At 34.4% G+C, this 72,089-nt stretch overlaps 2 protein-coding genes across 2 annotated transcripts; one reads left to right on the forward strand and one right to left on the reverse strand.

The window, feature by feature from the left end:
* Positions 1-24,306: 24,306 nt before the first annotated feature.
* On the forward strand, positions 24,307-28,734 carry LOC107615302 (WAT1-related protein At1g09380-like). The gene is made up of 7 exons (XM_016317386.3): positions 24,307-24,488; positions 25,924-25,986; positions 26,386-26,502; positions 26,580-26,832; positions 27,069-27,227; positions 27,350-27,501; positions 28,527-28,734. Exons 1-7 carry the CDS (start codon positions 24,307-24,309, stop codon positions 28,732-28,734), a joined length of 1,134 nt encoding a protein of 377 aa, XP_016172872.1.
* A 33,145-nt stretch (positions 28,735-61,879) lies between these two features.
* Positions 61,880-65,983, reverse strand: ABCI20 (non-intrinsic ABC protein 9). Its single transcript, XM_016320906.3, has 7 exons — positions 65,163-65,983; positions 64,937-65,070; positions 64,218-64,337; positions 62,949-63,044; positions 62,696-62,848; positions 62,537-62,614; positions 61,880-62,341 (listed from the first exon to the last, which is right to left on the reverse strand). The coding sequence occupies exons 1-7, from the start codon at positions 65,332-65,334 to the stop codon at positions 62,102-62,104; spliced, it is 993 nt and encodes a 330-aa protein (XP_016176392.1). The 5' UTR covers positions 65,335-65,983; the 3' UTR covers positions 61,880-62,101.
* Between the last annotated feature and the right edge of the window lie 6,106 nt (positions 65,984-72,089).

Below are 72,089 nucleotides of genomic sequence, written 5' to 3' on the forward strand. Positions count from 1 at the left end.
TCACCCGAAACACCCGCGGTTAACAACAGGATACCCTGACATTCGATTCCAGAACAGTTCACCATCATCGAATTCAAGTAATAATTATTCACCACAACCGGCCCTTCTGTATCCTCTGGCATAAAGTACACCGACTTGTTAGAACAATCAAGCAGGACATGGTTTTCGGATAACCAGTCCAATCCCAAGATAAGATCAAGACGATCATCGGTAAGCAGATTAAATTATGGACAAAATCACGCTGCTTGAACCTAAACGAAACTTTCGGGCATCCTAGCCTAGTTACCATGGCTTCATGGGTAGCATTATACACTTTTAAGTCATAACCTAAGGTTAAGATCTTCAATCCTAATTCATGGGCTTTCTCAAATGCAATAAATGAATGCGATGCTCCTGAATCAAATAAAGCATTTAAAGTTTGACCAGCCATTTCACAGTTACCTCGAATGAGTGTCTCAGATCCTTCTGCACCCACAGCTGAGGTGGTGAACACCCGACCAGTCTGTTGTGCTTTTCCAGCACCTTGCTTTTGCTTCTCTGGACAACTTGCGGCTTTATGCCCCGCCTTTCCACAATTGTAGCACAAACCCCATCCGGCCTTGCATGGTACTCCCGGATGGTGACTTCCACACCTAGTACAAGCTTTATCATTCTGAGGATGCTTCCCAAACCTTTTCCCTTGGGAGTTGTTGTTGTTGGGCCTCCTAAAAGAACCTCCCCTCTTGAAGGGCGGACCTCTAGGTGCAAAGCTCTTCCCTCAGTTTTGTGGAAATGATCCCTTGTGATTTCCTTTCTCAACGGCTGCCCTCTTCATGCACTCTTCAGCAACCCTACACTTGTTTACCAATTCAGAGAAAGTCCTAATCTCCATTGGCCCCACCGAACCAAAAATATCGCTCCGGAGTCCTCCTTCGTACTTAACACACTTCCATTCCTCATATTCCACCGGAGTCCCTTGACACATACGAGAGAATCTGAACAGCTCCTCAAACTTGTCAGTATACTCAGATACGGACATAGCACCCTGCTTCAGCTGCAACAATTCAAGCTCCTTCGCTGTCCTGGCAGAAGTCGGAAAGTACTTCTTATAGAACTCCTCTTGGAAGACATCCCAGGTGATATAGTCATCACCCTACTGCAGGAGGCGTCGGATACCCTGCCACCAATGCGACGCTTCACCAGTGAGCAAATAGGTAGCAAACTCAACACGCTGTCCTTCAGGCACCACCTGCGCTTGCAGTGCTCGTTCCATAGCCTGAAACCATGTATCGGCCTCAGTCGGGCTAGTAGTTCCCTTGAACTTTGGGGGATTAACCTTCAAAAAGTTTGCCAGTGTCATCGGACCCTGAACTCCACCTCCGTCATTACCATGGTTGTTCATCTGTTGACCAAGAGCCTCAGCAGTGGCTTGCATACCAGTAGCCATGTTCTCCAACGCAGTCATAAAGTTCACCGGGTCATTAGGGTTATTCTCCGGCGCACGAGCATTAGTATGTCCTCTCCCACGGCCTCTACCGCGTCCACGAGGCGCCATCTGGTTCCCATACACACCAAACAATCGATATTAAGTTGATCAGTCTCAATATCGGAAGTTTAGTGCTTCAAAGTCCCAAATGCATGCTCATGAACGTTTATGCTAACTATATCAAGTAGATATACTAACAGCACATAACACACATACAGAGAATGCACAGAAGCATAGTCAGTCCATTCCTCAGGCTCTACAGGAACGAACTGCTCTGATACCATAATGTAACACCCTACCATACAGAGTCTTATGCTTAAGTCATAATTCAGAGATGGCAAGGTATTACGACCTCTAAAACAAAAATTTAGTATGTATAGTAGTATGAATAATTGATTATAACTAGGAGCCTTTGTAGAAAAGGGGCAAACAAAAACCGTAACTCGAAAGCGCAACACTCCGATCGATAACGTAACGAGTAAAGGATAAGCGAACGCGAGATCATATATATAAAGGAGTGTCAAAAACAGGAATATCAAGACTCAAAATTCGGCTGCGAAGATAACCGGTCCGAGCATAGCAATATATACATATAATAGAATAAGGAAAACCCCAAAGGAAACCCAAAGGGACACAAATACAGAAATCTAATCTCCAAAAATCCCCTCTAGAAGGAGTCATCACAGTTTGTATTATTTAATGGAGATAAAAGTATCTAAACAAGATATATAAACCAAAACAGAGTCCCGAGAACAAAAGATCTTCGCTAATCCAGAAGTCTCCAGCATGCCTCAACGAGAAGCCTCGCGTCCTGCATCTGAAAACCACAAAATCTGCATGGGTGAGAACCAGAGGTCCCCAGCACGGTAACAACTTCCACATATAATACATAATAATAGAGGAAAGCCGAAGGCAATCCTAGAACTTCCTCCAGATAATATCAAAGCTTATAAACAAGCTAAACCGTAAGTGGCAACTGACTAAAGATTCTTCAGTCTAACTAATACTTCCCTTTCCAATTCCTTCAGACCTCCCAACCACCAGCAGGAGTATAATATAGCAAACACAGTTATATCAGACAGGAGATATACAAATAAGAACAATTAAGGCATTTAGACAAATAGCAAGTAATATGCAGTCAAATAGGCAATCTCAAACAATTCATGTAGTATGCTTATGATGCATGTCTGTCCCTAGTGGCTGATGATATCATCTGTCGGTTATAGAGCCAACCCGACAAGTCCTGGTAGCTAACCATTGGACTGTCCCTCTGTCGTGCATCCCCAACTCGAGTTATACTCATCATAAACTTGATCATAATCATAATCCATATCCATCACCCTCACTGGTGAATATTTATCCATCACCATCACTGGTGAATATTTATGGGGGCGAGCTCATCCGGGACTTTCACAGTGCCCGGCCACACTTACGACATAGGGTCAAAAGAGCTTCGAGTCTCAACCTGGAGCACGTGGTGGCTAGCCACTGCTTCCTCCCAAGGAAACCCTCATCTCCGATGGTGGAAGTGCAAACATTCACAATTCATTCAACAGCATATATGCATTTATACTTAGCCATAAACATGGCTCCGCCGTCACACGGCATAATCCAGCCATCCGGCTCACGGTTAAATCCATAACCAGCCAATTCATTAACAATTATGGCCCTTCGGCCCATGGCATAACAAGCACTTCCACCGCCATTCTCCGCATCTCACATAATCATCTTTGATCATCAATGATCATTCATTTTTCCCCTTGCTTCACTCGTAAGTTACCACATTCACTAGCCCTTTTTCTCATGATAGGCATATCATAATGATTTAAGACATAAGTGGTGAGATCGGAGGCTTAGAAGTATGAAATTTGGCTTTTAAAACTCAAAAATCAACTTTGGGATGAAAACAGGGCCACGCGTACGCGCACTCCACACGCATGCGTGGATGGCCTTAAAACTCATCGACGCGCAAGCGTCATACGCGCGAACGCGTGGGTTGAAAATTAGCTAAACGACGCGCACGCGTCAGCCACGCATACGCGCGAATACATTGTGCCCCAGGCACAAAACTGGCACAACTCTGGCACAACTCTCTGGAAAATGGCTGGGCATTCGATGCAGCGCATCGACGCGCCCGCGCACACCACGCGCACGCGTGGATGATGCTTTCTCGAAGAACGGCGCGTACGCGCCAAGTGCGCCTACGCGCGAGGGGTCATTCTGCTAAAAATTTTCTAAGTTAAAAGCTGCAGAATTCACAGATTCAACCCCCAATCTTCCGACGGACATAAAATCCTCATTTTAAATCATTTTTCACCCGTTCTTCGAACGGCATGGACATCCCGGATCCAATTTCATTTCTAAATAGATTTGGCACAAATCAGAGATCCGTAGTCCAAGTTATGTCCCGTCAAAGTATGCCCAAAAAAAACCATATTTTCATACAAAACCACAAAGTGCCATTTTCAAAACAAGCCACTTTCAACTCTTTTCAAAATCAATCAAAACATGCCAATTTCATCCCTTTTCTTTGAAATCAATCAAAATGTACCAAAATCAACAACAAGCCATCCTCAACTCACACATTGACCCTTTACCAAAATTTCCAAAATCACATCCAACCATTCTAACACTTCTCAATCAAATGGCTAAAGGACAAACACAATATCATGTCATACATCCTTCTCATCCCAATTTCCAATAATACCATTCCCAATCAACCATCATTATACATAATCATCATCATACTCACCATCAACATGGTACCAACCATCAATTCAACCTCAATCATCCATCAAGCATATATCACAACATGCATTTCTCATATATCACACAATCAAGGCATCAATATTCATAATCACATATATGAACACATCATATATCTCAACCATTCAACAACACCAACAATTCAATGCCTATCTTAGGGCCTCTAGCCTAAGTATTTCCTACCACATTACATATTAGATACGGGAAACTGAAACCATACCTTAGCCGATTTCCCAAGCTCAACTGGAGCACTTCCAAACCACTTGTCCACAAGCTCTCAAGGTAACAACACCTTCAAGAACAGATTTTATCACACAAAACCCTCTTCCAAGCTTTCCAAAATCACAAATCAAGCTCCAATATTCACATATACACAACCTAAGGCACAATCATCATATCCATACACAACATCTCAATACTCAAACATCATAGAACAACAATTTACACTAGGGTTGAGAATCTTACCACACCCAAGGTCCAAGGAGATAAGATTAACCTTCTCCTTCAAGAGAGTTGGGTCCTATAACATCAAAGAACCCAAAATCTCAACATTTTTGCTCATGAAACTCGAAATCAAGGGCTGGAATTTCGAACAGTAAAACGTAGCTTACCTCAAGATTGATTGTATGGGTTTGTAGAGCTCTCCGCGGTGAACGCGTGGCCACAAACGGAGCGGCAATCGGAGCTCTAGATCAAAAGTTATGGTGGTTTGAAGATCAAGTGAGAGATAGAACTTGAGAGAGTGTTCTTCTCCTCCCTCACTCCATTTCAGCGTGTGTGTGTGTTTAATGAGGAGAGAGAATGCTGAAAACTAGGGTTTTGGTTTAGTTATGTTGGGCCAAGGGCCCACTTTGGGTCCAGTTGGTCCGGTTTGGCCCGTTCGGTCCAATCTTGGTCCGATTTCTATAAAATTGGTACCGAAATTCTCGTCTCAATCTCCTCTATCACATTTAGCCATAAAAATAACATTTTTGGCTTTCTAGAATAAATTATCATTTATGGGTTAATTAGCCGTTAATTGATCGGGTCTTACAGTGGGCGCTGGACGCCAGGAATGGGGCTGGTGGCTGGTGTTGAACGCCAGTTTTGGACCTTCAATTATGAAGCAAAGTATGGGCTATTATATATTCTGGAAAGCCCTAGATGTTAGCTTTCCATAGTCATTAAGAGCGCGCCATTTGGACTTCTATAACTCCAGAAAAGCTCTTTTGAGTGTACCGAGGTCAGATCCTGACAGCATCTACAGTGCTTTCTCTGTCTCTGAATCAGACTTTTGCTCCAGCTCCTCAATTTTAGCCAAAAAATACCTGAAATTGCATGAAAACACAAAAACTCAAAGTAGAATCCAAAAATGTGAATTTTGCACTAAAACCTATAAAAACTTAATAAAACTTAAACAAAACATAATAAAAACTATATGAAAACAATGCCAAAAGGCGTATAAAATATCCGCTCATCAACATCCAATAATCATAGCATTAGGAGAAGCAGAAACTAAGTGCCAAGTATGGTTTTTAATTAAGGTAAAATACTCCTCCTGCATAGCTCTAAACCAGTGATCACTGTGCAAGTTTTGAGGGACATTCTTAGGATCATTATTAATTAGGGTAAAGTACTAAATTGCTCCCCTACGTTTGGGCGTAATTCTGTTTTGGTCCTTAAGGTTTAAAGTGTCCTATTTGAATCCAAAAAAGTTTTATTTAGCTTCAATTTAGTCCCACCGTGAGATCAAAGTTAAATAATTAACGGAATGTCCTACATTACAGCAGTATAAGAACAAGGTCGATAATCTGGAGAACAAGTACAAGCTCCAGAGGCACAAAATCAACCGTAGATGCATCAATACATTTTTTATCATTCTTTTTATAATTTAAATAAAATATTTTCTATAAAACTAAGGAGAATGATAAATAAATGTATTGATGCATCTACGGTTGATTTTGTGCCTTACTTGTTCTCTAAATTATCGACATTGTTTTTATACTGCCGTAATGTAGGACATTCCATTAATTATTTAACTTTGACCTCACGGTGGGACTAAATTGAACCTAAATGAAACTTTTTTGGATTCAAATAGGACACTTTAAACCTTAAGGACCAAAACAAGATTACGTCCAAACGTAGAGGACCAATTTAGTACTTTACCCTTATTAATTAAGTCCATTTTAGAAATAGAAGTAGAAAAAGTTCTTGACTTATCAATACCAGATTTAGACATGATTTGCATAGAGTGAGTATTAGATGATGTAGTATTAGCTGATAATTCAAGTTGATTTCCTGAAATAGGAATGGTGCTAGAGACAGTAGGTGCATCAGTATTTGAAGAAGATAAATCAGAAATAGTAGAGCTAGAATTAATAAGTGAAAGTGAAGAAGGATTAGAAATATCAGTAGAGCTAGAATTAATAGTAGAACTAGGATTAATAGAAGTAGACAAATTACCAGGTTGACCATTAACAGTGTCAAGAGTAGAAATATAAGTGGAAGTAGAAGTATGAGAAATAGGCATAAGAGGTGACAATTCAACATCAGATCATGCATGAGAGAGGTATAAATCAATGGTGAAGTTAGTATTAAACATAGATGCATAAGGAAAAACACTTTCATCAAAGATCACATTTCTAACAATGAAAACTTTTCCATCTTTATTCATACATTTAAAACCTTTAGACTGTGGAGCATAACCAAGGAAAAGATACTGATCATACCTGAAATCCAACTTATGTTTGTTAAAGGGTCTTAAATGAGGAATGCAAGCATAACCAAAAGTTTTTAAAATGGAGAAATAAGTTTAGAATGATGTAACATTTCAAAAGGGGTTTTAAAATCAAGAATTTCGGAAGGAAGGCTATTAATTAATAATATTGAAGTTAAGAAGGCATCTTTCCAAAATATATTTGGAAGATTAGCAGTGGCAAGGAGTGTAAGGCCCATCTCAGTAATGTGCCTATAAGACTATCAAAGGCATAAAGTCCACGTTTAACTAGTTCCCGAAGGAGCACTTTCTTGGATACTTGAGATTTAACCAATCAGTGATAAGGATGAAATTCAAAGAAAACTCCATTTTCTAAACAAAGTTTTGAGATACTGATTAAATTTTTTGCTAAAGTAGGAATGTGTTAAAGATTTTTTTAAACAAAAACATGATTAGAGTTAGGGTTAGTAAGGAATTAATGTCCAATCTTATTGATTGGAATACCTATACCATTAGCAAGATAGAGTTGGTTTGGTCCAGTGTCATCAGCAACTGAGATGAGACTTGAGAAATCGTGAGTTAGGTAATTAGTTGCACTAGTCTCAAGATACCATGTAGAATCACTAGAAGCAGAAGAATTTGCCAAGAAAGATTGTTGTTGGTGAAAAGAGACTGGGGGTGGAGGTGGTTGATTATTCAACAATGGTGCTTGTGAAGAGGAACCAGAATTGGAATTGCCATGATAACTATAATCAAATCAAAAATAGTATTGTAAAGTAGTATGACTTGGATGACTGCAAACCTGACAGCATTGGTGATTTCCTAACTGCCAAGAGCTTTTACTTCCCCTAAAGAAACGTCCTCCTTTAGATCCTCTTCTTCCTCAAAAACCTTGATCAAAGCCTCTTGAATTAGATGATGCAAATTGTTCCAACACCACTTAAGCCAGTGAGAAGGATGTTTGTTTGAATTTATCAAGAGTATCTTCATGTGAAAGAAGAAGATTCTCAATTTCACCTATGCTAAACAACTCTGGTTTAGCTTGAACAAGTGTAATGCAACTTGAGAAATCTTTTGGCAATCCATTGCATATAGCTTCAATGTAATCTTCATTGTTGAGCTGATATCCAATAGCAATGAGAGAGTCAACTAGTGTTTTGATTTGTGAAAGATACTCTGAGATAGAAAGATTCTTTTTCTTTATGGATTTGAACTGATTTCTGAGTTGTTTCAATTTTGATTTTGTATTTTCAGCAAAGTATACATGCAGTTTTTGCCAGATTTCTAAAGCACTGGTGTAATGTGCAATTCAGGTCTTCAATGATGGTTCTACAGATGCAAGAATCCAGGAACATATGTTGTAATCTTGTTGAATCTATTCTATGTATTTGGTAGAAACATTTCCACCAGTTTGAGCAACTTCAAAATCAAATTGAGGTAGAGCCTTGCCATCTTGAATATTATCTTCTAGGTCCTGACCTCCAATAGCAAAAAGTGTATGTTGTTGCCAAGTTACATAATTGGATTCATTGAGTTTACTCGTGATAGGGGGAAGAAATTTTATGGAATTGACAGAAGAAATTGTTAAAGCCATGGATTTACAATAATCTGTGCTCTTGATACTATAAAAGATTGATTCAAGAATATGATTTGTGGTGAAGGAATTGCTCTAAGATGATGAATCTGCACAGTGAAATTATACAACAACAGTTTCTTGTTGTGCAAGAAATGATAGAGAGTGAAAGAGAATTTGAGAATGAGAAAGTAAATTGATTCAATTATGATATGTGTATATGTTTTGCACTGAGATGTATATATATTTATACTAAGTCACCTTAGCTCCTATAATCTCTACAAGAGGTTAGGATTGGAATTGTGGCAATGATGAAAGTGAGAATAAGGGTAAGGGTTGAGGCAATGGAAGTTGGAGTTTGTGATGGTGAAGTGACAATGAGATGAATGTGGAGTTAGGATTGAGAGGTTTAGCTGCAAATAAAAGGTGATGGTAGTGGGATTATGAGAGGTAAATTTATCCGTAACCAATCTAAACATTCTTGGAGAATAAATTATTTTCTGTTGACTAATCCTATTCCCCTTCCAAACGTGGCACTTGATAGTCATGTCATTAAAATAATATACTAGTTGAATAAGTTTTATTAACAATTTACGCAAGAATCACATTGTCTCTTGGCCAAGGACGAATATCCCCTTTATGACAGGAGTTACGTCCTTTAAACATGAAAAATCATAAATACTTTTTGGGATAAATAATTTTGTGACTTGATACCAAAATACTTTCATCTACTTTTAAAAGTAAATGCATATTTTAGTGATTAAAATTTGTTGTTCGTATTAAATTTTTAATCTGTTTTTAATTATCTTTTATAGAGAGAGAGCGGATATTAAGTGGTCTTAGAAACAAAAAAATGTTGCCGTCCAAAGTAATTTTTAAGTACTAAACTAAAAGTGGATAATAGTTTAAGAGGTGAAACATGCTTTTATATTAACATGAAAAAGTTACTAAAGCAAATGTACCAATTAAAAACTTTTAGTTCAAGGATCATAAATTATTATAAATAATATTGTACCTCGTATTGGTCCTTAAAAATTTTTGTATCAAACAAATTAATTTTTGGCAAAAATTCATTCATATTTTGAATGTTTACTAATTAATTAGTCTCTAATAAAATAAAAGAAAAATTAGTCTTTTTTATTTTATACAGTTTCAAATAATTAAAGGATAGTTTAATTTGTCACTTTTTAAAAAAATTTGAAGACTAATTTGTTCTTTTACTTTATTAATTAGAGACAATATTTTATTTTTTATTAAAAACTAATTTATCTAAACTTTGAAGCAAAATTTATTATGAACCACTTTGGATATTACCGAGTTATTGTTGAGTTAACTGCTGCGACATGAACAGAGTTTTTTATTTTTAATATTGGGTCTAAATTGGTGTAATCCACCAAAATGTCCAAAAAATTGTGTTTGACGTCGTTGTGGAAATTTCTGATGGCTATAGAAAAACGTTACTGCCATTTTTCCATCCACATCACTATCTTTTTCAATAAAACGTCAGCCACGTTTTGCACAAAACGTCAATGACGTTTTCTATATGCATGGTTAACACGTGGCTGACGGGCTCTCTCTTTCTAATATGAAATTTTTTCACTTTAGTAATCATCTTCTCTTGTCCATTTTTTTTCTTCTCTTTCCAGTTTCACAAAACGGCTCTCTTCCATTATTGTCATTCTTATCCCACCAAAAACAAGTAAACCCACAAAAAATAAGTAAAACCACAACACCCATATTTATCCATCACCACAACTAAACCAAAGCCATTCAGGTAAATACTTGTATGCCTTAGTTATTGCTTTTTTTTTTTTTTTAATTGAGAGTATGAACAAGAATTTTTAAAAAATAGGATAAGATTTGGTATTTTTTTTTTTTTTTAGGTTAGGTTAGTGTTATTTAAAATAACTGTTTTCAAAAATAAGATTATTTATGCATTAATAATTGATTATTATTAATGTTTGGTCTTTTTTTTTTAAGAATTTTTTACTTTATAATTCATTTATAATTTTATTAATTAAAAAATAAAATTAAAAAAAATTAGTTAATAATTTTCAGAATTTTTTTAATTTACGTAAAATATTAATTTCAATAATTATTAATTTATATTTTAGTTTTGCTTAAAATATATTTAATTAAATCTGATTTATTATAAAAAAGTATTAAAAATAGAATTATTTAATAATTATTTTAATTTTTTATTTTACATAAAATATTAGTTTCAATCATTATTATTTACGTTACTTTTATTATTATTAATTTTTAGGATATATTATTTTTGGTTTTATTTTGGAATGTTTTTTCAATGAAAAAAACAGAATTATTAACGTTAACAATTAGGATGGATATATTTATAATAAATTTTCATTCATTTCAAATATTTTTTAGAAAAATATTTTAATTATTCATATGATCTTTTTAATGTAGAGTTTAAAAAAGAAGAAGATGGAAAAATATGACATTCTACGTGAGAACCATATTGTAAAATATCTTCGACATCTCGTATATGTAAGTGATTTTTGTGTTTAAATTAGTAGTTTATTTAGTAATTATCAATTATTAGAATACGGAGTGATTTAGTAAGTGTTGAATATAATAGTAGTCATGAACTGGTTATAGTGATTTACTGTTATTTATTATTTTTTGTTTTCAAAGTTTCAAGAAATTTGCACATGAAACACTTACACCAAATAGATTCATATGATAATAGAGTGGAAGAACAACTGAGAACGAGTGGATTCTATTATGTTTCTCAAATTGGGAGGATTGTGTGTTATAGACCGACTGTAGACGCACTGGTTGAAAGGTGGCGCCTAAAAACGCACATGTTTAATCTTTACATGATACTCCTCATATTCAATCTTTCTTAGCCACTTGTAAACATAATTTGGAACTTTGGCATACAAGATTAAGCCATCCCTCCAATGTGATAGTTCGAACTATATTAAAAAAATTTAACATTTTTTACACTGACAATAATACTACCAATGCAAAATCTATTTCTTTTGTTTGTAAAGCTTACTGTATGGGTAAATTGTACAAACCTCCCTTTTATCCTTCTCAAACTATCTATACTCATCCTCTACAATTAGGTTTTATTGATGTTTGAGCCTTGCCTCAACCATATCTAGATCAGGATACACATTTTATATTAGTTTAGTTGATGCTTTTACTCGATACACAGGCTTATATAAAAACTGATGGAGAAGCAAACTGATTTCTCGCTAAAATCTGTTCAAACATCAAACTGATAATGCCAAAGAATGTTTGTCCAATAATTTCAAAATATATTTACACTAACATGGTATTCTTCATCGTTTGGCATGTCCCTACACACATCAGTAGCAAGGAGTAGTTGAAAGGAAGCATAGCTATAGGTGCCAGTGGCTGACGTTATTTCCGGACGATTGTCTTTGGATGCGAGGCATCCACCGCGAGCCTATTCTGAGCATTCTAAGGCAAGAACTTCTATTGATTCAGTTGGGAAGCATCCACCGCGAGTCTCAACTGCCTTTTATTTGGCCATCCATGCTTTGCAATAATTTATCGTATAGTTGAACTTCGATTGCACTTTAATAATGACAGATTTCACCTTTATGGATGGGTCAGCTTCAACTAATAGCTTTATCACTTCTGCAATTGTATCAAAGTCTAATTTAGCATGATCTTAAGATATGGTACTTCTGGTGTACGTGTGACTACCATTTACCTCCTTATCACCCAACAATACTATCTTTTCATAAGACTAACTCTGATAAGCCAATCACAGCTTGTTCCGTAATGTACGCATTTAGCATAGAATGTTGTTGGTTCTAATTCATATATCCTGTAATCAACTTCTCTTCGAATGGTATACTCTTTAGCTGATGTAATAACAACCTCTCTAAAGTTAAACTCCATTCCAATGACGAATTCACCGTCAGCTACAACAGCTGAGGCTACACCAATAATAAAACAAAAATAAATCTAAGTAATATTCTATTATTAATAATAATAATGACAACAATAAATAGTAATAACAATATAAAAATAAAAAAAAATACTAATATAAAAACAAAACAAACAATAATATTACTAATATTAAACAAGTGAACAACAACAACAACAACAAAATTACCTGTATTGACGTATTCAGAAAATTCCAGTGCATGCATGGCATCAAGATTCAAAGCATGCATAAAAGATGGCTCTCCAGATGGATGTTGTCAGGTTAGTGCATTTGCAACATCAGCCACATCTCCTTCAAGGATTATCTCATCTTCCTCTACATATTTAGTTGGATCAACAATTTCATAATTACCTTCAAACTCTTCATCGCTTTCAGTATTATAACCCACCCAGTCTATGTTGGGTTCTGAAAAAACAACATCATCAATTTCTTCGAACTCAACATACAACTCGATAAGTGAGGCATGTGCTCTGGTTTGATGATAGGTAAAAAATATTCTTTGCATACTAGCTTCATCAATCACATGCTTATTTGAAATTGGCTGAAACCACCAAATACTAGCACAGGCAACCTGTACAGAATATTTATGATTCTCTTTTGTACTTGATGATCTATAGTTTGAGAAAGTATACTCTTAAGTCCTTCGTATGTTATTGAAAGAGGAACAATAATAACACATGAATTCTCACATAAAAAGCTCACGTCTTCATGTGTATGAGATAAAATCTGACCATTGTATTATATTTTTAAACTAATATAACCCTCCATTTTATACACTCATCACACTCACTCACGAACTTTTTTCACTCTCTCAAATTGAGAACATTTTGTAGAACAAAGCTCTCATTACTCCATTTCTATGTTGAACTTTACTCTCATACTCTATTTTTGCGTTTTAGTACAATCTAGAACTTCTTTTATAGTTAATTTTATATTTTTTTATTCCTCCTAGCACAAAACGTCGCTGACGTTTTTACAAAACGTCATTCACGTTTTTATTTTTTCTGCAATATGTCAATGACGTTTTGACCGAAAAATCATTTAAAAATATGTCTTCAAACAAAACGTCATTGACGCTTATCTTTGCGTCAATTAAAAAAAATAAATATACAATACATCGCTAATTTTTTTCTCATAATAAAATTAAAAAAATATTTTTTATACAATACGTCGTTGACGTTTTATCCATACTAAATTTAAAAAAAAAAAGATTTATACAATCCATCGACGCTGTTTTGCTTTTTTTATTTAAAAAAAAACTCACCCACCCACAAAACGTTGATGACATGAACAAGTTTCTTGAATTCAATTATGTAAATCAGCGACAAAATTTGTGCTTAATATAAATAATGTTACGTACACATAAAAAGTAATTATCATATATATAATTTAATTTATTTTTAATATATTTTTTATATTTAATATATTTTATATCAATAATTGATTTAATTGTTGATTTTTTGTGTACATGCAATATGATTGAATATAACTAGATTGCAATTTTTTTCTCTACTCTCTTCTATAGTATTCTAACTTTATTATAAGGTTCCAATTAATTTAGCTCGGTGAAGAGTGATTAGTGACTGCCTATCTTAGAATGGAACCTTTTCTTTTGTAAAAAACAAGAAAAGAAAAGAAATCCAGAAAACCTTTATTGAAGTGATGAATTTCCGTGTGCACTTACTCACCATGAGAATTCAGGTAGGTCCGGTTTTTGCTGGTGACATCGGCAATGAGTATAATAATTTGGCTTCACTGGATTCTGAAAGCTAATATTTCCAGACTAAGACAAAAATCTGAAACTGAAATCATATATTCGCGCAGTTTTTAGTATCCTTTATACTATTTTATACTTATTCTTCCTAGTAAAGTCTAATTCTGTACAAAAAAGAAATCGTCATGTTTGTTGTATTATGGCATAAAAGACATAAGACGTTAATTTTATAAAGGAATATACATCATCATGTTTGTTATGCCTATATTATTGCAGGAAGAGGAGGAAGTGTATCTAACAATTTAGAAAATACATATCACATGATCATCATGAGACTTTCCGGCCAAATGCTCCTATTCATACTATGATTTTTTTTTTTTTTAAATAATATAAGTAAATTATGTGAAGAGAAAGTTTAGGGAGTCATCACTTTTATTAAAATTTGTCTAATACTTAACCAACAAAAAAAATGAGTAATCTCACATCATTAAATGTAATCTCACATCATTAAAAATATTAATGATAATTAATTGATGATTACAAATCACAAAACCTAAGGACCCTAGTACTCCTCTAAAAGATATCCTAATTAACAAAATAAAGATACGTTCTGATTCTAATGATTTAATTCAAACATATTCAACAAGTTAAACTGATTGAAAGTATTATTTAATTTTTGGGAGTCACTCCAATAAAGATGTTTTTTAATAATTAAAATTTAATACATAGAATCGATTAAATCGTGTTATTTTTGTCAAAATTAGGCCAGACAAATTAATTTGACCGAAAAATGGAAAATCAAATTTTGAATCGGTCTAAATTAATATTATTTTTTATAAAAAATTATTACAATACCCTTATTATAGAAAATGACTAAAATACTCTTATTATATTGTAGAGGTATTTTATATATATATATATATATATATATATATATATATATATATATATATATATATATAATAGAGGTATTTTAGTTATTTTTTATAATAAAGATATTGTAGTCATTTTTTATTAAAAAAAATATTAATTTATATCGGTTCAAAATTTAATTTATTAATTTTTTGACTAACTGATTTGTCCAATCTAATTTTAATAAAAATAACACAGTTTAATTGATTATATATGTTAAATTTTAATTTTTAAAAACATTTTAAAAAAAAAAAGACGTTTTTGATATCTTTATTTAAGTGGCTTTCTTAATTTTTTACTACAAAAGCGTGTGGTATCTTGGAGTGCAACAAAGCTAAACTTCCGATCCGGTATTTGGGGATTCCCTAGGAGCAAATCCAAAACGTGTGAAGACATGGGATCCTATTATAAAGAAGGTAGAGGAAAGACTTAAGGGTTGGGAAGGAAAGTTTTTAACAAAGGCAGGTAAACTAGTCCTTATAAAGGCTGTCCTAAATAGCCTTCCTATGTATTACCTTAGCATGTTCAAAATTCCTAAGGCTGTTGCTGCGAAGATTATTTCTCTACAGTCGAGATTTTTTTGGGGTAAGGTAGATGGTGGAAAGGGTATGCCAACGGTAAAGTGGAGTGTTGTACAAAAACCAAAAAATCAAGGAGGTTTGGGGATTGGAGACATATCTTTGAAGAATACTGCTCTATTGTTTAAGTGGTGGTGGAGGTTCAATAAGGAGGAATGTCCGCTTTGGAAGAAAGTAGTTTGCTCTTGCAATAACCTTGATGGTGGTGTCTTTTCAAAATCAAAATTTGAAGAGAACTGGGGGTGTATGGGCTGACATTGGCAACATACGTATGAGTGAGAGTAGTCTTGTGGGTATATATCAAGAGGGACTTCAATTGCAAGTGGGTAACGGAACTAAAACCAAATTCTGGCACGACCTTTGGGTACAGGAAGGTAGATTGAAAGAGGTATTCCCGAGTCTTTACAGAGTGACGCTGAACACGGAGTGCTCAATCAGTGAGTGTGGCATTTGGGATGGTTATATTTGGAGATGGAGCCTACAATGGAGAAGAGATTTATGGGAATGGGAGGAACAAGACCTTGTAAAGTTTCTTGTAATTTTGTCAAAAATCGGAATTAGACAAGAAAAGGTTGACACTTTGAAATGGAAGCATGACAAGCAAGGTAATTTTTCTGTTAAATCTTTTTTAGATGTGGTTTATAAGAATAAGGAGATAGGAGTGGAACCCAATATGTATAATTTCACGAAACAATTGTGGAAAAGTATTGTGCCTCCACGGGTTGAGTTGCTGATGTGGTTTGTAATTTTGGAAAGATTGAATACTAGAGATAGATTATGTAAGTTTAAGATTGTTCCAGAAGCGGAATCCTGTTGTGTCTTATGTAAGGATAGGTTGGAGACGGTACATCATTTGTTTTTTTCATGTGATCACATATGGAAGTTGTGGGGATCAATCTTGGAGGATTGGAGTGTGATTTGGGTTTGGCCAGGAACCACCAAAGAATGCTTTGAGGTGTGGATGGATAGAAAAATAAGGAAAGATATGAAGGAAGTATGGATGGTGTTATTTTTCTCTGTAATATGGTGCACATGGAAATGTAGAAATAACATTGTATTTAATAATGGAGTGTTGGTATTAGAGAAGTTAAAGGAGGAAGTTGTCGAATGCACAAATCGATGGTGTCAAGATCGACAATTTAGGAGTATTTGATGTACTTATGAGCGCAAATATCAAGTTTAAGGGGAATTAGAAGACATATGAAGTTGATTTTTGATGCATGATTTTCTGATCTATGGAAAAGGCAAATAAGTTTGCAGAGTAAAAGTTGGAAGGAGTATGATCATGATTTGATGTTGTATATTTAAGCAGGTTCATTTTGAAGGTCTTGAGAGGAGCTAAAATCATCATATTCTTTTGCTTTCTGTTTGCTGTTTAATGCTAGTTTTTATGTTTTCTTTGTAATTGTTGCCCTGTTTTTGTTATTATTTTTTGGAACTACGCCAACTTTATTTAGAATTGGGTGAAGATGTAATTATCTAAAAAAAAGTGTAATACGAAATTATTAAAATAAGAAAAGAACACTAACAAAGGAAAAGGCACTTTTCTTTATACTTTTTAGTGATAAACGCTGACAATAATGTATAAAAAAAAAAAATGTTCAACGAATCTTAAATGTTTCAAGACTACATATACAAGATCTTGAAACCTTGATAAAGTGACGAAGAGTATAAGAAAACACAAGAAGAAGATATGTATCTATTTAAATATTTTTCACCCGATAAATCAATACTTATGACAGAAAGAAGAAATAGTTGTAATCTAGAACTTTCCAATACATCCATGGTTTAGATTACATTTTTGTAATTTTGATAATAGTTTGTGTGAACTTATAGCATCTTTGAACTGTTTTAGAAATAGGACAAAGTTTTGAACTTTTCAATTGCTCCTATGTAAACATAGTGATTTGTATATTTCACAGATCTTTTTATAATTTAATCCAATAGTAATTTCTAATATTAAGAAGATTTAAGAAAAAATATGTAAAGTTCTTATATTGATAAAACATCTAATTTGAGTGTTCTTTAAGAAAGTTAATAAAATATCTAAATTTCTTAGATTAGTAGGGTATTTAATTTGCGTTATTATTTAATTCTAAGAAAAATTGTAGAAAGAATGTCTAAGATTTTACAGTTGGTGAAAGGTCAATCTAAGTTACTTCTTATTAAGAAGATTCGAGAAAATAATATTTATTTTTAAGTTACTAGCATATCAAACTTAGATTTATTTAAAAATGTCATAAAATATCTAAAATTTTTATGTTAGGTTGTAATCTAATTAAATTGAGTAAAGACTTAGTTTGAGAAGGCTTAAAAAAATAATATCTAAAATCTTTAGATTAATTTGCGATTCATTCTAAGTCAAAGCTATAACTTATTAAAAAAACTTTATGTAAAGAATATCTGGTTATACACTTACTCTATTAATAAAAATTTTAAGATTTTTGGAGGACTAAATGTAAGTATTTTGAGCCAAAACTAATATATATCTACATGTGCATCTTCTAAACTTTTATCTCTTATATTTAAATTATATTTATTTTTCTCTAAAAAACATCCTTCTTTCTCTTAGTTCTAAAAATGTCTCAAAAATATTTACTAACTGATCTTAAATACGTTAATATCTCCAAAAATTCTATTATAAATCTGAGAATTTAGGAAGTAGCCAATGCAATCGGTTAAAATATCTCTTATTCTTCAAAAGTTTCTTTTTCATCTTGACCTTAGAAACTATTTTAACTCACTAAGCAAAAAATTATTTGAACTAAAATGCTAATAAACTCTGCTGCAAATAAGTCACAAAACTTGATAAACATTTATAGTTGATGTATTTCAAAAAACAATGTGTATACACAATTCATTCTCTCTTCTCATCCGTCTTTTTACCAATTTCATTCTCCATAGCTATGTCAAGTTGTCAACCTTGCGTCACTACGAAAAAAAATATAGTACTGTTGAATTTTTCGCTAGAAAAACAGAAAAATTCGACAGTAAATAAATTACTGTCAGATTTACTATTGAAAAAAATCAGACGGTATAAATTTCGTCAGTAAATATTTATTGTCAAAATTTTTTTGAAAAATTAATTGGTTATTGACGAATTTTTCCGACGGTATTAACGGTATTGTTGGCGCCAAAATATATTATTTTCTGCACTATTGTCGTCGGATTATTCTCTCGATAAATCCGATGGTAATGTCAATTTTTAAAAAAATTGAAATAAATGGTCAATTTTAATTTTTATTTAAATTTATTTTTCACATAATTAATGGTAAATTCATAAATAATGAAAACCTATTATTTAAAATAAATAATACAATGTTCAAATAAATTAAAAGCCAAGTACATCAAATAAATACAATAAAACAATAAAATAAAACACTAATAACTAAAGATCGAGATAGTCCTCATTGTCATCGTCGTCGTCGGTTGCAGAAGGAGGTGATGTCTGCGAACCACCAGAAGGACTGCTGCCACCAGCATGGATGATGCCAACGACGTACATCTAAGACTGGTACACTTCCATCTGAGCCTCCATCCCCTGAAGCCACTTTAGCTGCTCCCTCTACTCCAGCCTGAGGTCATTCATATATGTCACGCCTGTGAGGATCTCCAGATAACCCTCTCGATAATCGTTCAGCTCCTGAGCTTATTGGTGAAGGCTGCGTTGGAGCTCCTACACCTACAGCTTCAAATCCACGCCTTCCTCGGGTTCGATGGCTCAACTAGTGGCAGAGACTGACGACGGCCTCAACATGGAGGTACAAAGGCTGCTGGCAAAGAATGACCCCAACCCGTATACGCGGTTCTTGTACAGTGCTAAGACGGTCTTGCGCCAAACCGCATCGGGATCGACGACTGAAGCAGCAGAGCCATCGGTGGCATCCTCCCCCACTTTGCGGAGAATGCTGACTCGCGGCCTCTAGTCTCTGGGACTCTTGTATAACACATGTTTTGTGATTAGTATGATAGCTATATAGTTAATCTCTAATAATTTTATACGAAAAGATCAGATGTATGTTTAGGATGCCTAGTAATGATATGTAGAAGAATATGACTAAGTTATTAACAAAATTAACGATACTACATACCAGCCTGGACTTAGTCTTCATGAAGATCGTTGAACCCCTCATCGGTCTCCCAATGAAATAACAGAGCCTTCTTTATTTTCGGTCGGATCCAGGTCGTTAGGTGGTCCCGCCCCTCACGAACATCCTCTAGTATGTGCTGCAGCTGCCGACTCATTCTATGGTCGAATATCTTCCTGATGGTAAGATTGTGCTTAGCGTCCCATATAAAGTTCAACTGCACAAAGAAACTTTAAAATTAGTTAATCAAAATAGAATATATAAACTAGTTAAAAAGGTTTAAAACTAAAAAAAATAGAAATTACCACTGATTTCTGAAACCAGCGCACTCTGGTCTCAGAAGGGATATTCTTGTAGCTGGGCCAAGGATGGTCGTACATCAGCTTGATGACGTTGGTCATCTCCGAGTACATGCATTGTTGTTCAGCGCAAACCTATCAATAATCCACAAACAAAACAATGTGGCAATTCCATAAATAATAATCAATAACTAGGAACTTTCAACAATTCTATAATCAGGAAACAGGAAATATTTTCAGGCAATCAAACCTAAAATAATCCACTAAACAATAATTAATATTCAGACACTTTTAGCAACAACAATAATTAGGAAACAAAAAATACTTTTAAACAATCAAACCTAAATCCACTAAATAAGAATTAATATTCAGGCACTTTCAGCAATAGCAATAACAATAATCAGGTAACAGGAAATACTTTTAGGCAATCAAACCTAAATCCACTAAACAATAATCAATATTCAGGCACTTTCAGCAATAACAATAATCAAGAAACAGGAAACACTTTTAGGCAATCAAACCTAAATTCGCTATACAAGAATCAATAACCAGACACTTTCAGCAATTCTATAATCAGGAAATAGGAAATATTTTCAAGCAATCAAGCATAAATCCACTAAAAAAGAATCAATAACCAGACACTTTTAGCGATTCCATAATTAGAAAATAGGACACACATTCAGGAATCAAACCTATATCCACTAAATTATAATAAATTTTTAGGCACTTTTAGCAATAATAATAATCAAAAAATATATAAGATATAAAGTGATATATATTTCGTGCCGCCATTAGGCCAGATCGTCAACTGTACGATGGGAGCTGGTGGAGGGGCATTAGTAAGCTCACTTCCATGAGAGGATTTCGGGGCCGCAGTGTCCATCGCTGGGGCGGTGTCGCCGTGGCATTGAATTGCTGAGTGGATGGAGGCGGCAGCGTCGCCGTAGACGGAGGGACGTAGCTGGGATTAGAAAACATGATGAATGACTAGTCCGATAAACCCGCAACCTGTGATGTCACCAGGGTAGTCAGAGTAGAGAGAGAGGATCCACAATTCTCAGGGGTACCAGAAATAACCCTCCCTCTACCACGACCACGACTACAACCAATGGCCTGATCTACAACACCTTTATCTGTCGTCATGTCTGCAAATAGCATACCAATTAATAGAAATTCAGAAAAATAAATCAACAATAAATTATAATAACACCAACACATAAATTCATATCATCGAACACTTAGCCATGCAAAAGAATAAACAATATAAAATAGCACTAACAAGCATTCTTACAACATCAAGTCACAAAATTCAGCATCAATTATACAAAATTCAGCATTATATTGTAGTGTTCAGCAGAATATCAGTCAATGAATTCCAACAAATTCAAATTACAAACTCAAAAATCACAATAGCATACTTAATTACCTATAAAATAAGATAAATTCTAATAAAGAAATTCTAATTTTACTCTAAATCAACCTAATAGCAAAAAGTAGTCTAACTAAATTAAATTACTAACGAAGAATTAAAATATAATTAAATCCTAATGAATTTAAAATAAAAAGATTAATAAAAAATTTGACAAAACCTGAAATGAAGCACAGAGAAAGATATTAAGGGAGAGATGGAGGTTGCGGCAATGATACTGCAGTTGGTGGTGATGAAGTGAGGTCGCCGAAGTGCATCTTGTTGGAGAGAGTGACGGGAATGATAGAGGTGGTTTGTGGTGGAGGTAAGGATGAGGTTTGATGATTATAGTGACGGGAATGATAGAGGTGATGGGCACGGCCGACAATCTGGTTTGCGAAGAAGAGTGGAGAGGCGATGAGACAGAGAAAGGAGGAGGAGGTGATGATGATGATGATGAGAGAGAGAGAGAGAGAGAGAGAGAGAGAGAGAGAGAGAGAGAGATTTGAAACGAGGAAGAAAACGGTTTGCGCTTCAAATTTAGGGCACTATTACCATCGGATTTACCGGTGGATAAATCTGCCAGTAAAGTTCTGTGTGTGACAAAACGTAACGTATCACTAATCAACGTTACCGTCAGATTTAGCCGCCGGTAAATCTGACTGGCTAAATCTGACGGTAATAATCGTGCTAAATTTTCTGTTTCTTCCTCCAAACATTACCGGCGAATTTACCATCATAACACCAAATCTGAAGATAATTTTTTAGAGTGACGAATTTATTGCCAAATCCAACGGTAAATTCGCTGCTAATGTCCAATACTAAATTTGACAGTATTCAACGTTTTTCTTGTAGTGCACAAACCGAGACATTATAATAAGGCCATAGCATACTCTTGTGAGAGAGATTCCATGAAAGCTGAACTTAATGCTCTAGAACTAAACAAGACATGGATTTTAACTCTTTCCTTTTGGTAAGCACACAATTGGGTGTAGATAGATCTTCAAAACCAAGTTCAACTGTATTCGACTGGTTTGACACTTCTAATCCTAAAGTGATAGCTAGCTGAGAATACAACTTAATTTTTGTAATTCATCATTTTATGAATCAATATTAAAATTCTCTCAGAAGTTCAAACTCAAGCTATTCTCCTTTCTCTTTTGCATTTTTTCTGCACTCTCTTCTTGAATCACCAATAATCTTTTTTCAAATCTAACCAAATAGTGTGTAAGATACCCAACCATCTATAGGTTGAAATTGTATCAAAATTTATTTGTTTTAAAAGGAATATTAAAAGAGAGAAAAGATAAAAATAATTGTCTTCATATTATCAAAAGAAAATATACAAAAGAGAATAGAGATCTACACAAAAAAATAATACAAATATTATGTCTCTAATTTTAAAACCAACTCTTTCATATTCTTCTTTCAATTAAGAGAGACGCCGTGTCTAATTTTTTTTTTTTTTTAACTGATACCGTATTTTTTTCTTAAATACAAATAAAAGCATATAATGCAAGGATATTTTCCGGTCATATAATACATTATCCTTTCTTAATTTAAGCTTTTCATCCATTGATAAGTTAGCCAGAAAGAGAATGCCTTTCAGGTTGGTGATCGAGAACACAGTATCATACCTGTCTCTGAAAAATACTGCATCAGCAAAACTTCCTTCAATTTATCTTGTATGCTTAATACTTAGTAGGGATAAACCGATAAAGAAAATGTTCTTCTTGCCATATTATATATTTTTGAGTAAATGTTATTTTCGATCTCTAACCATTTATCCGATAGATTTTCCACCCTCTTAAAAAATCTAAACACCTAAATCGGTTCCTATCTACTTTGATATATGTGCGTTCTAGTTCTTATCTACTTTGAGTAAATGCCCTTTCCGGTCCTTAACCAGGAACTTGAACGTACATATATCAAAGTAGATAAGGACCGATTTAGGTGTTTAGATTTCTTAAAAAGTGGAAAGTCTATCGAATAAATGGTTAGAAATCGAAAAAGATATTTACTCTATATTTTTTTAGGTGATTAAAACAGCAGTTATAATAGGAGGCACGATGGTCCACAAAAATGAGCTCACGAGACTACGAGGGAAATGGATACTTGAGAGAATAAAATGTGATCTCTCATCTTTTATTCTATAAGTGGGACCAAAATTAAATAGGAGAAAGAGAGAGCAATGAAGGATGAAATCCTATACTGGACACCATCCAATTTTTTTTCCACTGGAGAGGAATAAAATTTATCATTTTGTTAATATTTGACTAATACTTTAAATCTTAAATACTAAATTTTAAAGTATATTGACTAAAAACTAATGCTACATAAATAATAATCTTCACAATATACACTAAACATAAAAAAAGTATATGTTCCGAAGCCTAATAATTCTTTGTATTATTGGTTTCCTTTTAAACCATGTTGAGATTACAAATTTGTTTAAACTATACATACTCTCTTCTCCATCAAATATTATTTTCTACTTTATCGTTAATGTACTTCTATTATTGTAATTCAAATTTAACATCCTACACTATATATTTTGAACAACCTTCTTTTCTTTGTTCAAGAAAACATATAAAATAAAGAAAATAAAGAGAACAAGAGTGATGATTATTGAAAGATGGATGTGAATTTGATCGGGTACAAATATAGCGTACGTTTTTGTTCTTTTTAGGACCATATTCACGTTCTAGTTTCTTATATATCTATCCCACTTCACAATGTCCTATCCCACATACAACACTATCTCTAATCTAAGGAGCTCTCTCCTTTTCTCTCTATCTCTCTCCGAGAAGAAGGAATAATACCCTACCTTATTATTATTAGGTTATTGGAGAGAGATAAATGGGGAAAGTAGGGGGTGTGATTCCATTCTTAGCCATGGCTATTGTGCAATCAAGCTATGCTGGGATGACTATTACTTCAAAGCTTGCAATACAATCTGGCATGAGCCCTCTTGTGCTTGTTGCTTACCGCCAAATCTTTGCTACACTCTCCCTTGCTCCCTTCGCTTATTGGTTTGAACGGTAATTAATTAAAAATATATTTATTTATTAAAATTAATTATATATAAATATATATATATATATTTATGTTTAATTTATTTTTAATGTATATTTTATATTTGTGATTAATTTTAATAATTAATTTTAATGTGTACCTATTATAATAATTAATGAATAGTTCTACTAGTATTAACATTGTATTTACATATAAAAGAATTTAGATGTATGGCATTCCTCAAAGTACAAATATTCTTCTGGCTTCATAATTCTTAGTTGGGAAAGGTACGTATACATCCAAAAAGTAATGTTCATCTACACCAATAGATAGTCACCAAAAAAAAAATCTACACCAATAGATAAAGGAAAATTCTCCCAGTCTAATTTATCATTTTAAATTTGTCACTAAGTATACGTTTTATAACACATATATCCAAAGTTATATTGGTAAAATCATTCGTCTCAACTATGCCATCTATACCTATGTGTAATGTAAATATGGTTTTATAACTCCCAGTTTTAGCAGTGTCATATTTTCTCATAACTTTTAAATTACAAATTTTATTTTATTTTTAATGTTAACTACTGAATAAATATTTTTGTATTATTATTTTATACTTTTATATCAATACTTTTAAGAATTGTCTTCTGTAAATTGTAACTACCTTCTCATTTTTTTCGTTTTATTTTTTATTTCTTTCTTTTTAATTTTATTTTTGTTATTTATTTTGTGTTCTTTTATTTTTTTTTTAAGAGAAAATAGTATAAAATCATGAATACATAATATTGAAATTAATCAATAAAAATGTTAAATTAGAGAAATTATGTACAGAATAAGAGAAGTTTGATGCAAAATATTTTAGACTATACAAACAAAAATAATATTTTTTTCCTTTCAATCACATTTAAAGAAATCTTTTTAAGCATTTAAGTCTTTAAGTTGAAAAAACCTTAAAATATTTTTGATTTGATATATCGATTACATATATGATACTTAAAATCATAATAACTTGTCACAAATCATATGTTAATAACTATAATAATAAAAAGAGGAAAATGTAAATTTTAGTTTGATAATAATAGTTCAACCATTTGAGATAAGAAGCCTATTTTTTTCCCTTAAATTTGCAAAATAAAAGTGGGGAGCTAGTGTAGTTTATCTTTTATTTATTTATTTATTATTTTTTTGTGTTTTTTTTAGTGGATGTGAATACACCTCATTTGTTTATTTTTATAGAAATAAGAGTTTAATTTTGATACACTGACAGTATAAAATATTTTATATAGTCGTATAATTATATTTATTTTTTTAAATGTGGTAAATATAAAAAGTAGATATTTTTACTGATGTAGAATTATCTCATTAGATCTACATTTAAAACTATTTTACACTCACACACATAATGCATCAAAATAAAATTATAAAAATAAATCTTTATATTTAATATTCTTTCTACAGGAATACACTTCCCTGTATGACAAAACGTACCGGATTACAGATACTAATATCTTCCTTTACAGGGTAAGCTTAATTTGGTAGTTTGATGTCTTCCCTTTTAATTTGCTCCACTTAAATTTTTCCCTTTTCTTTCAATAACTCATAAACTCAATTCCAAGTTCAAGGAAGGAACTGAGACATTATTAACCAATAATAGTAATGGTTAGGAATTTTTTTTTGTTACACGACAAAATTTTAGATACAGTTGTTTTCACATAAAGTTGATAGTAAAAATTGTTAAATAATTTAATATGTTTAACTAAATTATTATCTATCAATTGTTAACTATTATTAACTTTATATGAACATAATAGTATGAGTTTGAGAAATTTTTATTTAGTTATGTTATTATGAAAATCATATTTATTTATAAAATTTATATAACCATATCCCACAAAATTAGCCATTTGAGTTTGATTACAGAGTTACCGGAAATCAAATACTGTATTTCGTTGGGCTAAAATATTCAACCGCTACAATTGCAACTGCACTCACCAATTTGCTCCCAGCTTTTACTTTCATCCTTGCAGTCCTGTGCAGGTAATTTTTTCACATTCTTACAAAAAGAAAATATTAAAACATTCAGCCTTATTAATTTGAATTTTGTTTTGTGGCAGACAAGAGTTGTTGAGAATGAAAACAAGGGCTGGGCAAGCAAAGGTGCTAGGGACAGTTCTAAGTGTTGGTGGAGCCCTTCTTTTATCATTTTACCATGGAAAGCCCCTTGGTCTTGGGGATTCAGGTATTCACTGGAAATTTGTACAAGAAATGGACAGATCAAGTTCCTCCACTACTCCAACCAATTTGCTTCTTGGCCCTTTTGCTTTGATTGCCAGTTCTCTTGTTTGGTCTGTGTGGTTCATACTTCAAGTAAGCATCATCATTATTCATCTTTCTTTATTACTTAATGGAACGAAACCAAATCAGGATATGGTATTTATTGATAAGTAACACATCTACACTCGTGAAACAATGCTCCATACAGATAACATTTTCTCTAGTTACTACATACTCACTTCATTGATCCGTTGGTTTGAATATCAGCAACTAGAACTAAAAGAGTTTGTTACGTTAAATAACTTTTTAATGTTATGGTGTGGTTTCAGGCAGAAATAAGCAAGAACTACGCAGCTCCATATACGAGCAGCCTGTACATGTGTATGATGGCGAGCATTCAGTGTGTGGCCATCGCATTGTGTTCTGACCGCACCGTCTCAGCTTGGTCACTAAACAATCCCATCAGACTCTCCTCTGCACTTTATGCCGTACATTAATACTCCATCCTCTCTCCATACATAACTTATTATGTAGTGAATTAGTGAAAAACCGTCTGATAATTTGACATGTTTGACAAAACAGTTATTTAACGATTTTCAACTATGTTCAGGGAATAGTATGCACTGGGATAGGGTATGGGCTGATGGCCTGGACCATCGAAAGAAAGGGACCTCTCTATGTCTCTGTATTCACCCCTTTGACGCTTGTCATCACAGCTCTTCTCACCTGGGCTCTGCTTCATGATCAACTCTACGTTGGAACGTATGAACTAATTCAATTTATTACTATTTCATCAACTTTAATTTATTTTCCTTACTCTTTCCTCGTTCTTAGTTAACATGTTCAAGATGAACAGAGAACAGGAACGAACAGAAGGAAATGAAACAGAGTATTAGTATTATTGAATTAATAATTAATAGTGTAGTTGCTTATATACTATGTCTATGTACCCAAGAGACTTGAACCAAGTAACTGAAAGTGACTAACTTCACATAAAACCAATAGAGAGTTGACTATGTAAGGGTTTGTTTGGATTGTGTTTTTTTATTATTTCTTATTTTTATTTTTAGTATTTTTATTTTTATTAAAATAAAAAGAGAAAATAAAATTAAAAACCAACTTTTTTTTTTGTCATATACACTCCCTAACACAGACACACTAGAATCACAACTAACAACTCAGCTGCTGTTGAGTATCAGGTGTGGCAATTTAAGAAGCAAAGCCATTCTTACACAGGCCTCAGCCACAAAATAAAAACCAATCCATGTGGCCTTAACTAATTGGCTTACTGATACTCTCACAACTCAAATAAAAATTATAGCAGTGCGTTGACCCTAACTGTAGTATTCGCAATTATTTTAATTGATGGAACGGTGGAAGTGTGATATTTACATTAGGGTAATGTTAGGTAGACAAAAAAAACAACCAGAATTTGCTTTATTTAATATTAATTAATTATTACAACAATTAATGAATACTAAATAAGACAAATTATAGTTGTTTTTGGCTGATTTTCTTTGGTTACCAAACATTTCCGTTCACATTATATTATATTATAGGTCTCAAACTTCCTTCAATGAAAGAGGAAAATGAGAAATGTCAGTCACTTTAAAGATAATGTACATTCATAACTCAATATACTAATATGTGCAATTTACGTCCAAATATACTGAGCAATTAACATATTAATATTTTTAAAGTTGCAAATATTTTGAAAAACGAAGGTAGTAAAGTATATGTTCCTCAATTTAAGCTTGTTTTAATCCCACAATTTTGATTTGTTTCAGTGCAATTGGATCTGTGATTATAGTTTTGGGACTCTATGCTGTTCTGTGGGGAAAGAGCAACGAGAAGATGAACAAGAAAGAGGGTGTTCAAGTGACATCAGCAGATTCGGATTCAATAGTCAAGGATAAAGAAGACGATGATGACGAAATGAGTGTAATGGAAATGCAGTGCTGTGACCATTCCAATTGTAACCACAATAGTAAATAATAATGCTCCATGAAGATGGAGGTAGATTCAATACTTATAGTATTGCAGATGAAATGCTCACAAAAGGCGCATAAGACATCTTTGTAGGTTATATCAGTTTTGAGGTGGCTATATATTCACCCAAGCTGGTGCCACTTTGAAGCCTCATGCATGGATGAGGGAAGAGGTGGTCAAGGGATGTTAGTAATATAATTATACATATATTTTACTTGAGAAGAAAAATAATTAAAACATGTCTTAAACACAATTCATAATTATATTTATTTGCTTGAGATATTTTGTATTTACAATTTTAGATAATTATTTATTTTTATCTAGCTAGTTGTATAATTCTTTCTAAATAATAATAATAATAATAATAATAATAATAATAATAATGTAGGTTTAGTGTATATCAAATATCTAAAACTATACTTATAACTATATTTTACTAGAAAGTTCAAGTAAAATAAAGGATAAATTACATGAATGAATAAATTGTTTGATGAAGAATATTGTATGAATGTTCTAATTTTAATTTGGTTATTTATTTTTATGTAAATTATAGAAGGATAATACGATTTAGAATTTGCATGTAAATTATTGCATTCTGCCACGTAAATAAATTATTTTATATTGATAATACATTAAAATTAATTTTTTTTAGAAATACATATATAAGTGTTATAACTTATAATATTATTATATTGTATATAATGTGGATGTGAAGTTTGGTGATGCCTCATGCATCATACCAAACTAATTTGATGTCAAATCTGACAACTCAATTTGCCTATAAAATAAAGGCCATCATGTAGCAAGAACATATATATATATATATATATATATATATATATATATATATATATATATATATATATATATATATATATATAACACAGGAAAAATTTTAAGTGTATTGAAAATATCGGTGTTCCAGTTATTTATTTTAATAATTAATTTCAATTAATATATATTATATATATTTTTTATAATTTATATTAATAGTAAAAATAATTAAAACATGATATTTTCGATACACTTAAAACTCTTTCTATAACACATACATATAACCAAAGAAAGCACTTATAGTTGTGCTTTCTTAATGAAATATACATATATTATAATGAGTATATTATTACTGAAAATGTGTTATAAAATTTTAATTATAATAAAATATACATATTAGAGAATATTAATAATTTTTTTGTTCTCTCTATTTTATTTTTATATTTACTTTATTTATTTATTTATTTTATAATATATTATCAACATGACACTTTGATTAAATTTGAGAAAGAAAAGACATAGGTAATAAATTATATTATGTTAAAATTTTTTATTTTAAATTTAACGTTCTTAATATATTTAGAAATAACTATTTATCATGAATATTAAATGTCAAAATTTATCTTGATTTAATGGATTTTGGAGATACCATTGATGTTGATAATAAAGCATTCCAAAAGTATAAAGCTAAAGCCATAATCTTTCTTCGTCGTTGACGTGGCGGAAATTGGCGAGTTAAGAAATTATTATAAGAGATACATTGCAAGTACAGTTCTTAACCAACCGAAAATCCACTTATCAATTTAGAATGGTTGTCACAAAATTTAAATTAAAATACTGGGAGTATGAATCCCAGGTCGTCTCCCAACGAGTTACAGAAAGATGTGCTATTTTATTAATCAGATATTTTCAAAAATGATTTGAGTTGATAAACAGGAAATTAAATCAGAGAATTTAGATAATTTAAATAAAAACTTTGACTGTGAATAGATTAGTTGGAAGCCCTATTCTTGTTGAAGTACTCTCAAGATTAATTGATAATTGAAGGTTGCTCTGCTTAGTTATCCCTTACTAGGTAGAGGAAAGTCAAGCAAGTTGGAAAGCTATTTCTAGCCACAAGTTCTAATCCTCTCCCTTGGGAAGGACTAGTGTCAATGACTAGAGGGTGATCCAACAATAAACCCAATTACAATTTTTCTCTTGAGTAATCCAACTCAAGGTTTCATTTCAATCATCTCCCAATCAAGTTATGGAACTACTCGCTCATTATGTTTGTAAAATCCACGAAATAAGAAAAGAAAATATTGAAAGACATGATAAATAATAATCAAAGGAATCAATTAAAAATAAAAATAGTTCTTGTATTAATAAATTCTAAAAATAATCCAATAATAATTCTGAGTAAATAAAGGACATGGAAGAGTAAGTGACAGGTAAGGAAACAAACTAGAATGACGAAGTCTTCACGGAGATAATAACTCTTCTCAATATCCCAATCCAAAAAGTAATAAAATCAAAATCCTAAGAACTATGAATGTGTAGAGAGAAAACCTAGAGGAGAGGAAAAATCAGATCTAAAACTAAAAATTATGAATTATGAGCTGATGATGATGAATGGATGCATTTTCCCACTTTATAGCCTCTAATCTGTGTTTTCTAGGCCAAAAACTGGGTCAAAAACAGCCTAGAAATTGCCCCCAGTGTATTCTGGTACGTACAGGTCGCGGGAAAGTGACGCGTAAGCATCATCCACGCGTTTGCGTGGATTGCGTTTCCGCCAGGTTACGCGTCCGCGTGATCCACGTGTTCACGTCGCCTGGCTTCAAGGCAGCTATGACAAATTATATATCAAATTGAAGCTCCGGACGTTAGCTTTCCAACGCAACTAAAACTGCGTCATTTGGACCTCTGTAGCTAAAGTTATAGCCGTTTGAGTGCGAAGAGGTCAGGCTGGACAGCTTAGCAATTTCTCTAACTTCTTGTATTCCTTCCACTTTTGCATGCTTTCTTTCCATCCTCTGAGCTATTCCTGCCCTGTAATCTCTGAAATCACTTAACACACATATCAAGGCATCTAATGGTAATAAGAGAGGATTAAAAATAGGGAACTTAAGGCCAAAGAAGCATGTTTTCAATCAAAGCACATAATTAGGAAGGCAAATGTAAAACCATGCAAATAGTATGAATAAGTGGGTAAATAGTTGATAAAAACCACTCAATTGAGCACAAGATAAACCATGAAATAGTGGTTTATCAACCTCCCCACACTTAAACATTAGCATGTCCTCATGCTAAGCTTAAGAGAAGCTATAAAGAAGTGAAGAGGAATGGTAGAATGTATGAAATGCAACCTATCTATATGAATCTAACTACATGAAGAATGCTTTTTCCTACTTGGTTTAAAAGTAAATAAATTCTCCAAGAATAAATATGAACTGGATTTCACTAATTCAAATCATAAAAATGAAGTACAAATAGACTTGTAGAAGAAAATAGCTCATGAAAGCTAGGAACAAAGAATCGAGCATCGAACACTCACTGAGAGTGTATGCACTCTAATCACTCAAGTGTTTTAGGTTCGATTCTCTCAATTCTCTACTAACCTTGCTTTCTAAGGCTTGCTCTTCATCTAATAATCAACATAAATTTAATGCACAGATACACATATCAAGAGGTCTTTTAAGGGTTGTAATAGGGTTAGGGTCAAGGTAGGATTGTATTTGGCTAAGTGGACTAAAATCTGAATCCTCAATTAACTTAAACTTTCCACCTAACTTTAGACAATCCATGTAATCATAATACCACATCTAACTATCCATTAACCATGTTTTTCACATATTCATGCATTCTAAAGTACATATGCATTGCTTTCACCACTTACTTTGGGGCATTTTGTCCCCTTTTTGCTTAATTGCTCTTTTTTCTTTTCTTTTTCTCACTTCTTTTTTATATATATATATATTTTTTTTTTCTCAATGCATATGATTAAATTATTGGATGCATGAATCATGTCCTAAATATTTTTTTCACATTTTCAGAAAATTCTAACATACTCAATTCTCAAACCAAATGTTTCCAAATTCAACTTTTCCCATACTTAATTCATGAGCACTCTCACTAGTCTAAGCTAACCAAGGATTCAAATTAAGGACATTATTATTTTTTGCTTAGAGTTAATGATGGGCTAAAGTAAAGAACAAAGGGGTATAATAGGCTCAACATTGGTTTGCAATGGATAATGAAAGGGTAAGGCCATATTGGTATGTAAGCTCAGTGAAACAAAGGCCTCAATCATGTAGGTATATACATACATCAAACCATGAAAATATAGAATTAAGCAAGACAAAGATCACAATTTTAGAGAGAAAAAACACACACCAAAAATAAATTATTGGTTGATAAAATGCAACTAATCAAATAAGCTCAAAATCTCACAGGTTTTGTGTGTTTGAGCTCTAAACCATATTCTAATATAATATTTCTTCAAACAAGTGTAACAACAATTTTATTCAAATTAGTGAAATGCTCTAAAAGTTTTTTTTTTTTTGAAAAAGAAAATATTTCTTCAACCAAGTGGTAAAATATGCACAAAATTAAACAAATATGCAATCAAACATGATCCTTTATCCAATACTCAAAAAAAATTGGACTTTTGATCCAATTTAAAAAACTTATGTTTCATAATGTTAGAATTCAATTTGTCAATTGAGAATTGATTCTTCTTAGATACAAATTACGATAATTTAGATTATTCCTTGAATTTTTCATTGAGAGGAATAAAGGATTCAAAATCCCTTTAAGTAAGAAATAAAGTTTTTGATCGAGATATGAATCAAAGGAGGGCGGGATCCCTTAACTTTTAAGGGGTCCGTAGAACGAATCGCACTTTTACCACTAAAACATACGTTTCTACAAATTAGAGCGTTCTCGTGTGTCGTAAGGGGACCAACCCCCCTAATCAATTAAAAAGGGGGGCGAATCTCATTTTTTTTAATTCAAATAAATCAGAGTTATCTGGAATTCCTGGAAACAGTCCCCGAGCCCGGCTAGACTCTGGCTGGGCTCTGGCTGTAGCAAAAAAAAATAAATAAATAAACCACAAAAAATGGAATGAGAATAAAAAAAGAAATATAATAAATAAAAGAAATATTATTCTAATATAAACATTAATAGAAATCTAAACATAGAATGAAATTATCAAATAATTTAGATAATGAATATAAAGAATATGAAAAATCTAATAATAATGATATACTATAGAAATAATAATGATATACCATAGAAAAGTATATGTATCTTATCTGGAAGGTTCTATATCTATAATGTTCGTTATAATACTGAATAGAAATCCAATCCATTATAAATAGAAAAAGAATATATAAGATCTAAACAAAAAAGTCTTTTTTCAACCCAACAACTAACAAGAAAAATAAACTATTGGTGTTAAGATAGAAGAGTAACTAACCCATGGAGATCGGTATCGACCTCTCCACACTTAGAGATTGCACCATCCTTGGTGCATGCTAAGATGTACAAGTGGACGGGCTGCTCCAACTGATGTCTTTCTCTATAGATTATGCAGATTGACTTGCCTGTCCTCTCAGTTAGAAGCTTTCCCTTTCCCTACCTCGGTGGTATCCTAAAAGAAGAGAAAAAGAAGGAAAGTAATCCAGAAATAAAGATAAGAACATAAATAAAATATGGGTGTTAATGCCAAATAATAAAGGTCTCAATTACATGGTAGCTACAACATGCAAGTGAGAAAATAGTGGAAGTAAATGGCATACCAGTGGTGCAAAAGTTGCAACAAATGGGGGAGAAGTGTGGATAATGAAAGACAATATAAATTCATGTCAATGCGAAAGAAATACTAGTATTATAAAAATTAGCATTGACATATAATTGATAATACCCAATCAGAATAAAACAAATCATGAAGCACCAGAATAATTCAAGAAAAGATGTAACAGTTGAATAAGAAAATTTTAACACCAATGGAAAAATAATGAATTTAGAAAGAAAAATAAAAATATGCACTAAACTAAAATGTAATGAATGAAAGTATGAAAATGAATTAAAATAAAATGAAAGATAAGAGGAATGAGAAGGGAAAGAAGGGAAGAAGAAGTAAGTAAGAAAGGAGGGAGGAAAAATTAGGATTGAGGAAGAAAAGATAAGATTTTTGGCGCTGATTCGGATAAGTTGTGCGTCGGAGGCGACACGGACGCGTGCGTGACGCAGTCGCGTGGTGCGCGATAAGGTCAGGTGACATGGACGCGTGGGTCACGCGATCGCGTGGCCTGATTTGTGCGATTGGTGCGAGTGCAGCCTCGCGTTCGCGCAACTCTCTGTTTGAAACTCTTTTTGCCAAATTTTTTTTTGGGTGACGCGGTCGCGTGGTTGACGCGATCACGTGAAGCGACACGGACGCGTAGGGCACGCGTTCGCGTGGGAGGACTTGGGCTTCTAGCACAAGTCCAGCCCCATTCCAGCCCAACATACTGCCATACACCCCTTTACGTCGATTTTACAGAGCCACGCATTCGCGTGAGTGATGCGGACGCATGGGGAGGCTATTTCGCAGACGATGCGAACACGTCAGCGATGCGGTCGCGTGAATCAATTTGTGCCAAAGGCACGCCTCCAGCCACGCTCTCGCGTGACTTTTTGTTCGATTTCTTTTCTTCCCAAAGCACTGGTGACGCGGATGCGTCAGCGACGCTGCCGCGTCGCATGCGTGGTTTATATATATATATATGCAATATGCAGTATGCAGAATGTAAAATGCAGATGTGGATGTTGTGAATAAATCCAGGTTCAATAAAAATAGAATAAAATAAAACGAAAAACAAACAAAATGAAATAAAATTAAAATTGAGAAAGGAATGATTATACCATGGTGGGTTGTCTCCTACCTAGCACTTTTAGTTAAAGTCCTTAAGTTGGACATGTGCTGAGCTCCTTGTCATGGCGGCTTGTGCTTGAACTTGTCTTGAAACTTCCACCAATGCTTGGACTTCCAATAAGCTCTATCAATACTAAGTAAATTTCTCAAGCTTTGATGGGGTTCTTCACAAGCTTTGAGCTCCCAAAGTTGATCCTCATATATTCCTGGATCCCAAATTTTGTTTCTACACCCGTATTCAAGTTGATTATCATGATTCCATCCGGGTGGTTCAGCTTTAGAATTCTCACTGAAGCATCCAAACAACTTCCTAGACCCATTTAATTGAGCTCTACACCAACCTTTACGTTTAAACTTAAAGCTTCCAACCACAATGAACCTTGCAGGATAATTCTTACCACTGACCATCTTCTTCTTACTCTTAATGCCACAAAGAGCTCTAAGTTGACCATCCGTCTCCAGTAGCCCATATTCAAGTGGAATTAGAAAGCTAAGGGATATGAATTTTACCCACTTGAATGTTGTGAAGGATGATGGCAACTTAGGGGGAGGTGTTTCTAACGAATTTGCAAGCTCCACTCCCTTGTGCTCTTCTCTGACAACTTCCACCTCTTTGCAAGTTTCTTCAATATCAACCTCTTCCTCTTGGTAGCTTTCTTCCAATTTGATCTCTTCTTCATTGCTTACCAAGGGCATCGGAGGCTGTGCTTCTGCTTCTTTAGTCTCCATCTCTTGATCAACCTCTTCCAAGTCTTCAACCATGATATCCTTTGGAGGTTGTACACCCTCCTCAACATCAGATGCAACCGTCTTGGAAGGAGGCTCTATGTCTTGACTTTCCCATGGAGGTTCAGCATCTCGCAAGTCTTCAACCACTTTTTCCTCTTCAATAATTACTGCTTTGTCCAGTAGTTTTAATATAAAATCATACTCATCCTTGATGATTTTCTTTCCATGACAACTCCTTTCAACTATTCTTTCATCTTCAAGGGTCTTTACTACCTTCACCTTTAGGGCCTCCTCTAACTCCTTATGAAGTATGGATTCGCAAAGATGATCCCTTCTCTCTTGTTCCATGTCAATAGCATCATTGGGATCATGTTGCTCTTGGATTGATGGATGTGGGTGCTCTTCCATGGATGGTGGTGATGGGATAGAGAGATCATTCTGTGGTTGAAAAGGAAGTGCACTAAAGCTTGAGGGTTGATTGTTGAAGGTATTTGGTGGTCCGATTTAGGCGACAAGAGCTTGTATATTAGAGTTTAGATCAGTAAGTGCTTTCTCCATGGAGGTTTGGGGTGGATAGGATGGTTCATTTGGCTCATAAGGTGGTTGGTATGGTGGATACGGGTTAGGGTCATATGGAGGTGAATGGTGAAAAGGAGCTTGTGAGTATGGTGGTCCAAAGTCATGTTGAGGAGAGGGTTTATAGGCATATGGTGGTGGTTGTTGATAGTCCATTGGAGGTGGTTGTTGCCATGAGGGTTGATCAAATCCTTGTGGCTCCTCCCATCTTTGATTGTTCCAACCTTGATGCCTGTTCTCATTGTAATTTCCTCTTCCTGCAATATAATTGTAACCAGACTCATAGCCAAAGGGGTGAGAGTTCATAGTAGCAAATAAAAATTAAAAACAAAAATAAAAATAATTTTAAATTAAAAGGTTATTTGAAATTTAAATTTTTGAATTTGAAAATTAAATTTTGAATTTGAATTTGAAATTTTGAAATTTGAAATTTGAAATTTTGAAAAAGTCAACAATATAAGATAAGAATTTGAAAAAGATTTAAATTTTGAAAATGTTTGATTTTTAAAATTTTAAATTTAAAATTTTAAATTTGAATTTTGAATTTTGGAATTTAAATATTGAAATTTGAAATTTGATTTTGAAATAAGATAAGATAAGATTTTAAAAAAAATATGATTTTTGAAAAAAATTTGAATTTTGAAATTTAAAACTAAGATAAGATAAGATAAAAAAGTTTTAAAATAAAAATCTGAATTTTTTTAAAGGAAAATTCGAAAATAAAAATAAAGAGAAAAGATATTTTTGAATTTAATGAGAAAAGAGAAAAACAATAAAATGACACCAAACTTAAATTTTTTATATCAAAACGAAGAAAACAACTAAGAACAACTTGAAGGTCAAGATAAACACAAAGAACAATTTTTTTTTTGAAGAATTTTTAATAACTAATTAAAAATAAATAACCTCTTAATTTATGAAAAAGCAAAAATAAAAACAAATAAATAAGAAAAAGAAAATATTTACAATAACCAATAATAAGGCACACATTTGCAATTCTCCGGCAACGGCGCCAAAAATTGACGTGGCGGAAATTGGCGAGTTAAGAAATTATTACAAGAGATACGTTGCAAGTACAGTTCTTAACCAACCGAAAATCCACTTATCAATTTAGAAAGGTTGTCACAAAATTTAAATTAAAATACTGGGAGTATGAATCCCAGGTCGTCTCCCAACGAGTTGCAGAAAGATGTGCTATTTTATTAATCAGATATTTTCAAAAATGGTTTGAGTTGATAAATAGGAAATTAAATCAGAGAATTTAGATAATTTAAATAAAAACCTTGACTGTGAGTAGATTAGTTGGAAGCCCTATTCTTGTTGAAGTACTCTCAAGATTAATTGATAATTGAAGGTTGCTCTGCTTAGTTATCCCTTACTAGGTAGAGGAAAGTCAAGCAAGTTGGAAAGCTATTTCTAGTCACAAGTCCTAATCCTCTCCCTTGTGAAGGACTAGTGTCAATGACTAGAGGGTGATCCAACAATAAACCCAATTATAATTTTTCTCTTGAGTAATCTAACTCAAGGTTTCCTTTCAATCATCTCCCAATCGAGTTATGGAACTACTCGCTCATTATATTTGTAAAACCCACGAAGTAAGAAAAGAAAATATTGAAAGACATGATAAATAATAATTAAATGAATCAATTAAAAATAAAAATAGTTCTTGTATTAATAAATTCTAAAAATAATCCAATTCTGAGTAAATAAAAGACATGGAAGAGTAAGTGACAGGTAAGGAAACAAACTAGAATGACGAAGTCTTCACGGAGTTAATAACTCTTCTCAATATCACGATCCAAAAAGCAATAAAATCAAAATCCTAAGAACTATGAATGTGTAGAGAGAAAACCTAGAGGAGAGAAAAAATCAGATCTAAAACTAAAAATTATGAATTATGAGCTAATGATGATGAATGGATGCATTCCTCCACTTTATAGCCTCTAATCTGTGTTTTTCAGGCTGAAAACTGGGTCAAAAACAGCCTAGAAATTGCCCCCAGCATATTTTGGTACGTATAGGTCCCGGGAAAGTGACGCGGAAGCGTCGTCCACGCGTTCACGTCGCCTGGCTTCGAGGCAGCTATGGCAAATTATATATCAAATCGAAGCCCCAGACATTAGCTTTCCAACGCAACTAGAAACGCGTCATTTGGACCTCTATAGCTAAGGTTATAGCCATTTGAGTGCGAAGAGGTCAGACTGGACAGCTTAGCAATTTCTCCAACTTCTTATATTCCTTCCACTTTTGCATGCTTCCTTTCCATCCTCTGAGCCATTCCTGCCCTGTAATCTCTGAAATTACTTAACACACATATCAAGGCATCTAATGGTAATAAGAGAGGATTAAATATAGGGAACTTAAGGCCAAAGAAGCATGTTTTCAATCAAAGCACATAATTAGGAAGGCAAATGTAAAACCATGCAAATAGTATGAATAAGTGGATAAAGAGTTGATAAAAACCACTCAATTGAGTACAAGATAAACCATGAAATAGTGGTTTATCAGTCGTCATCTTGACGAAGAATTGAAAAATGAATAACTTACTTTAGAAGATCTTGCAGATTTGTTAAAGAACTTTTAGAAAAGGTATAATCACCAAAGGATGGTAATACTTTCTCAAACCCATTATGAATAGACATATTTGTGCCTAAACAATTTTAAATCCATAAATGAATATAATTCTGCAATGTTTTAAATTACCTCATGAATAGAATTATATGGAGAAAAGATAACTGATAACGATATGTTAGAAAAAAAAATCTTACTCAACCTTCTATGCATCGAAAAGAATAACTAAATCATATACAGCTGAAAATTTTTCAATTTGAATTGATGTCCCAGTTGAACATATGGCTACCAAAACAAATACACGTCAGAAACATGATAGATTTCTCGGTTCTAAAGATAAACATTTTCAAAAAAGAAAGGAAGCAAATACTATTTCTGTTGAAAAAGATAAAGACATAATAAAGACACTAGCAGTTGTCCAAAATTCTGATGTACTTTTAACGCCATAAGACGTTAAGGCCGCACTTGAAAATTTAGAGAATTGTGAAAATGATGAGATCTCGATAAATTCGATTTTTACGGGAAAAAATAGAACCGAACTAAGACAATTGTCAATAAAAGATTTGCATATCATATGACATTTCACATCATGTATGAAAATAAGAATCTTGAGCCAAGAACATTCGAAGAATATCGACAAAGAAATAATTGGCCAAAATGGGAAGAAGCTATGAAAGAAGAATTAGACTCACTTGGAAAACATTAAGTCTTTAGACTTGTAGTTCGTACACCAGAAGATATAAAAACATGTTGGATACAAATGGGTACTTGTGAGAAAATGAAATGAGAAAAATGAAGTTGTACGCTATAAGGCTAGACTTGTCGCGCAAGGGTTTTCACAAAGACTTGGTATTGATTATGAAGAAACATATTTTTCTATAGTTGATGCAATTACATTGCGCTATCTGATCGGTTTATCCGCATACCTTAAACTTGATATGCATCTAATAGATGCGGTGACAGCTTATTTATATGGATCATTAGATCGTGATATCTATATAAAAGTCCTTGAAAGACTTAAGATATCTAAACCATCTAATGAATATTCTTAGGGGTTATATTCAGTCAAATTGTAAAGATCTTTATATGGTTTAAACCAATTTAGACGAATGTGGTATAATTGTCTTACTAAGTATCTAATGAAAAAGGGATTTAAGAATAACGAGTTAAGTATAATTTTGGTCCATATGGTTTAGGCTAAAAATTTTATTCGTCCCCAACCTTTTTTTACATATAAAATCATCCCTAAGGTTCAACTTGGCTTTAAAATCGTCCTTCAGATAATTATACCCTCAGCCCACCTATCACAATTTCCTCTTCTCCTCTCTTGCTCTGCTTCTTCATCTTCTTTATCCCTGCTCAGTGATTTTCATGAACTTGTTTCTCTCACAGAAGAATTTTCAATTCCCAAACTCAACTATCAACAACTGGAACACTTTCAATCTGGTCATTGTTTGTTCATGGATCAGAATTTAGTGCCACCGGGGGAGAGTCATTACCATCGACTTAATAGATTCCAACCTCTATGACTCTATTTCTCTTTTAATCTCTCAACTAGACAGCCTCAAGTTCCTCAACATCTCCAGCAACCAGTTCAGTGCCCACCTCCATTAGAACTACTCTCCAATAATAGAAGTTTCAAAACAGAACCTGCAAACAAGAAAAAAGCAAACAACAATGGAAGTTTTAAAATAAAATTTGTATTTCAAAGAAGAACAAAATTAACAAATCAACAAGCAGAAATGAAGAAATTTTGTATTTCCTCATAGCATCAACAACAACAAGAAGCAGAAATCAGTACCAAAGAATCAACAAATTTGTATTTCAAATATCAAAGAATCAACAAAATTAAAAATAAAGTAGAGTTAGAACCCTAATTCAAAAGTAAAATGAAGCAGAAGTAAAATGAGGAGAAGCAGAGACGAGTGACGAGTGACGAAGAGTAAAGGCAAAACTGCAAAACAATGAGGATGTGAGTGGCAAATGGCGACGAGCAGAGGCGAGTAGGGTGGAGCAGTAGTGAGCACGCGAGGTGCAGCAGCGATCGGCGAGGAGCGGCGAACAACAAGGAGCGATGCAGACATCTCTCTCTCTCTCTCTCTTTTCCAGTGACTGCTTTTCTTCTCTCTCTTTCCAGGGGGGACTGCTTCTCTTCTCCCTCGCTGGATCCTTTTTTTCTTTTTTTAATTTTATAATTTTTTGTTAGGGGTAATTTGGTCCAAAATTTTAAAATTTAGGTAAAAAGGATGATTTTAAAACTAAGTTGAAGTTAGGGACAATTTTGTATGCAAAAAAAGGTTGGGACAAATAAAATTTTTAACCTAAACCAAAGAGATCAAAATCGTAGTTAACCCTAAGAATAATGACATATGTCCATGTGTTTTCATAAAGAAATTTGCATCTGAATTCATTATAATTGGTGTGTATGTTGATGATTTAAATATCATTGGAATTCCTAAAGAGATTACAACAATTATAAAAGCTCTAAAACAAGAGTTTGAGTTGAAAGATCTTGCAAAGACTAAATTTTGTCTCAACCTACAGATCGAATACACAAATAAAGAGATCTTTACTCATCAAACAACTTACATAGAAAAGATCTTGAAGAGATTCTATATGGATAAGTCACATCTATTAAGTACTCCAATGATTGTAAGATCTTTGAATGTGAAAAAGGATCAGTTCTGTCCTAAAAAAGAAAATAAAAAAGTTATTGATCTTGAAGTACCATATCTTAGTACTATTGAAGTACTAATTAATGTAACTTGCTAATAATACACGACCTGATATATCATTTGCTGTAAATTTATTAGCAAGGTATAGTTCCTCTCTAATCAGAAGACATTGGAATGGAATCAAACAAATTTTTCGATATCTTCAAGAAACAATTGATATTGGACTATTTTGTCCATATGAATCCAAATCACAGTTAATTGGCTATGTAGATGTAGGATATTTATCTGGTCTATACAAAAGCATATCTTAAACTGAATATCTATTCACATATGGTGATACAGCCATATCATAGAAATTCACAAAACAGACTATAGTAGCAATATCCTCTAATCATGCTAAAATACATGCGATACATGAAGCAAGCTGTAAATATTTTTGACTTAGAGGTTTGACTCAAGACATTGAATCATCGTGTAGACTATCTAATCAAAAAATAGCTCCAACTATTTTGTATCAAGATAATGCAGCATGCATTCCTCAACTTAAAGGTGGATACATCAAAAGTGATAGAACAAAGCATATTTCTCTCAAATTCTTCTTTACTTATGATATTCAAAATCAAGGAACAATCGATGTTCAACAAATTCGTTCAAGTTGTAATTTGGCGGATTTATTCACAAAATCACTTTCGACTTTCTCCTTTGAAAAATTAGTACACTAGATCAGAATGCGTCGATTTTGAGATCTTAAGTGATGTTAATAACAGGGGAAGAGACTATACTCTTTTTTCTTGATCAAATTTTTTTTTATTGAATTTTTCTTGACAATTTTTTTATGTCTTTCTTGACAAGGTCTTGAACGAGCTAATTCTCATCACAAAAAGATATTATATTCTTTTTTCTTGACTAAAAATTTTTTTATTAGATTTTTTTAGTAAAATTTTAACGAGTATCTTGAATAGATATCCAAAAAAGAGTGTTATAATATTATTATATTATATGTAGGGTGGATGTCAAATTTGGTGATGGAAGAATGCTAGAGGACCAGCAATTTTAGTATTTTGTAACTATCAATTGGTCATCAATAGTATTTTTAATGGTGTGAGATTATATCTAATGGTGAGAAATCACTCACTTTTATTTTGATGGTTAAATACTGGCAAAAAAACACAAAAATTGCTGGCCCCTAGACTTTTCCTTTGGTGATGCTTTGTGCATCATACCAAACTAATTTGATCTAACTCAATTTGCCTATAAAAGACCATCATGCAACAAGAACATATATAACACATACATATATCCAATGGAAGCACGCATAGTTGTGCTTTCTTAGTGAAATATACATATATTATAATGACTATATTATTATTGAAAGACGGTTATAAAATCTCAATTATAATAAAATATACATGTTAGAGAGTGTTAAAAAAAATCTCTTATTTGTTGTAAAATAAATAAATAAAAAAGAGATAATAAAAATAAAATAATAAAATATAAATAGAAAACACTAGTATTAATGTTCATCAATACTATTATCTCATTATAATAGAAGTAATTCATATATTTACTAATATTATATATGTTGTAACGTATACTCAGAAAAATTAAAAAAGAGAGTTTATATTATATATATGAAAGCGAAGAGTATTTTTGCTATACATTAATTGTTTGAGACTTCTTCACTATTTATAGAGGTAAAATATTTATTTTTTCAAACTTAATTTAAGTTCAGTTTAACTTGGGAGCTTCATTTTTTCATAGGAAAAATCAGTCGCCCATATAATAAATGGTCATCCACATCATCATGTTTATCACAATATATACTCTCCCTTAGATGACCATTTAGGATTATATCTCATTAAAACCTTACTAAAGAAAAACTCAATGGGAAAAAATTTTAGTGAAGGAAAAAGAGTACAATATTCTTTGTGATGGGGATTGCCTCATCAAAAACCTTGTCAAGAAAAACCCAATGAAAAAAAAATCTGACCAAGGAAAAAAGAGTACAGTCTCCCCCTCTTGTCGATATTATTTAATATCTCAGAATCGGCACATCCCAATCTGACGTACCAATCTTTCAAAGGAGGATTTTGGGAGTGACTTTGTAAATAAATCTGCCAGATTATCATTTGAGCGGATCTATTGGATATCAATTGTCCCTTGATTTTGAAGATCACAAGTGAAGAAGAATTTGGGAGAAATATGCTTTGTTCTATCACCTTTGATATATCCACCTTTAAGTTGAGCAATGCATGCTATATTGTCTTCAAATAGGACAGTTGAAGCTATCTTATGATCAATCAGTCCACATGATGACAGAATATATTGGATCAAACTCTTAAGCCAAAAATACTCACGACTTGCTTCATATATCGCTAGTATTCCAGCAAAATTAGAGGACATTGCTGCAATCGTCTGTTTCGTAGACCTCCATGATATAGCTGCACCACCATATGTGAACAAGTATCCTGTTTGAGATCTCCCTTTGTACTGATCAGACACGTATCCTGCATCTGCATAGCCAACTAGTTGTAACTTAAATCCATATGGATAAAACAATCCCATATCAATTATCAACTGCTCCATGAAGAAATCAAAAAATTTGTTTGATTCCATTCTAATATCTTTTGGTTGGAGAGGAACTATATCTTGCTAGTAAATTCACAGCAAAGGATATATCAGGTCGTGCATTATTAGCAAGATACATTAATGCCCCAATAACACGAAGATATGGTACTTCAAAACCAAGAATATCTTCATTTTCTTTTTTAGGATGGAATTAATCATTTTCCACATCCAAAGACCTTACAATCATTGGAGTACTTAATGGATATAACTTATCCATATAAAATCTCTTCAAGATTTTTTCTGTGTATATTATTTGATGAATATAGATCCCATTTTCTGTATGCTCGATCTGTAGGCCAAGAGAAAATTTAATCTTTTCAAGATCTTTCATCTCAAACTCTTCTTTTAGAGCTTTTATAGCTGTTGGAATCTCTTCAGGGGTTCCAATGATATTTAAATCATCAACGTACACAGCAATTATAATGAATTCCGATGCAGATTTCTATATGAAAATACTTGGACAGATATCATCATTCTTGAAAGCGTTTTTGGCCAGATACTCAGTAAGACGATTATACCAGATTCGTCCATATTACTTTAGACCATATAAAGATCTTTGTAATTTGACTGAGTATAACCCCTGTGAATATTCATTGGATGATTTAGATATCCTTAAACTTTCAGGGACTTTCATATAGATATCACAATCTAATGATTCGTATAAGTAGGTTGTTACCACATCCATTAAATGCATATGTAGTTTATGGTATACGGATAAACTGACCAAATAATGCAATGTTATTGCATCTACTATAGGGAAATATATTTCTTCATAATCTATACCGGGCCTTTGTGAAAAACTTTGTACCACAAGTTGAGTTTTGAGCGCACAACTTTATTTTTCTCATTTTATTTTCTCACAAATACCCATCTGTATCCAACAGGTTTTACATCTTCTGGTGTACAGACTACAGGTCCAAAGACTTCATGTTTTACAAGTGAGTTTAACTTAGCCTTCATAACTTCTTCCCATTTTGGCCAATCATTCCTTTGTCGACATTCTTCGACTGTTCTTGGCTCAAGATCCTTACTTTTGTACATGATATTTAATGCCACACTATATGCAAATATTTCATTGACAATTGTCTTATTTCGGTCTCATTTTTCTCCTGTAAAGACATAATTTATCGAAATCTCATCATTTTCACAATTTTCAGTATTTTCAGGTACCTGAACATCTTTTAACGTCAAAACTATATCAGAATTTTAGACAACTGCAGGTGTCTTTACTATGTCTTTATCTTTTCCAATAGGAATAGTATTTATCTCTTTTCTTTTTTGAGGATTTTTGTCTTTGGAACCGATAGGCCTACCACGCTTTTAACGTGAATTTGTTTTAGTGACCACTTGTCTGACTGGGACATCAATTCGAATTGGAGCATTTTCACCTAGTATATAGGATTTAGTTATCCTTTTCGTATCAGAAAATGCATCACGCAATTCATTTGCTATTCTTTGCAAATGTATTATCTTTTGAACTTCTAGTTCACATTGCCCTGATCGAGGATCTAAATTCATCAAGGATGATACATTCCAATTAAGTTCCTTTTCAGAAAACTTATTCTCTCCCTTTAATGTTGAAAATTTTGATTCATCAAAATGACAATCTGCAAATCGAGCTTTAAATACATCTCCAGTTTGTATCTCAAGATACCTCACTATAAATAGAGAATCATATCCAACATATATCCCAATTTTTCTTTGGGGGTCCCATTTTGGTGCGAGAAGGTGGTGCAATGGGAACATATATTGTAGAAGCGAATATTCTTAAATGAAAATATTTTACTGTTGGCCAAAAGCTAATTGCATAGGAGAAAACTGATGGTAACTTGTTGGCCTCAACCAAATAAGTGTTGTAGCATGTAAAATAGCATGCCCCAAGTCGAGGTTGGGAGATTTGTTATCATAAAAGGGTTTAGCAATTAATTGAAGGCGTTTAATAAGTGATTCTACAAACCCATTTTGTGTGTGAACACGAGCTACTAGATGTTCAACGCTTATTCCGTTAACTATACAATAAGAATCAAAGGTTTGGGAAGTAAATTCACCAATATTATCAAGACGAATTGCTTTGATTGGATTTTTTAGAAACTGTGCTTTTAATCGAATAATTTGAGCAAGTAATCTCGCAGATGCCAGGTTGCGAGAAGACAATAAGCACACATGTGACCATCTCGAAGATGCATCTATTAAGACCATGAAATATCTAAAAGATCCACATAGTGGATGAATAGATCCACATATATCACCTTGAATCCTTTCTAGAAATTCAGGGGACTTGAAGGTTGTGGTAGGCTTAGAGAAGGGGGTTGAATCTATGCCTTCCTTTTAAGTTGCTGTTATTACCCTTTTAAAACAAACTTTCAATTCAGGTTCTGTTTGAACTCAGCAGTGGAAATTTATGAGACAATTTATTTTTGTCTCATGAATATCAGAAAACAGAACTCAACAGAGAAGAGAAAAAGCTAACACCTTCGGTTGCCTTGTGCTATGCAACCTACATCCAGTCTCCTCCACAACTATGGAAGAATTTCACTATAGTTAACAGTATTACATACACCAATTTCACACCCAATCCTTTCACACTCAAGTTCTAACCTAACTTGACATTGGCTATGCTAATACCTAACTAATCACTCTTAGTGCTAACCCAACTAAGAAAGGGATACCTTACAGGTACAAGATACAAGACACTTAACCAACCTAAAGAAATCAGAAAATAACTCTAGACTTTTCTCTCAAGTGTTTTTCTCAGCCTTTTTTCACTCATGGCTTTTTCTTAAGCTTTCTCACAATGCCTTTTCTCACAAGAAATTATAGAAAGATAAACTTAGAAAAGTACATTACAATCAGTAAAATATGAAGGAGATTGATTTCATCAACAGCCTCTGTGCTATGCGAAAAACCAGATTGGCAAGCCTCTGATTCAGTTCTTCATACTGGCGGAATGCACCTTTGATTAGGTTACACTGTCCAGTTAGTTGAACTTCTTCAAAGAGCTCTCTCAGAACAAAACCTCTATTCACTGGTTTTCTCTCCTTGGCTTCTAAATGAACAACAAGACTTCTTTTATCTCCTTGCATGTTGCTGGGTTCTTCTTCCAAGGTCAACACCTTGAGCCTTGAGCTTCACCAACCCACAGATTTACTTTTTCTCCTTAATCCCCAGAGTGGAAACTTTGCTTCTGACTTCCTCATCTTGACCGAAAGCCATAAATTAGCAGCCATAGAAATCTTCCCATTGTCAACTTGATCTTAGCCCTTGAAAACCAACTTGGTTCCCAAGTCATGTTTAAGACCGTGGATACACAGCAGAGAAGAACAGAAACCATCTTTCCTTTGTATCCCATTTCAGATAAAGCAGAGAGTTGGAAAGAAGAGAAGAAGATCTGATGCATGCAAGAGGAAATGGTTTACCTTTGATCTTTTCTTAAGCTTGATTTGGCTTGAACTTGTTGATTTGACATTCTGTCTTTCAAGCTTAAACTTTCTCTCTCTTGCTTCTTTGGTTACTAGCTTAGGGAAGAAGCTCTTTCTCTCTTTCTTACTTTTTTGAATTTCTGACCAACTCTTCAGAAGTGAACGTTGCTTTTGGTAAGGCAAAAGAGAGGGATTTTCTTGCTGAAAGAGAATCGGGCTTGGATCGGGTAGTGATGTGCTTGGCCCGTTTTGATTTCTTTAGCTTTGATTTCTTTTGGGCTTTGCTTGATTTATCAGCCCACCAACCTTGTTGTATTCTATTCATTCCAATTTTGGGCTATAATTCAAATTTTGGCCTGCAATAATTTATGAATAATTAGTAATATGTAATTATAACTAATCAATACTAATTATTTATTTTGCCCAAAAATAATGTTTGTCATCACTGATTATTTAGTTAATTTCTTAACTCAACAATCTTCCCCTTGATGATAAACATGATTTAAGCAATAATTAAAAGGAACTGAGTTTTGAGTAAGGTTTAGAAACTCCCTTTGATTGTCATTTTCTTTTATGTTGCTCCTTTCCTTTTCAAGATTAGCTCCCCCTGGATTTATGCTTTCCTCTTTGTTCCTGTTTTACATTGTATTTAAAAGAGAGCATAATAAAGAGCTATACACATTTATCTTGTCTAAGGGATGTCAAATAAGCAACACCACATAACCAGCCCAATATCAAGCTAATATCAGCAGCAAAAGGATTCAACATGTGAAATCAAGTTTTAATGCAGCAAACATACAAAAATCCCAAAAGAAATACTAGTAGCTGCAGCAAATGCCAACAAATTCCTAGGACATATTTACCATCCTCCAACAAATTTCTAGGACATATTTACCATTCTATTGCTATTACTCCCCCTTTTATCATCAAGGGCAGATAACAAACAAGATCAACAAAAACAGTTTCTTGAACCCTGCAGAAAAGAGTTAGAGCACAGTTCAAAGTACTAACTAACTTATCAAAAGTGCAGCAGTATTTTTAGAGTTATTACAGTTATCCAAAATAAAACAGTTTAACAGTAGCAAAAAAATAGAATTCATGAGACAAAAAGAGAGCATCAGCAATTTTCATGAGACAATTTCTAGGCATCAGAACCATTCCCTTCCGAATTAGCTTCCTCCTCAACATCAGTGGCAGGGTCTTCATCTTCTTGAAGGTTATCGATGAATGATATGAACACAGCCACTCTATCCCTTGATTTTTTTAGGAAGTTCTCATGCTTGCTAGCCAGCTTTCTTTGCTCTTTGCTCATAGCAATCAAGTGATTTGATTGAGAAACAAACTCCTGAACAATATCTTTGATCACATTTAGCAAGGCAGATTTCTTCTTAGTAGAGATGGATGTACCCTCCGTGGAAGGAGCAGGAGAATCCTCAGGGACAAAGTCATCATCCTCATCAGCTAGGATAACTCTTTCAGATCTGGTTGGTCCTTTTTGCTATTTCACTGAATCACTCCCTTTTAGGTATGAATGTCTAATTTGATATTCCTCATTGGTCAAATCAACACCAAAATACTTAAATATGCAAGTTAGAAACATGCCATAAGGAAGTGCTTTGTCCTTTTCACTCCTAACAGTATCAAACATATATCTAACCATCAAGTATGCAAATGAAATTTTAGTTTTGGTGAGAAGGGCATATAAAACAAGAGTATCAGTGTAGAAAACCCTTTGATATGAGCCACTTTGAGGAAGAATAATGTGATTGACCATTCGGTGCAACTGAGCACACTCATACCCTAGGGCTTTGTGAGTGGGTGTAATACCATCAATTAAAGAAACATGTTCACAGATGTGTGCCAATGCATCATGATAAGAAATTCCAACACCTTCATCCCACTTAATCGAAGTGTAAGCACAAGGCCCAACATCAGTATACTTCAAAGCATCACTGATAGTTTCATTATTTAAAACTATGTCTCGGCCCTTTACATATGAGTGAGCAGTGCCTTCATGATAAGTCATGTTTGCATAAAATTCTTTGACCAACAAGGGATAAACAGGCTTTTTGATGTCAAAAAGGTGATTCCAGTCCAGAAAAATCAAGTTATCAACAAATGAAAAACCTTTTCTTTTCAAAGATGGCAAATCAGCAAGAAAAGAGGGACACAGGGTATGATACTTGATAACCCCATCATAAAAATCATTATTCATAGCATATTTGAATCTATAGGGATTATAGTTCGAGTGAGAGGTCAAAAAAGGGCTTTGTGATAAAAAAGGTCCAATGTCTGGTTCTTTAACATTTTTGAGAGGGACTCGAGTGATACCTCGTTGAGAGCGCACAGGAACCGACCTAGATTTGGGTTGTGTTAGTTCGGAAACTAGTTCTTCAACTGTCGAACGTTTGCCCTTGGAGGAGCTTGGCTTCGCAGAACCAGGTTTTGAGGAGCCTGGCTTGGAAGGTGTGACTTTCGGTGGTGGTGTCGGCTTGGCAGGGGCAGGGTACCTTGGCGTGGTCTTGGTTCGCGCCATGGGAGCAGTGCGAGGAGGAGAGGTAGGAGGAGATGGTGAAGGTGTGAAGGTTTTGTCTTGGGAGCGAGTGGAATGCTTGGATGAAAGTTTATACACCTTTTCACGAGGAGGCTTGTGTGCTATGGTTTTCTTCCTCATTTGGTAGTTTTTTTTTTTTAAGAAGAAAAAGAATAATGAGGGTAGTGGTGAAAACTGAAGGGATAGAGAAGGAGTTATGGAGGGAAGAGAGGGAGTGTTGGCAACCGTACCCAAAAAGAAGATTTCCAAAACCATGCAACTACATCACCATTTGAAAAGACTTGAAAAGACATGACCTCATACAAGAAATATTTTATTTGATTTAAAAATAAAATAGGAAATTGATTTTAAATTTTGAAAGACAACAAAATTAAACTGAAACACTTTTTGGAAAAAAATTAAATTCACTTGAAAACCTTTTGGACCACAAAACATTAAATAAAAACCCTTTATGAAAACTTAAACACACAAGCCATAAAAAAATAACAAACAAAGTTGTAACATTCATGTTGGGCCCATAGGTGGTTTGAACAAAGGAAACACATAAGGCTACCCAGATCTGACTTAAGGTTGGCCCAGATTAACTTTCACTCAAAACAAGCCGAGAACACGCTGATTTGAAGGAAACGTTCATCACCTGCCCAGAATTGTCTCATACATGTTTATGAGACAAAAAATTCTCCAGCAAATACATCAGCATTTTTCAAATAAAGAATCATAACTCAAAATTCCTAGACAAGTCCTAAGCATGCAGAATCTATCCTCAGCTAATGGTTTTGTGAAAATATCTGCTAATTGCTCCTCTGATTTAACAAATTGAATACTAATATCCCCTTTTTGGACATGTTCTCTTATTGATTGAAATTTCACTTCAATATGCTTAGTCCTAGAGTGCAAAACTGGATTTTTTGAAATATTAATGGCACTCATATTATCACACATCAAGGGAATATTTTCAGCATTTAATTTGTAATCGGCAAGCTGTGTTTTTAACCATAAAAGCTAAAAACAACATGAAGAAGCAGCTATATACTCAGCCTCTGCAGTGGATAGGGCCACTGTTAGTTGCTTCTTACTTGACCAAACGTTTAAGGACTTTCCAAGGAAGCAACATAAACCTGAAGTGCTCCTTCTATCAACTCTATCACCAGCAAAATCTGCATCACAATAACCAACTACAGAAAAATCATTAATCTTAGGATACCAAAGACCAAAGTTGGATGTGCCATGAACATATCTAATGATCCTCTTAACTGCAGAAAGATGTGACTCTTTTGGTTTGGATTGGAACCTAGAACACAATCCAACACTTTGCACAATATCGGGTCTAGAGGAAGTTAAGTACATAAAAGAACCAATCATTCCTCTATACCTAGTCTCATCAATATCTTTCTCAGTTTCTCCCTTATCTAATTTTGAATTAGGATGCATGGGAGTTCCCATGGGTTTGGCATTTTCCATACCAAATTTCTTAACTAATTCCTTGGCATACTTCTCTTGATGAATGAAAATACCTTTTTCAGTTTGTTTAATTTGCAGCCCAAGGAAAAAATTAAGTTTACCCATCATACTCATGTCAAATTCACTTGTCATGAGCTTTCCAAATTCAGAACAAATGGATTCATTGGCTGATCCAAAAATAATGTCATCAACATATATTTGCACTAGAATAAAAAAATCATTAGAATTCTTGATAAATAGAGTTGTGTCAGTGGTGCCTCTTTGAAAACTATTTTTCAAAAGAAAAGAGTTAAGTCTCTCATACCAAGCTCTAGGAGCTTGCTTTAAACCATAGAGAACTTTAGATAATTTGAAAATATGATTAGAATGCTCTTTATTTTCAAAACCAGGAAGCTACTCCACATACACTTCTCTATCTATCACACCATTCAAAAATGCACATTTCACATCCATTTGATATAATTTAAAACCACAAAATGCAGCATAAGCTAAGAGAAGTCCTATGGCTTCCATTCGGGCAACAGGGGCAAAGGATTCATCAAAGTCTATTCCTTCTTCTTGGTCATATCCTTGTGCCACTAGCCTTGCCTTGTTTCTTGCAATGCTACCATCTTCTTCCAACTTGTTTCGAAATATCCACTTGGTGCCGGTCACTTTCTTTCTACTTGGCCTTGGAACCAAAGTCCACACTTGGTTCTTTTCAAACTCAAGAAGCTCATCCTCCATAGCTTTAACCCAAGAAGGGTCACTAAGGGCTTCCTTGACATTTTGAGGCTCTATTTGTGAAAGAAGGGCAATGTTTGATCCTTCATTTGCCTTTCTAGTGGAAGACCGAGTTTGCACTCCATGAGAGACATCCCCAATGACAAATTCCTCAGGATAATTCTTTAAGAATCTCCATTCACGAGGTCTGGTGGATTTGGAGGCAAATTCAGATACCAAGGGAATCTGGGTGCTGTTAGCTTTAGGGTTTCCTTCAGATTCATGAGACAAAATGGAATTGTCTCTTGAAATTTTAGTAGTTGCAGTTTCTGGTTCAGTTTGACCAGAATTTCCTTTTTCATTATTTTGAGTGGCTTCATCTTCCTTTTGAGCTTGATTTCCTGCATCACAATCTTCCAAAATGCTTTGCACCAAATTAGTATCACAAAATGTAACATGTATGGACTCTTCAATAATCCTAGCATCTTGATGATAAACCCTATAGGCTTTACTAGTTGTGGAATATCCTACAAACAAATACTCATACGCCTTTGGATCAAATTTTCCCAAATTATCCTTGCTATTTAAAATAAAACATTTGCATCCAAAGATGTGTAAGTAATCTAAGATTGGTGGGTAGCCTTTCCAAAGTTCATAAGGGGTTTTCTTCAAAAAATTTCTTATGATTGTTCTATTCAAAATGTGGCAAGCCGTGTTAACCGCTTTAGCCCAAAGGAATTTTGGAACATTACTCTCACAAAGCATAGCTCTTGTCATCTCTTGTATGCTTCTATTTCTTCTTTCCACAACACCATTTTTGTTGTGGTGTTCTTGGACAAGAGAAGTTGTGAGATATTCTAAATTCCTCACAAAAGAATTTAAATAAATTATTTTCAAATTCAGTTCCATGATCACTCCTTATAGAAGAGATTTTCAAATCCTTTTCATTTTGAATTTTCTTGCAAAAAGGTTCAAAGACCGAAAAGGCTTCATTTTTGTGTGCAAGAAATAAAACCCAACCAAACCTAGTATAGTCATCCACAATTACTAAACCATAATGTTTACCACCTAGGCTTTGAGTTCTTGTTGGACCAAATAAATCAATGTGTAGCAACTCAAGTGGTCTTTTAGTAGAGATATCTTCATTTGGTTTAAAAGAACTTTTTGTTTGTTTTCCCATTTGGCAAGCATCACAAGTGATGTCTTTGTCAAACTTTATCAAAGGAAGACCTCTTACCAATTCTTTCTTTACAAGTTTGTTTATTTGAAACATACTTGCGTGGCCCAATCTCTTGTGCCATAACCACTTTTCAGATTCTTTAGAGTGAAAACAAGCTACATTTTGATCTTTTAGTTCATCAAGAGTAAGTCCATACATATTATTAACGCGCTTGGCAACAAACATCACTTCATTTGTCTTTTCATTAACAACACAGCATTCAAGCCTTTTGAAAATAATTAAATATCCTAAATCACACAGCTAACTTATACTCAAAAGATTGTGCTTCAAACCACATACCAAAAGTACATCATCAATGAAAGTAGATTGCTCATTACCTACTTTTCCAACAGCAATGATTTTACCTTTACCATCATCTCCAAAAGTCATAAAACCTCCATCATACTTATTTAGTTTGATGAAGTAAGTTGACCTTCCAGTCATGTGCCTTGAACATCCACTATCCATGTACCACATGTCCTTTTTGTTCTTGGATGCTAGGCAAATCTGCATGATGAGTTTCAAGTAGCCTTAGGTATCCAAATTAATTTGGATCCTTTGAATTTAATCCATCTTGGTTGTCCAAGTGCATTGAAATCACAAACAACATTGTAAACTTTGTTTCCTACAACTCTTTTTTCAATGAAACATTGTGCATATGAGTGACCAAATTGCTTGCAATTGACACAATGATTTTCTGATGTGTGTTGCTAAAATTGAGGTGAGTTATATTGCTTGAAATGATTGAAGTGTTAAAATTTTCTGGTTTTTGGAGGAGATGCATTTCTTTTGACAAACTGATTTTTATTAAAGTTGTTCCTCTTTGCAAAAGTATTTTCACCAGAATTTCTTTGAACATTTTTACCTTTCGAATATGAGGTTTTGTTGTAAAATGGTGATTTCTTGAAAACAGCCTCATTTTTCGAAATGTAACCCAAACCTGGCCGGTTTGATCTCGGATCAGTTCTTGGTGAAGGCTCAGTTTCACTTGTGTATACTTCATCAAATTTTTCTTCAAGAGTTGAAACATATCCAATACCCGATTTGTTTGGTATGGATTTGGTATTTGATGAAGAAGCCACAAATTTTATAGAGGAAGTATTGGAAATTGTATCTTCCTTGGCTATGTAGCCTAAACCAGATTTTTCAAACAATGGTCTTTGACTTGCAAGTAATTTGTCCAAGTTACTAGAATCTTGAGCAAATTTTTCTAAGTCACCCTTCAGCCTTTTAATCATATCATTTAATCTTTCATTTTCAGCAATTAACTCATGAGAAGGATTCACAATGTGCTTTCCTTTTAATTTTTCAAGTTCAGATTTTAGAAATATGTTTTCTTCAATGATGCCCAAAGCACATTCAGTTTCCTTCACTTTTTCTTTTAAAAAATCATTTTCAACTCTTAACACATCTCTTTCAGATCTGCATTCATTGTACTTATCAAGCAGTTTTGAGGTGTTTAAAGTGATATCATCAATAATAGCATGTAAGTCCTCAATGGTCAAATTATAATAATTTACCTCATCAAGATTGTTATTTCCAGCCATGAAGCAGTCTTTGTCATCTCCTTCAGATTCTTCTTCTTCATTTGAGTCGTTCTCAAGATCCTCCCAAGCTGCCATGAGTACTCTCTTCCTTTCCTTCTTTCCTTTGTCCTCCTTTTTGAACTTTGGACAGTTTAGCTTGAAGTGTCCAGCCTCCTTCCAGTGATGGCACGTCACTTTGCTCAAGTCGATCTTGTGCTCCTTTGAACTTGAACCCTTGTATTTGCCCTTGTTCTTCATCATCCTTTTAAATATCCTAGCAAAAAACAAAAGCTCGTCATCTGAAATACCATCACTAGACTCACTCTCTTTCAGTTCTATTTGTGACTTGAGGGCTATTCCCTTTTTTTTTTTTGAGTCTGTGTTTGTGTGTGTGGCTTCATAGGCAAGGAGTTTTCCTCTCAACTCATCATAGGTTATGGGACTTATGTTGTTACTCTCGGTTAGGACAGTGGCAGTGTTTTTCCATTCTTTTGTGAGGCTTCTAAGGAGTTTTCTCACCAAGGTTTGTTCTGCATAATTTGTACCCATAGCATCAAGGTTGTTGATTATGATTGAGAATCTCTCAAACGCTTCATCAATGCTTTCTCCATCTTTCATGCTAAACATCTCGTACTCTTTTCGCAGCATATCAATCCTTGTTTCTTTGACTTGTTTAGTGCCTTCGTGTGTAACCTGGAGTTTTTCCCATATTTCTTTGGCTGTCTTGCATCTAGACACCTTCCGATACTCTTCAAAGCTGATAGCACAGTGAAGAAGGTTGATTGCTTTAGCATTCAACTCTATCTTCTTCTTATCATCTTCATTCCATTCGGCTTCTTCTTTTGGAGTCACCACTCCATCAACACTTGTTTTTGTTGGGATCTTGGGACCGCTCACAACAATCTTCCATATGTTGTAGTCAATGGATTGGATGAAAATCCTTATCCTTTCTTTCTAGTAGGAGTAGTTCTTCCCGTTGAAGAAAGATGGCCAGTTGTTTGACTGGCCTTCAGTGAGGGTGTAGGCAAATGTGGTTGTGCCCAAGTTGTTCACCATTGGATCTTTGCTCCAAGCGGTTAAGCTTGATTCTTGAGACCTTAGCTCTGATACCAATTGAAGGTTGTAGTAGGCTTAGAGAAGGGGGGTTGAACCTATGCCTTCCTTTTAAGTTGTTGTTATTACCCTTTTAAAACAAACTTTCAATTTAGGTTCTGTTTTAACTCAGCAGCGGAAATTTATGAGATAATTTATTTTTGTCTCATGAATATCAGAAAACAGAACTCAGCAGAGAAGAGAAAAAGCTAACACCAGCATGTATCCTGGTTCGGTTGCCTTGTGCTATGCAACCTACATCCAGTCTCCTCCACAACTATGGAAGAATTTCACTATAGTTAACAGTATTACATACACCAATTTCACAGGATTGACCCAATCCTTTCACACTCAAGTTCTAACCTAACTTGACATTGGCTATGCTAATACCTAACTAATCACTCTTAGTGCTAACCCAACTAAGAAAGGGATACTTTACAGGTACAAGATACAAGACACTTAACCAACCTAAAGAAATCAGAAAATAACTCTAGGCTTTGCTCTCAAGTGTTTCTCTCAGCCTTTTTTCACTCATGGCTTTTTCTTAAGCTTTCTCACAATGCCTTTTCTCACAAGAAATTACAGAAAGATAAACTTAGAAAAGTACATTACAATTAGTAAAACATGAAGGAGATTGATTTCATCAACAGCCTCTGTGCTATGCGAAAAACCAGATTGGCAAGCATCTGATTCAATTCTTCATACTGGCAGAATGCACCTTTGATTAGGTTACACTGTCCAGTTAGTTGAACTTCTTCAAAGAGCTCTCTCAGAACAAAACTTCTATTCACTGGTTTTCTCTTCTTGGCTTCTAAATGAACAACAAGACTTCTTTTATCTCCTTGCATGTTGCTGGGTTCTTCTTCCAAGGTCAACACCTTGAGCCTTGAGCATCACCAACCCACAGATTCACTTTTTCTCCTTAATCCCAGAGTGAAAACTTTGCTTCTGACTTCCTCATCTTGACCGAAAGCCATAAATTAGCAGCCATAGAAATCTTTCCATTGTCAACTTGATCTTAGCCCTTAAAAACCAACTTGGTCCCCAAGTCATGTTTAAGACCGTGGATACACAATAGAGAAGAACAGAAACCATCTTTCTTTTGTATCCCATTTCAGATAGAGCAGAGAGTTGGGAAGAAGAGAAGAAGATCTGATGCATGCAAGAGGAAATGGTTTACCTTTGATCTTTTCTTAAGCTTGATTTGGCTTGAACTTGTTGATTTGACATTCTGTCTTTCAAGCTTAAACTTTCTCTCTCTTGCTTCTTTGGTTACTAGCTTAGGGAAGAAGCTCTTTCTCTCTTTCTTACTTTTCTGAATTTCTGACCAACTCTTCAGAAGTGAACGTTGCTTTTAGTAAGGCAAAAGAGAGGGATTTGCTTGCTGAAAGAGAATCGGGCTTGGATCGGGTAGTGATGTGCTTGGCCCGTTTTGATTTCTTCAGCTTTGATTTCTTTTGGGCTTTGTTTGATTTACCAGCCCACCAACCTTGTTGTATTCTATTCATTCCAATTTTAGGCTGTAATTTAAATTTTGGCCTGCAACAATTTATGAATAATTAGTAATATGTAATTATAATTAATCAACACTAATTATTTATTTTGCCTAAAAATAATGTTTGTCATCACTGATTATTTAGTTAATTTCTTAACTCAACAGGACTCAAATCCAATCTTTACTGGTGATGGCCTTAAAATTAGCTTTCCTTGAGAATATGCAACACAACAAAATTCACTAGATTTAAGAATCTTCTAGTTCTTTAGTGAATGTCCATGGGAATTTTCAATAATTTTTAGCATCATGGTTGTTCTCGAATGACCCAATTGATCATGTCAAATTATGAATTCATTTGAGTTAGTAAACTTTTGGTTTACAATGGCATGTGATTCGATTGCACTAATTTTAGTATAATATAACTCAGAAGAAAGTGATGACAACTTTTCTAATATAACCTTTTTATTTTAATCATAAGTTGTGATACATAAGTACTCATGATTTTCCTCATTCATTGTTTCAATATGATATCCATTTCGGCGAATATCTTTAAAACTCAACAAGTTTCTTAGAAACTTGGTAGACAACAGTGCATTATTTATTATGAATTTTGTTTCTCCAGAAAATAAAATTATAGCTCTTCCGGAGCCTTCTATCACATTGTCTGAGTCAATAACAGTATTAACATATCAAGATGTGTAAAATATATATTACTTTTGAGAATAGTATACGAACTTGCCCTATCCGCAAGGCAAACATCTTCACTATATATCCTTGTCACTTTTTTCAAAGACAAATAATAATAAAATGAGTAAAAGTATTTGCACAATAAAATTATTTTCTTGATTAAAATTATTTTTCTGAAAAGGTACTATACATAATATCATATATTAAAAATTTTTTATTATTATTTTAGAACTTGGCACATTAATAATTTTAAAATTCATAAACATAAATATTTTATTAAACGCTATTTATATACATCACACTTGAAATTCAAATACATATGGAATAAAACTTTTTTGTTACATCATTTATTTATATGAGTACTTAACAAACCCACATATTAAAATTTTTCATAATTGATCAAATGACGAATATTTCCTTCAGGATCCTTAAAGAAATCAGATACATCATAATGAGTGGTGTAATTTTCAGCAATATCCATTGAAACAAAATTCGTCTCCTTTCCTTTGTCGTCCTTTTTCAAAGATGCTTGATAAAGATTGACTAGGTACGTTGGGGTACTACAGGTACGCGATCAATAACCATTTCCACCACAACGAAAATATTTATCCTTTATTAATTTATTTTGCTCATTGTTTCTTTCTTTATCCCATTTCTGATGAGATCCTTTCTTATGAACATAATTTTTCTTCCTTCCATAATTTTTTTTGTTACTAAAATCTTGCCATTTACCACTTCTGGGTAATGCTTTGCCGCATTTGTTTCAGGAAATGGGGCGACGTCAGCTGACGCACTTCATGATTTTTTTTTTAAATAAACTCATTGTTGCGTCCAGCAACAAGAATGTAAGAAATTAGCTCAAAATATTTTTTAAATTCTTTTTCTCGATACTGCTGTTGTAGGAGCACATTCAAGGCATGGAAGGTCGAGAAAGTTTTCTCTAACATGTCATTATCAGTTATCTTTTCTCCACATAATTTCATTCATGAGGTAATACGGAACATTGCTGAATTGTATTCATTTTTGAATTTAAAATCCTACAGACGTAAGTGCGTCAACTCATATCAGGCTTGAGGAAGTATCACTGTCTTTTGATAATTATACCTTTTTTCAAGATTTTTCCACAGATCTGCAGGATCTTTTAGTGCAAGATATTCATTTTTCAATCCTTCGTAAAGATGCCGATGAAAGAAGATCATGGCTTTAGCTTTATCCTTTTGGGATGCATTATTTTCAGCCTTAATGGAATCTCCAAGATCCATTGAGTCAAAGATAGATTTCAGTATCTAGTATCCATGATAAGTAATTGTTTCCAGATATATCAAGAACATTAAATTCAAGATGAGAGAGTTTTGAGAAAATAAAAATTTATTACCTAAGCCTTTCTAAATTTTGATCAATATCTCGTGATGATAACGTGTTATAAAATAAATAAATAAATAAGAGGTAATAAAAAAATAACAAAATATAAATAGAAGACACTAATATTAAAGTTCACCAATACTATTATCTCACTATAATAGAAGTAATTCATATGTTTAGTAATATTATATATGTTGTAACGTATGCTCTGAAAGATATAAAAAAAAAGGATTTATATTATATATATGAAAGAGAAGAATATTTTTGTTGTACATCAATTGTGTGAGACCTTTTCACTATTTATAGAAGTAAAATATTTACTTTTTCAAACTTAATTTAAGTTCAATTTAACTTGGGAGTTTCATTCTTTCATAGAAAAAATCAACGACCTATATAATAAATAGGCATTCACATCATCATATTTATCACAACATTATTCTCTTTATTTTATTTTTATATCTACTTCTCATCTCTATCGATTTATTTTACAACAATAAGTTATTTATTTATTCAAAAAAGTTCTCGGTTTGCACACAATATTTGAAAATAGTCAAAATACGATGGTGTTTTTCAAGGAGCTGAAATAGGGATGGCAAAATTTCCCGAGACGCGGGGATCCCTGCGGGGACTGCCCCGAATGGGGATCCGATTGTGGGGAATTTTCCCCGTGGGGATGGGGATGGGGGACAAAATTCCCCCGAAGCAGGTGCGGGGACCCGAGCGGGGATCCCCGCCCCGTCCCCACTATTCCCCGAAATTTATTAATTCCTTAAATTATCTTTAATAGTTTATTCTCATATATGTTTTTTAGTCATTTCTCACACACACACACACACACACACATATATATATATATACAGAAACCCAAAACTCCTAATCTTTATTTGCATAATCCTTCTTCAATTCAGAGATCCCTAAGGCTGTCTATACTCCATCCAACCTCTCTGCAGCCACCCCCTCGTCACCCTCTCACCGCATCGTCACACCTCACCATGCCATCATCCTTACCGCGTCGTAATTTCTATTTGCGGCGTTCCTTTTCGTAACTCTACCGTCGTGTCCATTCTCCTCTCTATTGCCGCATCTCCCACCTCGTTCACTGCTTTTTCCTTTGACCCGTCGTTGCGTCCCTCCATTGTATTATTTCGAAAGAAGTCACCATCGTATCATTTAGACTTTTTGTATAAAATCTTGCAGTTTTTGTATAAGATAGATACTTGTAGCTCTATTCATATGGAAATTAATAATTAGTTAGAACTATTATGTAGATGGGGAATGGGGTCCCCGCGGGGAATGGGGCCCTGTGGGGAATGGGGATGGGGAGCAATATTCCCCCACGGCGGGGAATGGGGTGGGGATGGGGAGCAAATCTGAGGGCGGGGATGGGGAGCAGGGAGGCATCCCCCGCCCCCGCCCTGCCCCATTGACATCCCTAAGCTGAAATTCGCTGCCAAGTGTTATAAGGTTGCTATGGAGGCTTGTTTCAACTTTCAACTACACTGGAAGCCAGTGGCGCTATATAATTTCCGTTTGCTTTGCAAGCTTGGTTCGCTGATTTGCCAAGTTGTTTCTGCTATCCTTCATGTTGTTTATCAGATCAGTGGCTTGTCTTTAGTTTGGAGTACGATTAGCATAACTGCCGCTGATTAGAGAGATTACATCAGATTGGTGTCTATTTTCTTTTTGGGCCACTTACCTCCCATATTTTGAGTCAAGTGTATTAGATTTATCTAAAAAGATATCTAACCAACCAACCAACTTATAAGAGAAAACAAAGGTCCCAAAACATAAATTCCCATTGAAAACATAAGCTCTTCAATGCAAAATCTGAGGAAAAGAAAACAACATAATATGGGAAATTTATTTCTTGTATAACCTGACAACCTGTGTCTCTATTACAAAGGATTATACATGACAGCATTGAAAAAAAAAATTAAAATAAATCTAAATAAAACCCATAGATATAGAGCAAAGAGCTAGTAGAATTTGTAGTGTTATCTACTGCCTCAATACTCTGTTTGAGCTGAGCATAAAGTTCTCCTCACCAGCAACCGTAGACGTCAATCGCCCTGCTGCCCAGCCATTGTTGATTACTCGAACAGCAGCACGAGCTGGATCCCCTGCTACGCGGCTTCCATCAACTTGCTTTTCAAATTCAGGAAGACCAGCTGCCTTCCTCTCTTTTCTTTTCCTTCTATCTTCATCGCGTTCTTTCCTCAGCCAAGATTCAACTGTTCTCTGTATATTCAAAACCAACAATACAAATTTTGTTTTTATATAATTTTCAAAAATATAAGATTGCACTGCTTAGCCTGCATCCACACTGTTCACTCTGTAACCGTTATGTAGCATTTAAGGCCATCGCTGACAAGGTTGAGAGACACAAATAGTTTATAAGGAACTTCCAATGTCAAGATTAGGAACAGAACAAACCATTAATGACAGTTTGCTAGTTTCCTTGACTTTATCAATAGGCATGGCTAATTGCAGCTTTCCATGCGCTACATAAACCTGATAAAAGAACATAGAATACAATAAAGGATTATGATTAAAATTTGACATGGAACAATTCAGAATGGGATTTAGACATACTATATTAGTTGGCCAATCCTCAAGACCGTCAAATATATGTGTTGCATATATAATAGTAGCACCCCTCTCTTCACATTCCTTTCTTAGGAACTTCAAAAGGTCAGCTCTTGCTAGAACATCAAGGTCGACTGTTATCTCATCGAGTAGAAGAACCTACACAAGTAGGGAGCAACCTTATGAACAAAGTGCAATGAAGCACAAATATAGAGCTATGAACATGTATGTGATTACTTTTGCATACTCCATAGCGTACCTTGAATGGTTTGAGGAGACCCATACAAATTTGAACTCTTCTTCTTTGACCATCAGATACTTTATGCAATCTCCAAGAGAGATCTATATCCAATACCTGCCAAGTTGGAAAGCAAGACAGAAACTAAACCATGGCATCCCAGATAAAATGTACATATGCATGGTCGGTGAAGCCTTCTCAGAAACTAGCCATGCATAACCAGAGGACATGAATATTAACAGAAACAAAACGATCTAAACTTCGTTGCATTCAGAATTGATGAGCTCTGTCTTTTGCTATCTTACAGGATGCAATTCATGGAGCTACCCATTTTAAAATTAGACACAAAAGAAAAAACAAATTCCAGATGTTAGGGATCTACCAATAGATCAAACAATGTCATTGCACTCTAGTTTAAACTGCGTATAAACAAGGCAACAAATTTTAAGTACCTTTTAATGTTTTGGCTATGGTTTTTCTTGGACATTCTCTCCAAAACAAAACAAAACACCTGTGCATTGCTAGTCTATGGCCAAATCTAGTAAGGAATCACTGGAAATATATGAGATGCATGGTAGCATAGGAAGGGAAAATTCTTAAGGGCAATGGAGGAACCCGTAACCCTCCCAAGTCCACTCAAAAACTCTGCCTGCCTCTCATTTTCTCACTTCTCGCGAGATTTTGTTTTCCCAATAGAGAATATCTCACCAAATCCTCACATCCCCACACTACAAAAAGTCAGTAGTCACTTACAAAAGTGTGTCCATTTTTTTCCTCAAACTCATCTAACTGATGCAACCAAGGCCGAATTCACGATTCACCCAGTCCCTGACAAGATGCTGGCTCAACTTTTTCTATAACTCGTTCATTCTAATTACATCTTGTCTAGTATGTCCACTCATCAACTATAACATCCTGCAAAATTTAGATTTTGCTTATCCTCTTGATGTTTTTATCATCAAACATATAGTCTCAGAGAACACAAAGAAAGACCTATAACCAAACAACAATTGACACTATCCCTTATAAAGCCATATGCCCGTATCCATGCACATTAACTAGATAATTTAGAAAATGCTAAAGGCATAAATAATTTATGGTACTATTCTGTTTCACTTTAAACTTGGTGAAGTATAACTCATTCTGTATGTTAAAGACACAAGTACCTTATTATCAATAAACTCATCTACCATCAATAAAAATATTCATGAAAAGCATGTTCAGACATAAACTAAGAGCATGTGAAAGTGTTAGGTTAGGCTTAAGTGACATAAAACAGATTCATCCAACCTTGATTAGCTCTGCTCTTCTTTCAGGATCAGTCCCAGCCACACCAAATATCATCTTTTCAGCAGAAACATCCATTTGTATTGCAACCTCATAACCCGCGAAAGCAACATCTCGCCTCCACTGCACCCAGGCCCCCAATGAACAAGAAGTAAAAGAATCAATTACTAAAATCTAACATGATACAAGATAAAAAAAAAAAATTAAAAGAGAACTAATAACTGCAATACAAAATTCCTGATCGTGTAAGCAGCATCTTCATCACTTCTTGACTATTGTTGAGATGCATGTTGGTGAAAACAATGGGAGAACCCAAAATATGTAATTGTTTTATGAACAAGAAACATCATTTAAGTATGAAGTATGAAGCAAGTTTGTGGTTCTCATAGGATAAGCAATAAAAAAGGCAGTTCAATGCACAAGCATCCTGCGTTAGCGCAGAGTCCGAAAACAGGCCGCACCTAGAAGGTGTGATGTATGCAACTTAACCTGACAATTACATAGTAACTGTTTTCACAGTTTGACAGTTTGAACCCGGGATTTTAAGGTGACATGGAGACTCTAACGCTCCCCTTCTCATAGGATAAGCAATACACCATAGAAAAGAATAAAACCCAAACTATATGAATTGGATGCAAATAACTTTGATGATGCTTATTCTAAAGCTAATCTTGTTAGTTGAAAAAAGAAAAAAGAAATAAATGGAAAAAGAGGGGACGAACCTCGCCACCAAGATAACAGAGATCACCAGAGGACGTCAAATTGGTGTCATGAAAAGCCGATCTTCCAAGCACACGAACCATTCCCGGTTCGACCATGTGCTTCCCTCCCAATATCTTGAGAATCGTCGTCTTCCCTATCAATCAAAACGTAAAACGCCTCTTCAGACTCAAAATAAGACATATAGAAAGAAACGGAGAGAGTGTGGGCGTGGGGAAGAGAGTTAACCAGCGCCATTGGATCCAACAAGGAGGCATCGATCGCCGGAAGAGAGTGAGAGAGAGAAGTCCTGAATGAGAGGAGCGGAGCCCGGCGGAGGGTGACCGTCGATGCCGGGGTACGTGAATTTCAGATCTTTAATCTCAATCGTCGGTTCTGAATTCCCGCAAACAACGCCCATCTTCACCGTTCAGCAACACAAACAAATAGCTTCAAAGTTCACAACTAATTTTATAGCTAACTCGGCATGTGTGTGCTACTGAAATTTGTAACAGACACGCTGTGAGATTCAGCAAATGTCGGTGAGAAAGCATTTCGAAGGAAGGGGGGAAGCGTGGCTATGTCTGGGACACTCGAATTCAAACTTTCCACCACCTACCATGAAGGATGGTAGTTGCCTAGTTGGGAATAAAGCCAGAGCAAGTGAACAGCATACGTTTTTTTTTTTTTCAGACATGAACAGCAAATGTTTTTGTCAGAACACATTGATCGAGGCTTTTTAACTTATGTTTTTGCTCCATGTGAGTTTTGGAGTTGTTAGACTGTTTGTTAAACTGTTTTCAGTTTTTGGGTGACTACAGCAAGAGCCCAATTGCGATAGGCAGTATTGGACGGGGATCTGCGTCTAATAAGAAGATGCCAGGACCAAAACTAACTAATGATCTTTGATCCTTTTTTTTTTTTCATTTTGGTCATGGATCTTTGATCTCATTGAAACCTCCTAAACCCTTAAAATAAACCCAAACCACCAACCCCCCGGGGCCCTCTATTTCAAAAAAAGAAAACCGCTATCTATCTTATTCTTACCTATTACGTTTCTACATGTCAATGAGCTAATTTTTTGAGGTAGCCACTCCCTACATAGTAAGCAAAACTTAGAGTTTTGTTGATGCCAAAACGCTGTATTCCATTCTCGCACTATTTTATGGACAAAAATTTTTTATTTATCTCTCTTATTCACACCAACAATTATAAAAGAACCCTGATGACACCCACATTTAGCACCAGAAATTTACCAAAAATCCTCTTCCCTAACTCCATTGCATGCATTTCTATGAAAGTGAGTTGTTTTCTGGTCAGGGTAATAATAATTTTTTGTTTTAGGACTTAAAAATTAAGTAAAGAAATTAAACAATGAAAATCATTTAGAAGTATTGATTGCACTTAAAAATGATTTTGTTTTGCGTTGTTAGAGTTTTGTTTAGAAATTGTGTCTGTGTTTCACTATGGAGGATAGTTTGAAAGAGATGAGAATTGAGTGTTTAACTACATGGATAACAAAGTATACATGTTTTCAATCAGCAAGTATAATTTAGTCTTACAATTATAATGTTTTTGGGTTTAACTATCCTTCAAATAAATTGATAGATCAAATCTTTATGAATTTAGTTGTGTGCTTAATAAGTCGATAAGGGTTTAATAGCTTCTTTCTTTCATGCAAACAGTTTCAGAAAATGCATCCAACTAACAATGCTCCAAGGCCAAATGCTGTTAATCCACATGTGACAAATGATGCAACAATTGCAAATGAAGCAATTGATCCTAAACCAAATATCAGTACTGGAGTTTCTGCAAAAATATTGGTAGCCACGAGCTCTGGCACAACAGCAAGGTTTTTCTAATTTATCCCAACTCCAGTCTTAATCCAACTCTAGGCTTGAAAGCACCAGTTAATTTCTGTGCATCAACTACCTCAAGCATCCAAAGAAAAAATGAAGACTTCCATGAACACTAATTCGATGCTAAGGATTAATTTGTACAGCTCATACTTCTTTGTTATGGTTTGAAATCCATTGAGTAACGAAGCGAGAGTTGTTATTAAACGTTTTTTGCAACAAGCAAAATACTGATATTTTGCTGAATATGCAAGGAGCGATTTGTCCCTAAAATTATAATTGACACATAAAAAACATGCCGTTACACTAGAATTCTTGCTGCCTCCTATTGCCAGAGAATTTCACATAAGGACCAAAATATCTGTTGGAAGCAATGGATAGAAGTCGCAATGGTATTATATTTTTGTTAAGGGTGAGTAGACATTTAGTGAAATTGTTAAAGACTAAGGATGAGATTTTACTTAACAAAATATTATAATTTCAATGACCAAATTGTTCCTGTGTGTATACCTGAAGGGGGTGCTCGGCTTCTGAGAGTCGGCGCCGAGTTGTTATCTTTGGTGTCGATCTATGAGCCTTGAGAAAGTTCGAGCTTCACTCCTGGGGAGATGTCCAATCGTGCAGAGTGTGAGCAAGAAATAAGGGGGGAGTGTGCTTGCAAAGGCACTCCAAAGTTTAAGTTAGTATTGAAAATTCAATGTGTCTTTAGGATAGAAGATCGTACCTTTTATAGGTGAGAGTACAAAGGTCGGTTACCTTCCTGCTTTATTGTCTGGATTGAAAAGTAGTAATAAGGGTGTAACGGACGATGATATTGATCGGATGATTTGACTATTGGACGTAGTCCGTTGGGCTTCTGTAACGCCGAGCTATAACGTAAGTTTGTCGAGTTTATGACTCATAATGCCGAGTTATTATGTCGAATTTGTAACGGTAGGATCATAGCCCCTAAGTTTAGCTTGGGAATATGTTTAATGAAGTAGGTTGAGCTTTTAATGAGTTATAAGTTGGCTATTTGAGTGAAGGTGTAGCTCGGCTAGTTTGGGTTGCCCTTGGAGCCCCCAGTTCAAGGTGCTTTATTAAATAGTAATTAAGTTGTAGGTGAGAGAAAATTAACTGAATGCTTATTAATGACGTGCGTATTTCGAATGCACATCATTTCACTTGGGGTAGCTGAAGTGATGGGTTAGTGGTATTGGAAAATAGTTTTTGGGTTTTTAATGAAGACTTAGGATACCAAAGGTTTGATATTTTGCACAAGGGTTTGAGTTTATCAGAGGCATTTGAAGGAAAAATGAGCAAGCAAGGTACTTTCCTGTTTTCTCTGTAGCTTTCTGCAACTCTTTCTTCTCTGTCTTTCTGGGTGTTTTCTTTTTTTTTTTCTTTGCTAATGGATTTTGAGAAGGAGAAAAGGGAAAATTTTGATTGGTCGTATGATTGGGTGAATGAGGATGTGAAGAAACATGCATCTTTATTTTTGGATGAGGGTGCTGTGAAGGAGATAGATAAGGGTAGGGTTGTGAGGGTTGGTTCTAGAGTTGGACTGGAGTTGCTTCCATGCTGTGATAGTGATCGCATTTTCCACAGGGGGGATGGTTTCGAATACTTTCATATGTATAGTTGCGTTTTGGAAGAACTGAGGGTGAAACTCCCTTTTAGTGAGTTTCAGTGTCAGGTGCTTAAGCAGTTGAACTGCGCACTATCTCAACTGCATCCTAATGGGTGGGCCTTCCTTCGTGCTTTTGAAATTTTGATAGATTTTCTAGAGGAAGGACCTACAGTGGAGTTGTTCTTTTCATTGTTCCAGGCAAAAGGTGTTTGAAAAAGGTTATGGGTGAACTTGAACAGTTCGCCAAGGTTTGCTGTGTTCAAACTTTATAAATCATCTTTTAAGAACTTTAAGGAGATGTATATGAAAGTAAGGAGTGTTGAGAGGGACTTTCCGTTTTATATGGACGAGCATTTTGGGGAAAGGCTCCCAATTTGGTGGTGCTCGGAGTCACAGAGCATTCTGGGGCCAGAGAGTATTAATGTAAGGAATGAGTGTATCATTGAGTATTTAGTTGAAGCTATTGATCGGAAGAAATTGATTTCGGTGTTGAATTGCTTCAATGGGACGAGAATAGGCAAGCAGTGATAGAGTATTTAAGTGAGCTGTATTTATCGTGGTAATTTGAACGAAATAGGATAATTGTGTTAACTATGTTATTTTGTTGTTGGCAGGTGGGAAATATCCTGGGGTTTCGGCATCTACTCTGAGAGCTCAGGTTAAGAGCAAAAATCTTGAAAAAGAGGGATCTACGTCAAAAGAAGAAAAAGTTGTTGGTGCCGGCGAGGTTAATCAGCCGAAGCCAGTGAGGAGGAAGGTTATTTTAAAGAAAAGAAAAACAGGTGTTGTCGATCTGTCTGAGTGTTCCGAGGATGATGGAGGTGAAGTTTCTATTGAGAAAATTCATGATTTTTTCAAAAATCAACAGAGAATGCATGACATTGCCGATCAAAGTGACGGCTCGTCACTGTGGGGAAAAGAGTTCCCTTATATGGCTGTTGCTGATGATGTGTGCCAATCTTCGACGAATGTGACGCTGGCGGACGAGGTTGGTGACGTCACCATAGATCAATATATACAGGTATTTTTGTATTTTGGTTCTTTATTAGATAGATGAAAATCTAAAAGTAACTTGGATATGTTTCATGTTTAAGGTGATTGGTTTTCGGCTTGCCAGTTTAGGGCGTAGCCAGAAAAAGAAACACCGAAGATTTTCCGAGGTTAAGCAAGATCCAATTTTAAAGGAAAAGTTGGAGTTAAAGAGTCAGAAACTTGCTGAGTTGGAGAATAAGTTATTAGAGACTGAGAAGGAGTTGAAAGGGATGAAGGAAAATTATGCGAAAGAGGTGGAGGATCTTAAGAAGAAGGAAGCCAACCTTTCCAGCATGGGTCCTAAAGTTATTGAGGTTACATCGAAGTTGAAAGAGGTCGAAAAGCAGAAAGGGACGGAAATACTTGACTCATTTGTGGAAGGTTTCGAACGAGTTTCTCAGCATGCCAGATTTCTTGCTCCTAATGTTTTACTTGTCTCAGATGGATCCGGGGAAGATTTTTCAAGATGGGACCATGGTGGAAGATGATGAGGATGCCGAGGAAGAGGCCGAAAATGTTTGAATGAATTGCTGTGTTTGGTAACTTATTTGTGTATGTGTTGTACGTTTGTTTTGGACTATTTAGTAGTTGTTGTAGTTGGACTTGTTGCTCCTTTATGAGCTTTTTTTAACACTGTTGTAGGTGCCTTTGTTAAAAAGAAAAGGCATTTTGTTTCATGATGACACATGATGTTAGTTTGCATGAATAGTTTTTGACAAAGATTATATTAATTTTCTTGTATAGGCATTGCTATTAGGGAAGCCTTTTTTAAGCTATAGTTTTTGAAGGTTTTTTGAATTATTGAGGATGGGATAATGATTCACTATTTGGGATTTGGGAAGATAGATGATTGTATTTCTATATTGCCAAATTGCAAAAATAGAAGGATGTATTTGTATGACACTTCCTCATTGTGTATAGATGAACAAATTGATTTGTGTGATTTGGTCGGTGATTGTCGTATGATCGGCTATTGGTGTTAGATCAGGAAGATCCGATTTGATTGGTGATTGTTTGTTTGTTATTTTTGATAGACAATTGTTGTGTGATCGGTAATTTTATCAAATTTGATCGGTCATTGTTATTTGATCGGCAGTTGTTCTCTGATCGGCAAGTCCCGTTTTGATCGGCCTTTAGTATTTGATCGGTCATTCTTGTTTGTTCGGTAAGTGTTGTTTGAACGTTAACCCTTAATGGGTTTGATTTTTAATAGATGTCGGAATGATAAGAGAATAATTTCGTAAGAAAGAAAGAAACGAAATATAATTTAAAAATAAGAAACTTATGTATGGTGAAGGACCTTTTATTACAAAGGTGCAGGTAGGCCAGCCTCGTTAAAACCTCTCCAAGCAAAATCCGTTTTTGGGAAAAATCTTGGTAGTAAGAAAAAGAGTACTTGCCTGTCCCTGACTTTTAACTATAATATAACTTTAAAGATGATACATTCCAAGTGTTAGGCAAATCATTACCATCTAAGGTTTGTAATCGGTAAGCTCCGTTGCCGATGACTTGTATGATTCGGTAGGGGCTTTCGCAGTTAGCTGCTAGTTTGCCAAGGCTCTATGGACTTCTAGCTTGTTCGGTTCTTCTGAGAACAAGGTCGTGTACTTGAAAAGACCTTGGCTGAAGTTTTCGATTGAATCGCCGAGCTATGTGCTGTTGTATAGCTCGGTGTTTGATTGGTGTTGAAGATTGGACTTCTTCAAGGAGGTCGAGTTCGGATTGCCGAGCTGCGTCTTTTGTAGTATGGTCGGCCATTTCAGTGCGTAGTGAACATTGAGAGATCTCCACATGTATCATTGCGTCGGAACCGTAGACTAGCCGGAAAGGTGTTTCCTTTGTTGTTGAGTGGATGGTGGTATTGTATCTCCATATGATCTCTAGGATGAGTTCGGCCCAAAGCCCTTTGGCATCGTCGAGTTTCGTCTTTGAGGCATGTAGGATAACCTTATTCGCGGCATCTGCTAGCCCATTTGTTTGTGAGTGCTCTACTGATGAAAAATGTTGTTTGACCTTTAGATTCTGCAAAAAGGAGATGAATTTTTTATCGACAAACTGGTGTCCATTATCAGTGATAATGTGCCGGAGTAGGCCGAATCTACAGATAATATGCTTCCATACAAAGGAAATCATTTGTTGTAAGGTGATCTTTGCTAAGGGTTGTTTCTCTATCCATTTTGAAAAGTAATCAATTGCTACTATTAAAAATTTTACCTGTCCGGCCGCTAAGGGGAAAGGACCGAGGATGTTGAGCCCTCATTGGTTGAATGGCCAACTTACCTCGGTACAGTGTAGTAGTTCGGCGGGAAGGTGGGTGATCGGACTGTGTTTCTGGCAGTTGTCACAGCTTTTGACTTTTATTTTACAATCTTGTTGCAGCGTCGACCAATAGAAACCAGCTTAGAGGATCTTTGAAGATAGGCTTCGAGCTCCGAGATGTGTTCCACAAATACCTTCATGTGCCGCGGCAAGTACATCAAGGTGGTTGTTGCTGATCTTCGTTTTGGCGACCATATCGTCAACGTAGACCTCAATGTTCCTACCAATCTGTTGGGCGAATACTTTGTCCATTAGGCGTTGATATGTTGCACCTGCATTCTTAAGGCCAAACGGCATGACTTTATAACAGTAGTTTCCATATTCAGTAATAAAGGCTGTCTTATTTTGATCGGATGGATG

Source organism: Arachis ipaensis, chromosome B9, assembly GCF_059453495.1.
Source record: "Arachis ipaensis isolate K30076 ecotype BB chromosome B9, ASM5945349v1, whole genome shotgun sequence".
NCBI lineage: Eukaryota > Viridiplantae > Streptophyta > Magnoliopsida > Fabales > Fabaceae > Arachis > Arachis ipaensis.

Coding starts and splice junctions, on each gene's coding strand:
- LOC107615302 (XM_016317386.3), top strand. CDS start 24,307: ATGGGGAAAGTAGGGGGTGTGATTCCATTCTTAGCCATGGCTATTGTG. Junction 25,987..26,385: donor CTAATATCTTCCTTTACAGG/GTAAGCTTAATT, acceptor GTTTGATTACAG/AGTTACCGGAAATCAAATAC. Junction 27,228..27,349: donor TCTCCTCTGCACTTTATGCC/GTACATTAATAC, acceptor AACTATGTTCAG/GGAATAGTATGCACTGGGAT.
- ABCI20 (XM_016320906.3), bottom strand. CDS start 65,334: ATGGGCGTTGTTTGCGGGAATTCAGAACCGACGATTGAGATTAAAGAT. Junction 65,071..65,162: donor TGTTGGATCCAATGGCGCTG/GTTAACTCTCTT, acceptor TTTGATTGATAG/GGAAGACGACGATTCTCAAG. Junction 62,849..62,948: donor GTCTCCTCAAACCATTCAAG/GTACGCTATGGA, acceptor CTACTTGTGTAG/GTTCTTCTACTCGATGAGAT.